Raw genomic sequence first — 72,089 nt, 5'->3', positions numbered from 1 at the left:
CTAAAATAAAAAAAAGCTAAATATTGTTCCATGACCATTGCAGTCTATCACTGTGCAGCGGACATGCTCTACAGAGTGATTGAATCCTGCAGTCATGTGCCAATATGGCTTTCTTTACTGTTCGCATGTAAACAAAAACAGCTGGAGACCATAAGAACTTAGTTGCTGGAATGGTGAGAGGTCTAACAGCATTGCTTTATTTGTTATTTACAGTAATTATTCTGTAGACAGTTTTTTTTTTTTATTTACACTTGTGTAATTGGTTAAAATGCCATCGTTAAGATGATTTCTTACCTCATTATTGCTGTCTAAGGGTGGTTTTCAACAGGGAAAATGTAGAGGAGCAAAATATATCTGTAAAGAATAAATCAAGGCAACTGGACTTACTGTAGATTTCTTGAAAACGTTTCACTCGTTCTTCCAACGAGCTTTCTCAATTCTGAGTGACTGTACAAGAATTCTCTGGGAATAAATATGTAACTGAATCAACATCTGGTAATTATACCCAGCATGGGGTCAGAGGTCATTATACCCAGCATGGGGTCAAAGGTGTTGATTCCATTATCCTAATTGAAGTCAGTAGGTGATAATGACCTCCCAGAAAATGGTGTCAAGACAGCATTGTATGTGGCAGACAATAGATGTCTAATCCCCCCCCCCCCCCCCGACTCTATTTAAGTTTGGCTTCTCCATTTTTACGTAGTGTCACGGATGGTGTACAGGAAACAAGACAATGCAATACAATTAATGACTCACTGGATCCACAACTACGGAACAAAAGGGAGACCCCTACAATCACAAATAAAGGAACAGCACTTATCTTGCAGAGGACTGAGGAATAGAAACAGCATGCACACACACTCCAGGAAGTTGTATAAGCCGCAACCTAATGCATCATGGGGAGGAACTTAAAGGGAAGCAATCAGTCCAACTGCATGACAGCTGAGATAGACTAACGAGATGAGGAACTTAACCAAAACAAAGAAACTCAAGGAGGAGGATCTGGAAAGCTCCTGTCAGAGCTTCTCAACTGTCTGGTTGTGACAGTACAACTCCCTCTACGAGTGGACTCCGGACACTCAGGGCCCACCTTCTCAGGATGGGACCTATGGAAAGCCCTGATGAGACGAGTGGCCTTAATGTCCGTCACTGGGACCCACATCCTCTCCTCAGGACTAGAGTTGAGCGAACACCTGGATGTTCGGGTTCGAGAAGTTCGGCCGAACCCGATCCGAACTTCGTCCCGAACCCGAACCCCATTGAAGTCAATGGGGACCCGAACTTTTGGGCACTAAAAAGGCTGTAAAACAGCCCAGGAAAGAGCTAGAGGGCTGCAAAAGGCAGCAACGTGTAGGTAAATCCCCTGCAAACAAATGTGGATAGGGAAATGAATTAAAATTAAAATTAAAAAAATAAAAATGAACCAATATCAATTGGACAGAGGTCCCATAGCAGAGAATCTGGCTTCACGTCAGCAGAGAATCAGTCTATTCATGCCATAGCAAAGAATCTGGCTTCATGTCAGCAGAGAATCAGTCTCTTCATGCCATAGCAGAGAATAAGTCTTCATGTCATAGCAGAGAATCAGGCTTCACGTCACCCACCACTGGAACAGGCCACTGTCACACATTTAGGCCCAGGCACCCAGGCAGAGGAGAGGTCCCGTAACAGAGAATCTGGCCTTATGTCAGCGCAGAATCTGTCTTCATGTCATAGCAGAGAATCAGGCATCACGTCACCCACCACTGGAACAGGCCACTGTCACACATTTAGGCCCCGGCACCCAGACAGAGGAGAGCGGTCCCGTAACAGAAAATCTGGCCTTATGTCAGCGCAGAATCTGTCTTCATGTCATAGCAGAGAATCAGGCTTCACGTCACACACCACTGGAACAGGCCACTGTCACACATTTAGGCCCAGGCACCCAGGCAGAGGAAAGAAGTCCCGTAACAGAGAATCTGGCCTTATGTCAGCGCAGAATCTGTCTTCATGTCATAGCAGAGAATCAGGCTTCACGTCACCCACCACTGGAACAGGCCACTGTCACACATTTAGGCCCCGGCACCCAGACAGAGGAGAGCGGTCCCGTAACAGAGAATCTGGCCTTATGTCAGCGCAGAATCCGTCTTCATGTCATAGCAGAGAATCAGGCTTCACGTCACCCACCACTGGAACAGGCCACTGTCACACATTTAGGCCCAGGCACCCAGGCAGAGGAAAGAGGTCCCGTAACAGAGAATCTGGCCTTATGTCAGCGCAGAATCTGTCTTCATGTCATAGCAGAGAATCAGGCTTCACGTCACCCACCACTGGAACAGGCCACTGTCACACATTTAGGCCCCGGCACCCAGACAGAGGAGAGCGGTCCCGTAACAGAGAATCTGGCCTTATGTCAGCGCAGAATCCGTCTTCATGTCATAGCAGAGAATCAGGCTTCACGTCACCCACCACTGGAACAGGCCACTGTCACACATTTAGGCCCAGGCACCCAGGCAGAGGAGAGAGGTCCCGTAACAGAGAATCTTGCCTTATGTCAGCGCAGAATCTGTATTCATGTCATAGCAGAGAATCAGGCTTCACGTCACCCACCACTGGAACAGGCCACTGTCACACATTTAGGTCCCGGCACCCAGACAGAGGAGAGCGGTCCCGTAACAGAGAATCTGGCCTTATGTCAGCACAGAATCTGTATTCATGTCATAGCAGAGAATCAGGCTTCACGTCACCCACCACTGGAACAGGCCACTGTCACACATTTAGGCCCAGGCACCCAGGCAGAGGAGAGAGGTCCCGTAGCAGAGAATCTGGCCTTATGTCAGCGCAGAATCTGTATTCATGTCATAGCAGAGAATCAGGCTTCACGTCACCCACCACTGGAACAGGCCACTGTCACACATTTAGGCCCCGGCACCCAGACAGAAGAGAGCGGTCCCGTAACAGAGAATCTGGCCTTATGTCAGCGCAGAATCTGTCTTCATGTCATAGCAGAGAATCAGGCTTCACGTCACCCACCACTGGAACAGGCCACTGTCACACATTTAGGCCCAGGCACCCAGGCAGAGGAGAGAGGTCCCGTAACAGAGAATCTGGCCTTATGTCAGCGCAGAATCTGTATTCATGTCATAGCAGAGAATCAGGCTTCACGTCACCCACTACTGGAACAGGCCACTGTCACACATTTAGGCCCCGGCACCCAGACAGAGGAGAGCGGTCCCGTAACAGAGAATCTGGCCTTATGTCAGCGCAGAATCTGTCTTCATGTCATAGCAGAGAATCAGGCTTCACGTCACCCACCACTGGAACAGGCCACTGTCACACATTTAGGCCCAGGCACCCAGGCAGAGGAGAGAGGTCCCGTAACAGAGAATCTGGCCTTATGTCAGCGCAGAATCTGTATTCATGTCATAGCAGAGAATCAGGCTTCACGTCACCCACCACTGGAACAGGCCACTGTCACACATTTAGGCCCCGGCACCCAGACAGAGGAGAGCGGTCCCGTAACAGAGAATCTGGCCTTATGTCAGCGCAGAATCTGTATTCATGTCATAGCAGAGAATCAGGCTTCACGTCACCCACCACTGGAACAGGCCACTGTCACACATTTAGGCCCCGGCACCTAGACAGAGGAGAGGTTCATTCAACTTTGGGTTGCCCCGCAATATAATGGTAAAATGAAATTAAAAATAGTATTGAATGAGGAAGTGCCCTGGAGTAGAATAATATATTGTTAAGGGGAGGTAGTTAATATCTAATCTGCACAAGGGATGGACAAGTCCTGTGGGATCCATTCCTGGTTCATTTTTATGAACGTCAGCTTGTCCACATTGGCTGTAGACAGGCGGCTGCGTTTGTCTGTAATGACGCCCCCTGCCGTGCTGAATACACGTTCAGACAAAACGCTGGCCGCCGGGCAGGCCAGCACCTCCAAGGCATAAAAGGCTAGCTCTGGCCACGTGGACAATTTGGAGACCCAGAAGTTGAATGTGGCCGAACCATCAGTCAGTACGTGGAGGGGTGTGCACAGGTACTGTTCCACCATGTTAGTGAAATGTTGCCTCCTGCTAACACGTTCCGTATCAGGTGGTGGTGCAGTTAGCTGTGGCGTGTTGACAAAACTTTTCCACATCTCTGCCATGCTAACCCTGCCCTCAGAGGAGCTGGGCGTGACACAGCTGTGTTGGCGACCTCTTGCTCCTCCTCTGCCTTCGCCTTGGGCTTCCACTGGTTCACCTGTGACATTTGGGAATGCTCTCAGTAGCGCGTCTACCAACGTGCGCTTGTACTCGCGCATCTTCCTATCACGCTCCAGTGTAGGAAGTAAGGTGGGCACATTGTCTTTGTACCGGGGATCCAGCAGGGTGGCAACCCAGTAGTCCGCACACGTTAAAATGTGGGCAACTCTGCTGTCGTTGCGCAGGCACTGCAGCATGTAGTCGCTCATGTGTGCCAGGCTGCCCAGAGGTAAGGACAAGCTGTCCTCTGTGGGAGGCGTATCGTCATCGTCCTGTGTTTCCCCCCAGCCACGCACCAGTGATGGGCCCGAGCTGCTTTGGGTGCCACCCCGCTGTGAACATGCTTCATCCTCATCCTCCTCCACCTCCTCCTCATCCTCGTCCTCCTCGTCCTCCAGTAGTGGGCCTTTCTGGCCACATTTGTACCTGGCCTCTGGTGTTGCAAAAAACCTCCCTCTGAGTCACTTCGAAGAGACTGGGCCTGAAAGTGCTAAAAATGACCCCTCTTCCTCCTCTTCCTCCTGGGCCACCTCCTCTTCCATCATTGCCCTAAGTGTTTTCTCAAGGAGACATAGAAGTGGTATTGTAACGCTGATAACGGCGTCATCGCCACTGGCCACGTAGGTGGAGTACTCGAAACAGCGCAACAGGGCACACAGGTCTCGCATGGAGGCCCAGTCATTGGTGGTGAAGTGGGTCTGATCCACAGTGCGACTGACCCGTGCGTGCTGCAGCTGAAACTCCACTATGGCCTGCTGCTGCTCGCACAGTCTGTCCAGCATATGCAAGGTGGAGTTCCACCTGGTGGGCACGTCGCATATGAGGCGGTGAGCGGGAAGGTCGAAGTTACGCTGTAGCGCAGACAGGCAAACAGCGGCAGGGTTTGAACGCCGGAAGCGCGAACAGACGGCCCGCACTTTATGCAGCAGCTCTGACATGTCGGGGTAGTTGCGAATGAACTTCTGCACCACCAAATTCAGCACATGCGCCAGGCAAGGGATGTGCGTCAAACCGGCTAGTCCCAGAGCTGCAACGAGATTTCGCCCATTATCGCACACCACCAGGCCGGGCTTGAGGCTCACCGGCAGCAACCACTCGTCGGTCTGTTGTTCTATACCCCGCCACAACTCCTGTGCGGTGTGGGGCCTGTCCCCCAAACATATGAGTTTCAGAATGGCCTGCTGACGTTTACCCCGTGCTGTGCTGAAGTTGGTGGTGAAGGTGTGTGGCTGACTGGATGAGCAGGTGGAAGAAGAGGAGGAGGAAGCTGAGTAGGAGGAGGAGGAGACAGAAGGCAAAGAACGTTGCCCTGCGATCCTTGGCGGCGGAAGGACGTGCGCCAAACAGCTCTCCGCCTGGGGCCCAGCCACCACTACATTTACCCAGTGTGCAGTTAGGGAGATATAGCGTCCCTGGCCGTGCTTACTGGTCCACGTATCTGTGGTTAGGTGGACCTTGCCACAGATGGCGTTGCGCAGTGCACACTTGATTAAATCGGACACTTGTTTGTGCAGGGAAGGCACGGCTCTCTTGGAGAAGTAGTGGCGGCTGGGAACAACATACTGTGGGACAGCAAGTGACATGAGCTGTTTGAAGCTGTGTGTGTCCACCAGCCTAAATGACAGCATTTCATAGGCCAGTAGTTTAGAAATGCTGGCATTCAGGGCCAGGGATCGAGGGTGGCTAGGTGGGAATTTACGCTTTCTCTCAAATATTTGTGAGATGGAGAGCTGAACGCTGCCGTGTGACATGGTTGAGATGCTTGGTGACGCAGGTGGTGGTGTTGGTGGTACATCCCATGTTTGCTGGGCGGCAGGTGCCAACGTTCCTCCAGAGGCGGAGGAAGAGGCCGAGGCGGCGGCAGCAGCAGCAGAAGAGGCCGAGGCGGCGGCAGCAGCAGAAGAGGCCGAGGCGGCAGCAGCAGAAGAGGTAGCAGGGGGAGCCTGAGTGACTTCCTTGTTTTTAAGGTGTTTACTCCACTGCAGTTCATGCTTTGCATGCAGGTGCCTGGTCATGCAGGTTGTGCTAAGGTTCAGAACGTTAATGCCTCGCTTCAGGCTCTGATGGCACAGCGTGCAAACCACTCGGGTCTTGTCGTCAGCACATTGTTTGAAGAAGTGCCATGCCAGGGAACTCCTTGAAGCTGCCTTTGGGGTGCTCAGTCCCAGATGGCTGCGGTCAGTAGCAGGCGGAGTCTCTTGGCGGCGGGTGTTCTGATTTTGCCCACTGCTCCCTCTTTTGCTACGCTGTTGGCTCGGTCTCACCACTGCCTCTTCCTCCGAACTCTGAAAGTCAGTGGCACGACCTTCATTCCATGTGGGGTCTAGGACCTCATCGTCCCCTGCATCGTCTTCCACCCAGTCTTGATCCCTGACCTCCTGTTCAGTCTGCACACTGCAGAAAGACGCAGCAGTTGGCACCTGTGTTTCGTCATCATCAGAGACGTGCTGAGGTGGTATTCCCATGTCCTCATCATCAGGAAAAATAAGTGGTTGTGCGTTAGTGCATTCTATCTCTTCCACCCCTGGGGAAGGGCTAGGTGGATGCCCTTGGGAAACCCTGGCAGCAGAGTCTTCAAACAGCATAAGAGACTGCTGCATAACTTGAGGCTCAGACAGTTTCCCTGATATGCATGGGGGTGATGTGACAGACTGATGGGCTTAATTTTCCTGCGCCATCTGTGCGCTTTCTGCAGAAGACTGGGTGGGAGATAATGTGAACGTGCTGGATCCACTGTCGGCCACCCAATTGACTAATGCCTGTACCTGCTCAGGCCTTACCATCCTTAGAACGGCATTGGGACCCACCAAATATCGCTGTAAATTCTGCTGGCTACTGGGACCTGAGGTAGTTGGTTCACTAAAACGTGTGGCTGTGGCAGAACGGCCACGTCCTCTCCCAGCACCAGAGGGTCCACTAACACCACCACGACCATGTCCACGTCCGCGTCCCTTATTAGATGTTTTCCTCATTGTTCCAGTTCACCACAATTTTGAGAATGGCAAATTTGGGAATGCTTTTTCAACCCAGAAAAAAAAGTGTGCTTTTACGGTCACTACAAATAACTTGACCAGCTAAAACAGTGCAAATTTGGTTGAATAGAGATGTGAGATTTTTGCGCTGTGTGACAGGTATAGGTTTAATCACAGAATCACACTTCTATCAGCACGCTAGCGTGTGTCTTAGGTTTTTCTGAATGACACTATCAATACCTTCAATGTAAGATTTTCTTTTTGGGATAGATTTCAAGTAGGCCTCAAATACCAGAAACTAGTTATTTTGAGAATGGCAAATTTGGGAATGCTTTTTCAACCCAGAACAAAAAGTCTGCTTTTACGGTCACTACAAATAACTTGACCAGCTAAAACAGTGCAGATTTGGTTGAATAGAGATGTGAGACCTGTTTTTTTTTGCGCTGTGTGACAGGTATAGGTTTAATCACAGAATCACACTTCTATCAGCACGCTAGCGTGTGTCTTAGGTTTTTCTGAATAACACTATCAATACCTTCAATGTAAGATTTTCTTTTTGGGATAGATTTCAAGTAGGCCTCAAATACCAGAAACTAGTTATTTTGAGAATGGCAAATTTGGGAATGCTTTTTCAACCCAGAACAAAAAGTTTGCTTTTACGGTCACTACAAATAACTTGACCAGCTAAAACAGTGCAGATTTGGTTGAATAGAGATGTGAGACCTGTTTTTTTTTTGCGCTGTGTGACAGGTATAGGTTTAATCACAGAATGACACTTCTATCAGCACGCTAGTGTGTGTCTTAGGTTTTTCTGAATGACACTATCAATACCTTCAATGTAAGATTTTCTTTTTGGGATAGATTTCAAGTAGGCCTCAAATACCAGAAACTAGTTATTTTGAGAATGGCAAATTTGGGAATGCTTTTTCAACCCAGAAAAAAAAGTGTGCTTTTACGGTCAATACAAATAACTTGACCAGCTAAAACAGTACAGATTTGGTTGAATAGAAATGTCAGGTCTATTTTTTAGGCGCTGGGTGACAGGCTCAACTTGCCCCTGATGTAATATATGGCCAAAAAATAACCACACTGTTGATGGTTAAATGCACTTGGGTGACACAGGCTCAGCCTGCACCAGATGTAGTATATGGCCAAAAAATAATCAGACTGTTGATGGTTAAATGCACTTGGGTGACACAGGCTCAGCCTGCACCAGATGTAGTATATGGCCAAAAAATAATCAGACTGTTGATGGTTAAATGCTCTTGGGTTACACAGGCTCAGCCTGCAGCTGATGTAGGATATAGCACAAAATAACCACACTATCGATGGTTAAATACACTTGGGTGACACAGGCTCAGCCTGCTGCTGATGTAGTATATGGCCAAAAAATAATCAGACTGTTGATGGTTAAATGCACTTGGGTGACACAGGCTCAACCTGCAGCTGATGTAGTATATGGCCAAAAAATAACCATACTGTTGATGGTTAAATGCACTTCGGTGACACAGGCTCAGCCTGCAGCTGATGTAGGATATAGCACAAAATAACCACACTATCGATGGTTAAATACACTTGGTGATAGCTCGTGCTGGCGCACCACAAGTCACAAAATGGCCGCCGATCACCCCAGAAAAAAAGTGATCTAAAAACGCTCTGGGCAGCCTCAAAAAAGTGAGCAAGTCAATAATAGCACTTCAATGATCCACAGCTGCAGATCGATGACAGAATGAAGTCTTTTGGAGGAGTTAATCTGCCTAATCTCGCCCTAATGTCGCAGCTGCAACCTCTCCCTATACTGATCATAGCAGAGTGACGTGCGGCGCTACGTGACTCCAGCTTAAATAGAGGCTGGGTCACATGGTGCACTGGCCAATCACAGCCATGCCAATAGTAGGCATGGCTGTGATGGCCTCTTGGGCCAAGTAGTATGACGCTTGTTGATTGGCTGCTTTGCAGCCTTTCAAAAAGCGCCAAGAAAGCGCCGAACACCGAACCCGAACCCGGACTTTTACGAAAATGTACAGTTCGGGTTCGCTCATCCCTACTCAGGACCATAACCCTCCCAATGAACGAGGTACCGGAGGGAACCGCGGACAAGACGAGAATGCACAATCCTAGAGACCTGAAATTCAAGATTTCCATCAACCATAATCGGAGGAGGAGGCAAAGGCGAGGGTACAATAGGTTGAACATAAGGTTTCAATAAGGACTTATGAAAAACATCATGGATCTTCCAAGTCTGAGGAAGATCAAGACGGTAGGCAACAGGATTGATGACAGACAGGATCTTGTAAGGCCCAATAAACCTAGGACCCAACTTCCAGGAGGGAACCTTCAATTTGATATTCTTGGTAGACAACCACACCAGATCACCAACATTCAGGTCTGGACCAGGCACACTTCTCTTATCTGCCACACGCTTATATCTCTCACTCATGCTCTTTAGATTATCCTGAATCTTTTGCCAAATAGATGACAAAGACGAGGAGAATCTGTCCTCATCAGGTAAACCAGAAGACCCCTCTCCCGAGAAAGTCCCAAACTGCGGATGAAACCCATATGCACCAAAAAATGGTGACTTATCAGAGGACTCCTGACGACGGTTATTTAAAGCAAACTCAGCAAGGGACAAAAAGAACACCAATCCTCCTGATTCTCCGCCACAAAACAGCGCAGATATGTCTCCAGATTCTGATTGACGCGCTCTGTCTGGCCATTCGACTGCGGGTGGAAAGCAGAAGAGAATGACAACCGAACCCCCAAGCGAGAACAGAAAGCCTTCCAGAATCTGGCAACAAACTGCGTGCCCCTATCAGAGACTATGTCTGAAGGAATACCATGCAATTTTACAATGTGGTCAATAAATGCCTGCGGCAGCATCTTAGCATTGGGCAAACCAGGAAAAGGGATGAAATGCACCATTTTGCTAAAACGGTCCACCACCACCAGAATCACAGTCTTCCCCGAGGAACGAGGCAAGTCCGTTATGAAGTCCATGGACAGATGTGTCCAAGGACGGGAAGGAATGGGTAAGGGAAGGAGAGGACCTGATGGCCGTGAATGAGGGACTTTGGCACGAGCGCAAGTCTCGCAAGCTGCCACAAAACTCTCAACCGACTTACGAAGCGCAGGCCACCAGAATCTCCGAGCGATGAGATCCAGTGTGGCTCTTGCCCCCGGGTGCCCAGCAAGGACCGTATCGTGGTGTTCCTTAAAAATCTTGTGTCTCAAAGCGAGAGGCACAAACAACCTCCCAGGAGGACAAAGATCAGGAGCCTCCGACTGGGCTGCCTGCACCTCTGCCTCCAATTCAGGAAAAAGAGCAGAGACCACCACACCTTCAGCCAAAATGGGACCCGGGTCTTCAAAATTCCCACCTCCCGGAAAACAACGTGACAGGGCATCTGCCTTCACATTCTTAACCCCAGGGCGGAACGTGACAACAAAATTAAACCTTGAAAAGAACAAAGATCATCTGGCCTGTCTCGGGTTCAGACGCTTGGCTGACTCCAAGTAGGCCAGATTTTTATGGTCAGTAAACACGGTAATAGGGTGTCTGGCTTTCTCTAGCCAATGGCGCCATTCCTCAAAAGCCAACTTGATGGCCAACAATTCCCTATCTCCCACATCATAATTTCTCTCTGCGGAGGAGAGTTTCTTCGAGAAAAAGGCACATGGTTGCCATTTGGCAGGAGAGGAACCCTGAGACAAGACTGCACCCACCCCTACCTCAGAAGCATCAACCTCAACTATGAAGGGTAACGAAATATCAGGTTGTACCAGGATGGGAGCGGAAGCAAAACTCTCCTTGATATTAGAAAAGGCCTTACGCGCCTCTACCGACCAGGAAGAAAAATCTACCCCCTTTCTGGTCATATCAGTGAGTGGTTTAACAACAGAGGAATAATTAAAAATACATTTCCTGTAATAACTGGCAAAGCCCAAAAAACACATCAGCGCCTTCTGATTCTCAGGAAGCTCCCACTCAAGCACAGCGCGGACCTTCTCGGGGTCCATGCGAAAACCAGAAGCGGAGAGAAGAAACCCCAGAAATTGAATTTCTGGAACCGCAAACACACATTTTTCCAGTTTCGCGTATAATTTATTCTCCCGCAGGATGAGCAAGACCTGACGTAAATGTTCCTTATGAGTCTTGAAATCAGGAGAAAAAATCAAAATGTCATCCAAATACACTAATACAAATTTTCCCATTAAATGATAAAAAATGCTGTTCACGAAATGCTGAAAAACGGCTGGGGCATTCATCAAACCAAAAGGCATAACCAAATTCTCAAAATGGCCCTCAGGGGTATTGAAAGCCGTCTTCCATTCGTCTCCTTCTCTGACCCTGACCAGGTTGTATGCCCCTCTTAGGTCTAATTTGGAAAAGACTTTAGCCCCAACAACCTGGTTAAACAGGTCCGGGATCAGAGGAAGCGGATAAGGGTCACGAATAGTGATACTGTTCAGCTCCCTGAAATCCAGACAAGGTCTTAAAGAAGCATCTTTTTTCTTAACAAAGAAAAAACCAGCGGCAACAGGTGACTTCGAGGGTCGTATGTGTCCTTTTCTCAGACTCTCAGAGATATAAGCACGCATAGCGACCCTCTCAGGTTGGGAAAGATTGTATAAACGAGATTTAGGCAGCTTGGCGCCTGGGATGAGATTAATAGGGCAATCGTACTCCCTGTGCGGGGGCAAATCCTGAACTCCACTCTCAGAGAAGACATCCGAAAATTCAGAGAGGAAAGGTGGTACAGTCTTAGTAGAAACCTCAGAAACAGATGTCATGAGGCAATTCTCTCTGCAAAAGTCACTCCAACCATTTATTTGCCTCGCTTGCCAATCAATGGTGGGGTTATGTTTAGTGAGCCAGGGTAGCCCCAACACTAGAGGAGTAAGCAAACCGCTAAGGACGAAACATGACACATCTTCAACATGAGCATCACTCACAATTAAACGGATATTGTGAACTATGCCCTTTAATGATTTCTGAGAAAGTGGAGCGGAATCAATAGCAAAAACAGGAATATCCTTTCCCAAAGTGCATACCTGGAAACCATGAGTTATTGCAAATTGATTATCAATGAGATTGACAGCTGCTCCACTATCCACAAAAATCTCACAAAAAATGCTTTTGCTCTCTAGCGCCACCCTAGCAGGCAGGACAAAACGGGAACTACAAGCAAACGGAAAACCTTCAATTTCCGCCTCAACCCTGCCAATAGTAACAGACGGAACATTTTTAAAAGATTTTTTCCTTTTTGTTTCTTTATTACTCCCATAAAACTGCCTGAATCTCCTAGAGGGACAAACATTTGCCAAATGATTTATACCTCCACAACAAAAACAAACCCTCCCATGCGGGCTGAATCTTCTATTGTCAGAGGAAATCAACCCCAGCTGCATGGGCTCCTGCTCAGAAGGGGCTGACAGTGACTGAGACCCCTGCGCACAGAAAGAGACCGCTGCACTGTCCCGGGACTGAGTATGACAGGAAGGAGAGATCTCTCCTCTCTCTCTAAGACGCCTGTCAATACGAACGGCCTGAGACATAGCAGAATCCAAGGAGGTAGGTCTCTCATGAAAGGCAAATGCATCTTTCAATCCCTCAGAAAGACCATGGCAAAATTGACTTCGGAGTGTAGCATCATTCCAACCAGTATCAGCTGCCCATCTCCGAAATTCTGAGCAGTATATCTCTGCGGATTGTTTACCCTGGCATAACAGACGTAGTCTAGACTCAGCCAGAGCAATACGATCCGGATCATCATATATCTGACCCAGGGCTAAAAAGAATTCATCCACTGAACGGAGGGGCCGTGCCCCCTCCGGCAGCGAAAAGGCCCAGGATTGAGCGTTACCCCTGAGCAGCGATATAATGATCCCCACCCTCCGTTCTTCATCACCAGAGGAATGGGGAAGAAGGTGAAAATGGAGTTTGCAAGCCTCTCTAAAACGCACAAAATACTCACTACCCCCGGAGAACGTATCCGGGAGCGAGATCTTAGGCTCAGAACAAACTCCATGAACGCAAGCTGAACCGGTCACTTGAAACTGAGAAAAAGTCTTACGGAGATCAGCTACCTCCAATGAAAGACCCTGGAAGCGCTCAGCCAAAAGTGAAACCGGATCCATGCTTGAGACGGTTTTGGCGGCTTATAATGTCACGGATGGTGTACAGGAAACAAGACAATGCAATACAATTAATGACTCACTGGATCCACAACTAAGGAACAAAAGGGAGACCCCTACATGAGTCCTGCCACTCTCCCTAATTGCTCAGCCTATGCGAACACCCCAAAGGTGGATGGGCGCATATCCACGTACCTCGGCTATCTAATACCTGAAGACCCTACAATAGTGAGGGGACACGACCACCGGCTCCCTACACAAGACACGGAGGGAGTCAGGGTCACCTGAAAATCCAGCAGACAGAAAATCACAAATAAAGGAACAGCACTTATCTTGCAGAGGACTGAGGAATAGAAACAGCATGCACATACACTCCAGGAAGTTGTATAAGCCGCAACCTAATGCATCATGGGGAGGAACTTAAAGGGAAGCAATCAGTCCAACTGCATGACAGCTGAGATAGACTAACGAGATGAGGAACTTAACCAAAACAAAGAAACTCAAGGAGGAGGATCTGGAAAGCTCCTGTCAGAGCTTCTCAACTGTCTGGTTGTGACACGTAGATGGCCTCCTTCACACCTCGTTTGTACCAATCGGCCTCCTTATCCAAAACACGTACTTGACTGTCTTCAAAGGTGTGACCTGTTTCTTTTAGATGTAAGTACACGGCTGAATCTTGACCAGAGGTTTTGGCTCTTCTATGCTGAGCCATACGCTGATGTAGTTGTTGTTTTGTTTCGCCGATATACAGTTCTGAGCATTCCTCATTACACTGGACTGCGTACACAATGTTGTCCATCTTGTGTTTAGGCGTTGGGTCTTTTGGGTGAACCAGTTGTTGCCTCAGTGTGTTGCTGGGTTTAAAGCAGACAAGGATGTGATGTTTATTAAAAATCCTTTTGAGTTTCTCAGACACCCTAGCTACATATGGGAAAACCATATTCTTCCGTCTGTCATGCTTCTCGCCCTCACTGGTAGTGCTCTTTCTTCTCCTTCCTTCTGTTTTGACAAAGGCCCTATTTGGATACCCACAAGTTTTAAGTGCCCTATGAGGTGTTTGAATTCCTTTGCCTTGGCCTCTGTGCTGGTGGGGATTTTCTCTGCCCGGTGGTGTAGAGTCTGGATGACTCCCAGTTTGTGGTCTAGAGGATGGTGGGAATCAAATAGCAGGTACTGGTCTGTGTATGTTGGTTTTCGATAGACCTCTATTCCCAGCTTCCTTCCCTCTTCCACTGTTATAAGACAGTCCAGAAACCCCAGTTTGTTGTTCTGCATCTCTTCCCGCGTGAAATTGATGTTATGATCCACTGAGTTGATGTGGTCGGTGAAAGCCTGTAACTCTTGTTTATGAATTTTAACCCAAGTGTCATCCACATATCTGAACCAATGACTCGGTGTAATTCCCTTGAAAGTGGTCAGGGCTTTCCTTTCTACTTCCTCCATATACATGTTCGCTATAATAGGTGAGACTGGCGATCCCATAGCACTGCCATGTTTTTGCTTGTAGAACTTGTCCTTTTACTTGAAGTACAGGGTGGGCCATTTATATGGATACACCTTAATAAAATGGGAATGGTTGGTGATATTAACTTCCTGTTTGTGGCACATTAGTATATGTGTTGATGTCTGGTGAACGCAGTAACCGGGTCATTGCAGCAGATTCCAATTCAAGACACCCTACGAGACCACCCATCTCCCATTCTACAGTTAGCAAACTGCTTGCTCAGTTTCGTGAAACTGGCTCAGTGTTGGATTTGCCAAAATGTGGACGCATGAAATCTGTCTCTAATGAAGAAACATCAGTGGCTGTCCTAGCTTCATTCAGCAAGAGCCCACAGCGTAGCACTCGCCGCATGTCACTGGAGAGTGGCATTAGTCAAACATCCCTTCGGCGGATATTAGCTACTCACAAATGGCACCCTTACAAACTCCAGCTACTGCAGCATCTCAACGAGGATGACCCAGATCGGCGCACTGAATTTGCAGAATGGGCAAAACAAAAATTGGAACAGGACCCTCAGTTTAAGCAGAAGATTTTGTTCAGTGATGAGGCAAACTTTTATGTGAATGGTGAAGTTAACAAACAAAACCACCGCTATTGGTCTGACACTAACCCACATTGGATAGATCCCTCCAAGACTGTTGGAACAAAAACATTTATGGTATGGTGTGGTATATGGGATACAAAGATAGTGGGGCCATTCTTCATCAATGGAAACCTCAAGGCTACTGGATATGCAAAATTGCTACATGATGATGTGTTTCCCTCTTTATGCACTGAAGCTGGCATGTTCCCTGAGTTTTTCCAGCAAGATGGTGCACCACCACATTATGGGTGTCAGGTCCGAGCATTCCTAGATGAACAGTTTCCTGGAAAGTGGATTGGTTGTCGTGGGCCAGTTGAATGGCCCCCAAGGTCTCCCGATCTGACCCCCTTAGACTTTTATCTTTGGGGTCATCTGAAGGCAATTGTCTATGCTGTGAAGATACAAGATGTGCAGCACCTGAAACTATGGATACTGGAAGCCTGTGCTAGAATTTCTCCTGCGGTGTTGCTATCAGTGTGTGAAGAGTGGGAGAAGAGGGCTGCATTGACAATCCAACACAATGGGCAGCACATTGAACACATTTTATAAGTGGTCAGAAACTTGTAAATTACTCATGAAAGAATAAAGTTACGTTAAAACCAAGCACACCATTGTTTTTCGTGTGAAATTCGCAATAAGTTTGATGTGTCACATGACCCTCTTCCTATTGAAAAAACAAAAGTTGGATTCAAAATGGCCGACTTCAAAATGGCCACCATGGTCACCACCCATCTTGAAAAGTTTCCCCCCTCACATATACTAATGTGCCACATACAAGAAGTTAATATCACCAACCATTCCCATTTTATTAAGGTGTATCCATATAAATGGCCCACCCTGTAGGTGGTACTCAGACAAAGGTCCAGTAAGGCACACACTTGGTCTGGGCTAAGTTCTGTTCTGCAGCCTAAGGTGTTGTCTAGTAGCAACTGTTTCCTGACTGTTTCAATTGCCTCTGTAGTGGGTATGCGGGTGAAGAGGGATGTAACATCATAGGAGACTATTGTTTCTTCTGTGCCGAATACCAAGTTCTGGATTTTGGTGGTGAAATCCTGAGAGTTCTGTATGTGATGTTGTGTGTTTCCAACCAAGGGCGCTAGGATTCTGGCTAAGTATTTTGCCACATTGCAGGTCACAGAGTTGATGCTGCTGACAATTGGCCTGAGAGGGGTCCCATCCTTATGTATCTTAGGAAGTCCATAAATACATGGAGGGGCTTCCCCAGGGTAGAGGCGATGATACATGGCCCGATCAATGATTTTGTCCTTTTCTAGTTGTTGTAGTAGTTCTATAACCTTCTTCTTGTAGCCACTGGTTTGGTCTCGTCTTAGGGCCTCATATGTGTTGTTATCATCCAGGAGTGTGGTCACCTTGGCATCGTAGTCAGATGTATTAAGTACAACCATGCATCTTCCTTTATCCGCAGGCAGGATGGAGATGTTTGTGTCTTTCTTCAGGGATGTAACCGCCTTCCTTTCTTCTCTAGTCAAGTTTGAAGGAGGTGGTTTGGCACTGGCCAGATCTGCAGACACTTTAAGGCGGAGTTGTTCTGCCTCACCCTGTGGTACTTTGTTGCTGTGGATTGAGGCTTCAGTGGCTGAAATAATATCAACTATTGGTATGGTTCTTGGTATGATTGCAAAATTCAACCCTTTAGCAAGGACATCCATCTCAGGCTGGCTGAGAACCCGGTCTGAAAGATTCTGCACCCATTTCTCTTTGTTTTGCACTGTCCTTGTTTCCTCCTTTCGCCTCCATGTCAGTTCTTCACTGGTATGGCTGTTTGCAGTTCGGGATAACAAAATGCAGAACTTGTTCTTCTGCCTCTCCTTGCTCACAGTGTGCTGAGCTAGCTGTGTATGTACTGTGGAATCTGCTACTTTCCTCCACGTTTCAGTGGGTAGCTGCAAAGTCAGATCCTCTACCAGCTGACTGATAGTTTGTTTCAAGGCTTCAACTGTGAAATGTAGAGGAGCAGATTGGCTAATACTGTATAAGCACTAGATACTGTAAAGTTGTGCCAGATTTATCACAGTGGCTAGTACTGGATGATGCATTTGATGAATATGGTCAAATTTTATGAGCCTATTAGCGTCATAATTATGTGCATTTAATAAAGAATAGTGTAACAAGCCAGTTTTCTAAATAACTTAATTTAAGTCATATGCCTGAAATCAACTGAAAAAAGCTGTAAAGGTATGGCCACTTGGGTCCTACCTCCACCTAATTTGCAGTCTACTGCAGCAACCGGGTCCGCAGGGGCAACATGGGAGACTACGATGGGCTGATGGGGGTAGTAGTTCATTTACTCACGGTTAGCAGAGCCTCCCTTGGCCAGCGTGCAGTGATGGGGAAGACAGCATTAAATCCTCTATGGCTCTCTCTATTGAAGGGAACACCAGCCAGATGGAAGTTGAGGTGCCCTTGATGGTAGAGGTGTTTAAGGTGCTTTGGTGGTGTAGTAGTAGAAATGATGAGGAGTCGGTAGTAATAAAACAGTTGAACATTTACTGAATCAATTCTCTTCAGGTAGTCAGTACAGATACAGTTCATTTGTATGGCATGAGTGATAACTCAGAAATAGGTTCAGTAGTATTCCTTTTCTCAGGTTTAGGCAATTGTCAGTTAGGGAGTTCTCTAGTACTTTAGCTTTATAGGCGAAGAATAATTAGATTTACTTTAAGTCCACTTTCTATGGCACTTTCTATAGCACTCAGGTACTAAATATACTGTTTTCCACTTATCTTGAGTAGGGATGAGCGAACCCGAACTGTATAGTTCGGGTTCGTACCGAATTTTGGGGTGTCCGTGACACGGACCCGAACCCGTACATTTTCGTAAAAGTCCGTATTCGGGTTCGGTGTTCGGCGCTTTCTTGGCGCTTTTTGAAAGGCTGCAAAGCAGCCAATCAACAAGCGTCATACTACTTGCCCCAAGAGGCCATCACAGCCTTGCCTACTATTGGCATGGCTGTGATTGGCCAGTGCAGCATGTGACCCAGCCTCTATATAAGCTTGGGTCACGTTGCGCTGCACGTCACTCTGCTGATTGAAGCATAGGGAGAGGTTGCAGCTGCGACGTTATGGCGAGATTAGGCAGATTAACTCCTCCAAAAGACTTCATTCTGTGATCGATCTGCAGCTGTGGATCATTGAAGTGCTAATATTGACTTGCTCACTTTTTTGAGGCTGCCCAGAGCGTTTTTAGATCACGTTTTTTCTGGGGTGATCGGCGGCCATTTTGTGACTTGTGGTGCGCCAGCACAAGCTATCACCAAGTGTATTTAACCATCAATAGTGTGGTTATTTTGTGCTATATCCTACATCAGCTGCAGGCTGAGCCTGTGTCACCGAAGTGCATTTACCATCAACAGTCTGATGATTTTTTGGCCATATACTACATCTGGTGCAGGCTGAGCCTGTGTCACCCAAGTGCATTTAACCATCAACAGTGTGGTTATTTTTTGGCCATATACTACATCAGGGGCAAGTTGAGCCTGTCACACAGCGCCTAAAAAATAGACCTGACATTTCTATTCAACCAAATCTGTACTGTTTTAGCTGGTCAAGTTATTTGTAGTGACCGTAAAAGCACACTTTTTGTTCTGGGTTGAAAAACTATTCCCAAATTTGCCATTCTCAAAATAACTAGTTTTTGGTATATGAGGCCTACTTGAAATCTATCCCAAAAAGGATATCTTACATTGAAGGTACTGATAGTGTCATTCAGAAAAACCTAAGACACACGCTACCGTGCAGATAGAAGTCTGATTCTGTGATTAAACCTTAACCTGTCACACAGTGCAAAAAAAAACAGGTCTCACATTTCTATTCAAGCAAATCTGTACTGTTTTAGCTGGTCAAGTTATTTGTAGCGACCGTAAAAGCCCTTTTTTTTTTCTGGGTTGAAAAACTTTTCCCAAATTTGCCATTCTCAAAATAACTAGTTTCTGGTATTTGAGGCCTACTTGAAATCTATCCCAAAAAGGATATCTTACATTGAAGGTATTGATAGTGTCATTCAGAAAAACCTAAGACACACGCTACCGTGCAGATAGAAGTCTGATTCTGAGATTAAACCTTAACCTGTCACACAGTGCAAAAAAAAACAGGTCTCACATTTCTATTAAAGCAAATCTGTACTGTTTTAGCTGGTCAAGTTATTTGTAGTGACCGTAAAAGCACATTTTTTTTTCTGGGTTGAAAAACTATTCCCAAATTTGCCATTCTCAAAATAACTAGTTTCTGTCACAGCCACTATCTCTGGCTGTGACCTTCCGTCATTGCTTGTTCAGCACTCCTCGCTGAAGTACCGTCCCTGTGTCATTTGTGGTTCTTTATGGGTTAACTCCCCTGTGTGCCTATTAGGAGTTAATCCTCTGTCTGCTCCATGGGTGTGGTCTCTCTGCTGCACCCATGGAACCTGTATATAAGGCTGAGGTTTCCTCAGTTCTGTGTCAGCTCTCCTGGTGTGTGTTGTCTTGTCCTGCTTTGCTCCTGGTTTGTACTCTTTCTCCCATGCTGCTGACCCATGGGAACCGTGTCTGTCTGTCTGTCTGTGCTCTGTGGGTTTCCCTACTTGTTCATTAACGTCGTCTGTCTGTTATCTGTTCTGCTGTTATGTTTTAGTTACTTTGTGTTTATTCTGATGTCTGTGTTCAGCAAGCCTTTGTAGCAGAGTGGCATGAAAAGGCCATGCAGTTTACTACTGGTGGAGCAAGTCCTTCTCTGCTCATTGCCACTCCTGCTCCCTTGCGTGAACTCCTGCTCGTATTATTAGTTCCCCTGTTTTGTATTCATATGTCTGTGTTCAGCAAGCCTTTGCAGCAGAGTGGCATGACAAGGCCATGCAGTTTACTACTGGTGGAGCAAGTCCTTCTCTGCTCATTGCCACTCCTGCTCCCTTGCATGAACTCCTGCTTGTGTTATTATTTGCCCTGTTTTGTATTTACCTGTCTGTTATGTTTGCCTATGTGCCGTCGGTACCTTCTGGTACCTGTTGTCCATTCGCTCCTGCTGTCACTGTCTAGGTCACGCTCCAGAGTGGACCTTGGCAACTTTCTGCGGCTAAGTCTAACCCTACCATCTAGGGCTCTAGTGAAAACCAGGAGTTGCTTAGTTACGCCCCTCTGGAGTATTACTAGACAGTGGCGCAGTGGGGGTTTTCTCCCACTGTGCTGACGGTACATAGAGCTCATGTTTTATCTGTGTTGCTTTCCCTGTTTTGTTTGTGCAATAAACTCTTGTGTCTGTACCTGTTTTCCGTTTGTTTATTGCATGACGACGCGGTGGTCTCTCCTGGGACCTCCAACTCGTGACAGTTTCTGGTATTTGAGGCCTACTTGAAATCTATCCCAAAAAGGATTTCTTACATTGAAGGTACTGATAGTGTCATTCAGAAAAACCTAAGACACACGCTACCGTGCAGATAGAAGTCTAATTCTGAGATTAAACCCTAACCTGTCACACAGTGCAAAAAAAAACAGGTCTCACATTTCTATTCAAGCAAATCTGTACTGTTTTAGCTGGTCAAGTTATTTGTAGCGACCGTAAAAGCACATTTTTTTTTCTGGTTTGAAAAACTATTCCCAAATTTGCCATTCTCAAAATAACTAGTTTCTGGTATTTGAGGCCTACTTGAAATCTATCCCAAAAAGGATTTCTTACATTGAAGGTACTGATAGTGTCATTCAGAAAAACCTAAGACACACGCTACCGTGCAGATAGAAGTCTAATTCTGAGATTAAACCCTAACCTGTCACACAGTGCAAAAAAAAACAGGTCTCACATTTCTATTCAAGCAAATCTGTACTGTTTTAGCTGGTCAAGTTATTTGTAGCGACCGTAAAAGCACATTTTTTTTTCTGGTTTGAAAAACTATTCCCAAATTTGCCATTCTCAAAATAACTAGTTTCTGGTATTTGAGGCCTACTTGAAATCTATCCCAAAAAGGATATCTTACATTGAAGGTACTGATAGTGTCATTCAGAAAAACCTAAGACACACGCTACCGTGCAGATAGAAGTCTGATTCTGTGATTGAACCTTAACCTGTCACACAGTGCAAAAAAAAACAGGTCTCACATTTCTATTCAAGAAAATCTGTACTGTTTTAGCTGGTCAAGTTATTTGTAGTGACCGTAAAAGCACATTTTTTTTTCTGGGTTGAAAAACTATTCCCAAATTTGCCATTCTCAAAATAACTAGTTTCTGGTATTTGAGGCCTACTTGGAATCTATCCCAAAAAGGATATCTTACATTGAAGGTACTGATAGTGTCATTCAGAAAAACCTAAGACACACGCTACCGTGCAGATAGAAGTCTGATTCTGTGATTAAACCTTAACCTGTCACACAGTGCAAAAAAAAACAGGTCTCACATTTCTATTCAAGCAAATCTGTACTGTTTTAGCTGGTAAAGTTATTTGTAGTGACCGTAAAAGCACATTTTTTTTTCTGGGTTGAAAAACTATTCCCAAATTTGCCATTCTCAAAATAACTAGTTTCTGGTATTTGAGGCCTACTTGGAATCTATCCCAAAAAGGATATCTTACATTGAAGGTACTGATAGTGTCATTCAGAAAAACCTAAGACACACGCTACCGTGCAGATAGAAGTCTGATTCTGTGATTAAACCTTAACCTGTCACACAGTGCAAAAAAAAAAAACAGGTCTCACATTTCTATTCAAGCAAATCTGTACTGTTTTAGCTGGTCAAGTTATTTGTAGTGACCGTAAAAGCACATTTTTTTTTCTGGGTTGAAAAACTATTCCCAAATTTGCCATTCTCAAAATAACTAGTTTCTGGTATTTGAGGCCTACTTGAAATCTATCCCAAAAAGGATATCTTACATTGAAGGTACTGATAGTGTCATTCAGAAAAACCTAAGACACACGCTACCGTGCAGATAGAAGTCTGATTCTGTGATTAAACCTTAACCTGTCACACAGTGCAAAAAAAAAACAGGTCTCACATTTCTATTCAAGCAAATCTGTACTGTTTTAGCTGGTCAAGTTATTTGTAGCGACCGTAAAAGCACATATTTTTTTTCTGGGTTGAAAAACTATTCCCAAATTTGCCATTCTCAAAATAACTAGTTTCTGGTATTTGAGGCCTACTTGAAATCTATCCCAAAAAGGATATCTTACATTGAAGGTACTGATAGTGTCATTCAGAAAAACCTAAGACACACGCTACTGTGCAGATAGAAGTCTGATTCTGAGATTAAACCTTAACCTGTCACACAGTGCAAAAAAAACCAGGTCTCACATTTCTATTCAAGCAAATCTGTACTGTTTTAGCTGGTCAAGTTATTTGTAGCGACCGTAAAAGCACATTTTTTTTTCTGGTTTGAAAAACTATTCCCAAATTTGCCATTCTCAAAATAACTAGTTTCTGGTATTTGAGGCCTACTTGAAATCTATCCCAAAAAGGATATCTTACATTGAAGGTACTGATAGTGTCATTCAGAAAAACCTAAGACACACGCTACCGTGCAGATAGAAGTCTGATTCTGTGATTAAACCTTAACCTGTCACACAGTGCAAAAAAAAAACAGGTCTTACATTTCTATTCAAGCAAATCTGTACTGTTTTAGCTGGTCAAGTTATTTGTAGTGACCGTAAAAGCACATTTTTTTTTCTGGGTTGAAAAACTATTCCCAAATTTGCCATTCTCAAAATAACTAGTTTCTGGTATTTGAGGCCTACTTGAAATCTATCCCAAAAAGAATATCTTACATTGAAGGTACTGATAGTGTCATTCAGAAAAACCTAAGACACACGCTACCGTGCAGATAGAAGTCTGATTCTGAGATTAAACCTTAACCTGTCACACAGTGCAAAAAAAAACAGGTCTCACATTTCTATTCAAGCAAATCTGTACTGTTTTAGCTGGTCAAGTTATTTGTAGTGACCGTAAAAGCACATTTTTTTTTCTGGGTTGAAAAACTATTCCCAAATTTGCCATTCTCAAAATAACTAGTTTCTGGTATTTGAGGCCTACTTGAAATCTATCCCAAAAAGAATATCTTACATTGAAGGTACTGATAGTGTCATTCAGAAAAACCTAAGACACACGCTACCGTGCAGATAGAAGTCTGATTCTGAGATTAAACCTTAACCTGTCACACAGTGCAAAAAAAAACAGGTCTCACATTTCTATTCAAGCAAATCTGTACTGTTTTGGCTGGTCAAGTTATTTGTAGCGACCGTAAAAGCCCTTTTTTTTTTCTGGGTTGAAAAACTATTCTCAAATTTGCCATTCTCAAAATTGTGGTGAACGGGAACAATGAGGAAAACATCTAATAAGGGACGCGGACGCGGACGTGGACATGGTCGTGGTGTTGTTAGTGGACCCTCTGGTGCTGGGAGAGGACGTGGCCGTTCTGCCACAGCCACACGTCCTAGTGTACCAACTAACCCAGGTCCCAGTAGCCGTCAGAATTTACAGGGATATTTGGTGGGGCCCAATGCCGTTCTAAGGATGGTAAGGCCTGAGCAGGTACAGGCATTAGTCAATTGGGTGGCCGACAGTGCATCCAGCACGTTCACATTATCTCCCACCCAGTCTTCTGCAGAAAGCGCACAGATGGCGCATGAAAACCAAGCCCATCAGTCTGTCACATCACCCCCATGCATATCAGGGAAACTGTCTGAGCCTCAAGTTATGCAGCAGTCTCTTATGCTGTTTGAAGACTCTGCTGCCAGGGTTTCCCAAGGGCATCCACCTAGCTCTTCACCAGGGGTGGAAGAGATAGAATGCACTAACGCACAACCACTTATGTTTCCTGATGATGAGGACATGGGAATACCACCTCAGCACGTCTCTGATGATGACGAAACACAGGTGCCAACTGCTGCGTCTTTCTGCAGTGTGCAGACTGAACAGGAGGTCAGGGATCAAGACTGGGTGGAAGACGATGCAGGGGACGATGAGGTCCTAGACCCCACATGGAATGAAGGTCGTGCCACTGACTTTCACAGTTCGGAGGAAGAGGCAGTGGTGAGACCGAGCCAACAGCGTAGCAAAAGAGGGAGCAGTGGGCAAAATCAGAACACCCGCCGCCAAGAGACTCCGCCTGCTACTGACCGCCACCATCTGGGACCGAGCACCCCAAAGGCAGCTTCAAGGAGTTCCCTGGCATGGCACTTCTTCAAACAATGTGCTGACGACAAGACCCGAGTGGTTTGCACGCTGTGCCATCAGAGCCTGAAGCGAGGCATTAACGTTCTGAACCTTAGCACAACCTGCATGACCAGGCACCTGCATGCAAAGCATGAACTGCAGTATAGTAAACCCCTTAAAAACAAGGAAGTCACTCAGGCTCCCCCTGCTGCCTCTTCTGCTGCTGCCGCCTCGGCCTCTTCTGCTGCTGCCGCCGCCTCGGCCTCTTCTGCTGCTGCTGCCGCCGCCTCGGCCTCTTCCTCTGCCTCTGGAGGAACGTTGGCACCTGCCGCCCAGCAAACATGGGATGTACCACCAACACCACCACCTGCGTCACCAAGCATCTCAACCATGTCACACGGCAGCGTTCAGCTCTCCATCTCACAAACATTTGAGAGAAAGCGTAAATTCCCACCTAGCCACCCTCGATCCCTGGCCCTGAATGCCAGCATTTCTAAACTACTGGCTTATGAAATGCTGTCATTTAGGCTGGTGGACACACACAGCTTCAAACAGCTCATGTCGCTTGCTGTCCCACAGTATGTTGTTCCCAGCCGCCACTACTTCTCCAAGAGAGCCGTGCCTTCCCTGCACAAACAAGTGTCCGATAAAATCAAGTGTGCACTGCGCAACACCATCTGTGGCAAGGTCCACCTAACCACAGATACGTGGACCAGTAAGCACGGCCAGGGACGCTATATCTCCCTAACTGCACACTGGGTAAATGTAGTGGCGGCTGGGCCCCAGGCGGAGAGCTGTTTGGCGCACGTCCTTCCGCCGCCAAAGATCGCAGGGCAACATTCTTTGCCTCCTGTCTCCTCCTCCACCTACTCAGCTTCCTCCTCCTCTTCTTCCACCTGCTCATCCAGTCAGCCACACACCTTCACCACCAAATTCAGCACAGCCCGGGGTAAACGTCAGCAGGCAATTCTGAAACTCATATGTTTGGGGGACAGGCCCCACACCGCACAGGAGTTGTGGCGGGGTATAGAACAACAGACCGACGAGTGGTTGCTGCCGGTGAGCCTCAAGTCCGGCCTGGTGGTGTGCGATAATGGGCAAAATCTCGTTGCAGCTCTGGGACTAGCCGGTTTGACGCACATCCCTTGCCTGGCGCATGTGCTGAATTTGGTGGTGCAGAAGTTCATTCGCAACTACCCCGACATGTCAGAGCTGCTGCATAAAGTGCGGGCCGTCTGTTCGCGCTTCCGGCGTTCACACCCTGCCGCTGCTCGCCTGTCTGCGCTACAGCGTAACTTCGGCCTTCCCGCTCACCGCCTCATATGCGACGTACCCACCAGGTGTAACTCCACCTTGCATATGCTGGACAGACTGTGCGAGCAGCAGTAGGCCATAGTGGAATTTCAGCTGCAGCACGCACGGGTCAGTCGCACTGTGGATCAGACACACTTCACCACCAATGACTGGGCCTCCATGCGAGACCTGTGTGCCCTGTTGCGCTGTTTCGAGTACTCCACCAACATGGCCAGTGGCGATGACGCCGTTATCAGCGTTACAATACCACTTCTATGTCTCCTTGAGAAAACACTTAGGGCGATGATGGAAGAGGAGGTGGCCCAGGAGGAAGAGGAGGAAGAGGGGTCATTTTTTGCACTTTCAGGCCAGTCTCTTCGAAGTGACTCAGAGGGAGGTTTTTTGCAACACCAGAGGCCAGGTACAAATGTGGCCAGACAGGGCCCACTACTGGAGGACGAGGAGGACGAGGATGAGGAGGAGGTGGAGGAGGATGAGGATGAAGCATGTTCAAAGCGGGGTGGCACCCAAAGCAGCTCTGGCCCATCACTGGTGCGTGGCTGGGGGGAAACACAGGACGATGACGATACGCCTCCCACAGAGGACAGCTTGTCCTTACCTCTGGGCAGCCTGGCACACATGAGCGACTACATGCTGCAGTGCCTGCGCAACGACAGCAGAGTTTCCCACATTTTAACGTGTGCGGACTACTGGGTTGCCACCCTGCTGGATCCCCGGTACAAAGACAATGTGCCCACCTTACTTCCTACACTGGAGCGTGATAGGAAGATGCGCGAGTACAAGCGCACGTTGGTAGACGCGCTACTGAGAGCATTCCCAAATGTCACAGGGGAACCAGTGGAAGCCCAAGGCGAAGGCAGAGGAGGAGCAAGAGGTCGCCAACGCAGCTGTGTCACGCCCAGCTCCTCTGAGGGCAGGGTTAGCATGGCAGAGATGTGGAAAAGTTTTGTCACCACGCCACAGCTAACTGCACCACCACCTGATACGGAACGTGTTAGCAGGAGGCAACATTTCACTAACATGGTGGAACAGTACCTGTGCACACCCCTCCACGTACTGACTGATGGTTCGGCCCCATTCAACTTCTGGGTCTCCAAATTGTCCACGTGGCCAGAGCTAGCCTTTTATGCCTTGGAGGTGCTGGCCTGCCCGGCGGCCAGCGTTTTGTCTGAACGTGTATTCAGCACGGCAGGGGGCGTCATTACAGACAAACGCAGCCGCCTGTCTACAGCCAATGTGGACAAGCTGACGTTCATAAAAATGAACCAGGCATGGATCCCACAGGACCTGTCCATCCCTTGTGCAGATTAGATATTAACTACCTCCCCTTAACAATATATTATTCTACTCCAGGGCACTTCCTCATTCAATACTATTTTTAATTTCATTTTACCATTATATTGCAGGGAAACCCAAAGTTGAATGAACCTCTCCTCTGTCTGGGTGCCGGGGCCTAAATGTGTGACAGTGGCCTGTTCCAGTGGTGGGTGACGTGAAGCCTGATTCTCTGCTATGACATGAAGACTTATTCTGTGCTGACATGAAGTCAGATTCTCTGTTACGCGACCTCTCTCCTCTGCCTGGGTGCCTGGGCCTAAATATGTGACAGTGGCCTGTTCCAGTGGTGGGTGACGTGAAGCCTGATTCTCTGCTATGACATGAATACAGATTCTGCGCTGACATAAGGCCAGATTCTCTGTTACGGGACCGCTCTCCTCTGTCTGGGTGCCGGGGCCTAAATGTGTGACAGTGGCCTGTTCCAGTGGTGGGTGACGTGAAGCCTGATTCTCTGCTATGACATGAAGACAGATTCTGTGCTGACATAAGGCCAGATTCTCTGTTACGCGACCTCTCTCCTCTGCCTGGGTGCCTGGGCCTAAATATGTGACAGTGGCCTGTTCCAGTGGTGGGTGACGTGAAGCCTGATTCTCTGCTATGACATGAAGACAGATTCTGCGCTGACATAAGGCCAGATTCTCTGTTACGGGACCGCTCTCCTCTGTCTGGGTGCCGGGGCCTAAATGTGTGACAGTGGCCTGTTCCAGTGGTGGGTGACGTGAAGCCTGATTCTCTGCTATGACATGAAGACAGATTCTGTGCTGACATAAGGCCAGATTCTCTGTTACGGGACCGCTCTCCTCTGTCTGGGTGCCGGGGCCTAAATGTGTGACAGTGGCCTGTTCCAGTGGTGGGTGACGTGAAGCCTGATTCTCTGCTATGACATGAAGACAGATTCTGTGCTGACATAAGGCCAGATTCTCTGTTATGGGACCGCTCTTCTCTGTCTGGGTGCCGGGGCCTAAATGTGTGATGTGGCCTGTTCCAGTGGTGGGTGACGTGAAGCCTGATTCTCTGCTATGACATGAAGACAGATTCTGTGCTGACATAAGGCCAGATTCTCTGTTACAGGACCGCTCTCCTCTGTCTGGGTGCCGGGGCCTAAATGTGTGACAGTGGCCTGTTCCAGTGGTGGGTGACGTGAAGCCTGATTCTCTGCTATGACATGAAGACAGATTCTGTGCTGACATAAGGCCAGATTCTCTGTTACGCGACCTCTCTCCTCTGCCTGGGTGCCTGGGCCTAAATGTGTGACAGTGGCCTGTTCCAGTGGTGGGTGACGTGAAGCCTGATTCTCTGCTATGACATGAAGACAGATTCTGCGCTGACATAAGGCCAGATTCTCTGTTACGGGACCGCTCTCCTCTGTCTGGGTGCCGGGGCCTAAATATGTGACAGTGGCCTGTTCCAGTGGTGGGTGACGTGAAGCCTGATTCTCTGCTATGACATGAAGACAGATTCTGTGCTGACATAAGGCCAGATTCTCTGTTACGCGACCTCTCTCCTCTGCCTGGGTGCCTGGGCCTAAATATGTGACAGTGGCCTGTTCCAGTGGTGGGTGACGTGAAGCCTGATTCTCTGCTATGACATGAAGACAGATTCTGCGCTGACATAAGGCCAGATTCTCTGTTACGGGACCGCTCTCCTCTGTCTGGGTGCCGGGGCCTAAATGTGTGACAGTGGCCTGTTCCAGTGGTGGGTGACGTGAAGCCTGATTCTCTGCTATGACATGAAGACAGATTCTGTGCTGACATAAGGCCAGATTCTCTGTTACGGGACCGCTCTCCTCTGTCTGGGTGCCGGGGCCTAAATGTGTGACAGTGGCCTGTTCCAGTGGTGGGTGACGTGAAGCCTGATTCTCTGCTATGACATGAAGACAGATTCTGTGCTGACATAAGGCCAGATTCTCTGTTACGGGACCGCTCTCCTCTGTCTGGGTGCCGGGGCCTAAATGTGTGACAGTGGCCTGTTCCAGTGGTGGGTGACGTAAAGCCTGATTCTCTGCTATGACATGAAGACAGATTCTGTGCTGACATGAAGCCAGATTCTCTGTTACGCGACCTCTCTCCTCTGCCTGGGTGCCTGGGTCTAAATATGTGACAGTGGCCTGTTCCAGTGGTGGGTGACGTGAAGCCTGATTCTCTGCTATGACATGAAGACAGATTCTGTGCTGACATAAGGCCAGATTCTCTGTTACGCGACCTCTCTCCTCTGCCTGGGTGCCTGGGCCTAAATATGTGACAGTGGCCTGTTCCAGTGGTGGGTGACGTGAAGCCTGATTCTCTGCTATGACATGAAGACAGATTCTGCGCTGACATAAGGCCAGATTCTCTGTTACGGGACCGCTCTCCTCTGTCTGGGTGCCGGGGCCTAAATGTGTGACAGTGGCCTGTTCCAGTGGTGGGTGACATGAAGCCTGATTCTCTGCTATGACATGAAGACTGATTCTGTGCTGACATGAAGCCAGATTCTTTGCTATGGCATGAAGAGACTGATTCTCTGCTGACGTGAAGCCAGATTCTCTGCTATGGCATGAAGAGACTGATTCTGTGCTGACATGAAGCCAGATTCTTTGCTATGGCATAAAGAGACTGATTCTCTGCTGACGTGAAGCCAGATTCTCTGCTATGGGACCTCTGTCCAAGTGATATTGGTTCATTTTTATTTTTTTAATTTTTATTTTAATTCATTTCCCTATCCACATTTGTTTGCAGGGGATTTACCTACATGTTGCTGCCTTTTGCAGCCCTCTAGCTCTTTCCTGGGCTGTTTTACAGCCTTTTTAGTGCCCAAAAGTTCGGGTCCCCATTGACTTCAATGGGGTTTGGGTTCGGGACGAAGTTCGGATCGGGTTCGGATCCCGAACCCGAACATTTCCGGGAAGTTCGGCCGAACTTCTCGAACCCAAACATCCAGGTGTTCGCTCAACTCTAATCTTGAGCTATCCAATAAGGACGTTTCTCCCTCGTGGCAGGCAAACTCTCTGACATTATTTGCAGGATGCTCTCCTGAAGTATTTAGGTTTTTGGAAGGCTTCTAGTTAATAAGGACAACTTGGCGCCTTGGCCATCCGGCTGTGTCCAGGAACTTGGAAAGTTACTCTTGGTCACTTGTGCTTGTGAAGTCCATAGGCCAGACTCATCCCTAACCTTCACTAGGCTTGCTTTATATTTAGACATAGACTTACTGTTCAGTGCTAAGCTGCTGTAACTACTCTTAGTTTGTCCTCTCCAGGATTGATCAGGTCCCAGAGGAAAGAAATTGCAGCTACATTGTGGATAAGAATATAATAATAGCAAAGACAGGTGCACTCTGCAGACTTGCTAAGCCCTAAAACTGATGATAAAATTGAGAGATTAGCCAACATGTCCTACTAGGAGGACATGTCGGAGCCCGAGCACCGCGCCAAGGTTTCTCAAGTAGCTCGGGTCCTAACACTCACCTACCTGAGCCATATGGGCAATACCAGGAGCCAGTGGGCAAATTACAGGAGTATAAAGGTCCGACTCACAGACAACTCACCAGTTACCTCCAGCATGAAACCATGCTAGCAATGGGAGGAGGGAGAGTCTGCGAGTCCCACTCAAGACTGGCTGATATGGCCCAGGCCTTGCCTGTGCACCTAAATGTAGCCTGTGGATGGAAAACAGGCTCATTGACATTGGAGTTTATACACCTCCAGGTATATCTATATGCAAACAAATGAAAAAAATGGTGTGGTATTAAACGGGCAGGAAGGGCTTAAACCCATATGCAGTTGTGCATATATAAACAGGGGATCAAATCTTGCACTTGTGGCCTCTTTCTAATGGCGATCCCCAGCAAAAATGCATACAGTGGAGGATGCCTGCAGTGGACCACAAGTACCATAATAGACATCCTACACAAGATAGCAATTATGTGGATGTGATAATCAATATAATAATAGCAAAGACAGGTGCACTCTGCAGACTTACTAAGCCCTCAAACTGATGAAAAAATTTAGAGATTAGCCAACATATCCTACTAGAAGGACATGTGTGAGCCCGAGCACCGCGCCAAGGTTTCTCAAGTAGCTCGGGTACTTGTGGTTTGAGTACTTCCTGCTGTTTAATACCACACCATTCTTTTCATTTGTTTGCATACATCGTGGATAAGGCCTGTTTCTTTCCTCCATACCCTTGTTTTCCTCCTCTCTACAATACACTACACTCTGAAATGACTGAATTTATTAACAAACCCCTGACTATATAAATTATGTGTTGCCAGCACCACCTAGGGGCAAATGGTGTAATGACATTGCCAGCCTGATAAATAGGAAATACCATACATTGCAAATACATTAGATAAATAGGCAGATGTTTAAAGTGTCCCATTTACACAGATATGTGGGATGCTGCATACACCACTGCTAAAAAATAACAAAAAGTCTTTCTGGGTACATTTCCTTGGACGATGCATAAAACTTTTTCGTTTTTAAAGTCCCAGACAACCTGAGAAGGGGTGTAAAAAGGGAAATAAAAAGGCTCAAACTTTGGCGCAACTTAGATTTGTCTGAAAGGTGGAGTCTATAATAGAGTCTTTAGAAGGGCAAAGGGCTCCATAGTGGCTTGGAGGAACTGCCACCAAAACAACCAACATCAGAGTCCCTTTTGCAACAGTGGCTCTGGCTCCATTTTAATATTGGCCAACCGGCCTATTTATGGATATGGATCTGAACTGGAGGGGACTTCAGTGTCCAGGGGAGATCCCGATTCTCACTCATCTGGGGAAGAACCTTCAGGTACTCCTTCTGGCAGGCGCTTAGCAGGCGCAAAATGCAGACCCAGTTTCTTTCTGGCCTCATCAAAAATGGAGGGTTCCTTTGTTCTCTTGATGACAATGGGCTCCAGTCAACCCACAGGTTTTTCGGCAATAAAGGGCTCTGTTTCAACAAGAGCTGGTACAACTGTAGCTGTCGGTCTTTGGTTGGTAACAGGAACGACTTCTGTAGGTGGATGTATAAATAGCCTCAGTACAGGAGGTTGGACAGGAATCTCCTGGCAGTGTGGCCGTGTAAGCTGCTGCAGGAGTTGTGCACAGTATTAACTTATAAATGTGGCTTCCAGCTTGGCCCTTGGATGCTTCTGCTTAGCTTTGGGGGGGACAACTGGATCCCTGGTGGCAATGGCAGGTTGCCACAAAATATTAGTGACTGCAAAGCCAGTGGCATACTCGTTCTGGCTTGGTAAAAAACGGGATGAGTATCTCACATCAGGCTTCACAGAGGTGGCAGGGTTCTCTGGTTCTAGCTCCTCTTCCTCTTCAACCTCTGGATCCTCAGCAGGTTCCCAGGCTTCGGGATCTTTCATATTCCCCAAATTACAGGGCTGTCCCAGGCAAATCACTGCTGTGGCATAGGGGCCAAGTGTACCCTCTGCGGGGATGAATTCTACAGTCTCATTGGCATACCGGCTGTGGAGCCAACTGGGGAGCTCCTTATATTTAACAGACCTGCGATTGACATAATAGTCTCTGTTGGTTTCCAAATCGCATATGAAGCCAAATCCGCATTCCTTGCTGAATGAGAGAACCCGGCCCAGCCTTCTCACGGGGACTGAGAAATTGTTCACAGGCTCCTCCAACAGTTTGCGAGTAATATCCTCATTGTATCGCTTACATTTATGCGTTCTGGATAGACGTACCATTTTAATTTCGGCCGAGAGTTTAGACCAGAGCTCTGTATGGGAAACAGCTGGCCACATAAGATTATGCACAACCTGGTCTGGACTGGACCTTTCGGCTACATCGGTTGCAAAATACTGTTCAGTTTAAAGTTTCCACTGTATTAAAGCACATGTATAGTCTTTCAAGTAAGCAAGTGGGGCTTATTCTCATAAGGCGCAGAGGAGTTTGTATCCTGTTTGTGACACCAAAATTAATGCAGCGACCGGGTCCGCAGAGGCAACACGTGAGACTACGGTGGGCCAATGGGGGTAGTAGTTCATTTACTCACTGTTATCAGAGCCTCCGTGGGTCGGCGTGCAGTCATGGGGAAGACAGAACTAAATCCTCTGGGGCTCTCTCTATTGCAGGGAACACAAGCCAGATGGAAGTTAAGGTGCCCTTGATGGTATAGGTGTTTAAGGTGCTTTGGTGGCTGGGCCCCGGTGTTCGTGATGCCAGCACCGTAAGTTGCAAATGTTGAGTGTAGTAGTAGAAATGATGAGGAGTAGGTTGTAATAAAACAGTTGAACATTTACTGAATCAATTGTTTTCAGGTAGTCAGTACAGATACAGTTCATTTGTATGGCATGATTGATGACAAATAGGTTCAGTAGTATTCCTTTTATGAGGTTTAGGCAATTGTTAGTTAGGAAGTTCTCTAGTACTTTATCTTTACAGGCAAATAATAATTAGATTTACTTTAAGTCCACTTTCTATAGCACTCAGGTGCTAAATATACTGTTTTCTACTTATCTTGATGTCACGAGGGTATCAAGAGCCACGTCTGACTCCGTTATACCCGGGGTCAGGAAGTCGCAGCGGGTGGCTGCGCGCTCTATATCTAAAGATCACGTTGTTTCTTAGTGATTGTTTTCTGTGTTTGCCTTGCTATCCTTTTTGTCTCACTCAGGGATCCGTAGCTTCTCCTCCTCAGCTGTTTCTTGTCTGCCACTCCCAACCTCCTTATATTCTCCCCTCACACTTCTCTAGTTGCCAGTTATAGAGCTTCCTGCCTGGACATCTATACTGACCCACTGGAGTTGTGAATCCTGGTTGTCGTTCCAGAGTGCTACCCTCCGGATCCCTGTTGGGCTTATTGTTGTCTCCTGTTGTCGCCCACCTGGGATTATATGTTGAGTCCGTGTTGTCTGTCCTCCCCTTGGTGTTTTCCCTTAGAGCTAGTGGTGCGGACTAGTGTTCCCACCGCCCTGTTCACTATCTAGGGCTCAGCTCAGGGAAAGCCCGGGCTTTAAGCACGTGATCGGCGTACGGGTGAGGAACCCGTCTAGGGACGTCAGGGCAGCCAGGTGCCAGCCGCAAGGTGAGTCAGGGGTCACCACCTTCCCTCTCACTTGGGCAGGGCCTTCCTCGTTCCCTCCCTCTGTGTCACGTATGTGATAGTCACGCCGACCGTGATATTATAACTGGCCCTTACTTTTTGAGAAAAAATAAATAAAAATAATATAATTTTTTATTTGTTGTTTTTTTTTCTCTACTTAGAATCCAATATGGATCCTATTGATGCCTTGGCAGAACAGCTTCAAGGCCTGTCTTTGGAGGTGGCAGGATTGAAGGCATCTGTTCTCCAACAACAGCAGCTAATGCAGCAGACCGCACCCTCAGCGGTTGCTATGGGTAACCAGGTTGTTACAGAACCCAAGGTTGCTCTTCCTGACAGATTTTCTGGGGGAAGGGACAAATTTGCGACGTTCCGTGAGGCCTGCAAATTATATTTTAAGTTGCGCCCTTACTCCTCAGGTAATGAAGAACAGCGGGTAGGGATTGCCATTTCCCTGCTTCAGGGGGATCCGCAATCCTGGGCGTTCTCGTTACCCCCTGGGTCTCAGGCTCTTCGGTCAGTGGAGGGATTTTTTGGGGCTTTGGGTCTCATATATGATGACCCTGACCGAGTCGCCCTGGCTGAGTCGAAGTTACGGAGACTCCTACAGGGAGATCGGTCAGCAGAGGAATATTGCTCAGAGTTCCGTAGGTGGGCTACGGATACTCAGTGGAACGACCCGGCTCTCAGGAGTCAGTTCTGCTCTGGGTTATCTGAAAGGGTTTAGGATGCAATGGCGCTGTATGAGACCCCCCTTTCCCTTGATGCTGTTATGTCCCTCTCTATCAGAATAGATAGACGTCTTAGGGAGAGATCGAAAATTCCTGAGCAATTGGTTACCTCTCCCAAGCAACAGTCAGCCTGTACTGACTTAGATGAGCCTATGCAGCTAGGCGGAACTTCTCGTCAGGTCCGTCCTCCCGAGGTTCGCCGTAGGGGGGGGGCTTGTTTTTTCTGTGGGGGGAAGGGTCATTTCATTAATGTCTGTCCCTCCTTTCTCAAAAACAAAAGACCGTCGGAAAACTACTAACCCCGGGCTGTGCGGAGGATGTCAGCCGGGGGGTATACGTTTCCTCCATACGAACATCTCAATTTGTGTTACCAGCGGTCATTGTTTTTGGTGTTAAGACGGAGTCTATTTCTTTTTTTCTAGACAGTGGAGCAGGGGTAAACTTGATTGATGCCCATTTTGCCCGCACTATGGGTTTGTCTCTCTGTACGCTGCAGAGACCTATTCCCGTATTCGCTATAGATTCTGCTCCTCTGTCTCAGAGAAACCTCACCCACATTGTTCATAATTTACACCTTCGGATAGGGGACCACCATAATGAGTGTCTTTCATGTTACGTTCTGGAGGGCCTTCCCTCTCCGGTGGTATTGGGTCTTCCCTGGTTGGTAGCGCACAATCCAGTGGTGGATTGGCAGGCCAGGGAGATATTGGAGTGGAGTGAGCATTGCAGAGAGAATTGCTTAAATAACAATTGCTTAATCGCCTCCATAGCTCCCCTACCTACATTTATTTCGGACTTTGAGGATGTTTTTTCTGAAAAGGGTTGTCAGAAGCTACCACCTCATCGTCCTTATGATTGCCCGGTTAACCTGGTTCCCGGGGCAAAATTACCCAAGTCCAGGTTGTATAATCTTTCGGGTCCCGAGAGACAAGCCATGAAAGATTATATCTCCGAGAGTCTGGCTAAGGGACACATCAGACCCTCTTCTTCACCCGTGGCTGCAGGGTTTTTCTTTGTTAAAAAGAAAGATGGGGGCCTGCGTCCTTGCCTAGATTTCCGGGAGTTAAACCAGATAACCATCCGTGACCCATACCCTCTTCCTCTCATTCCTGACCTTTTTAATCAGATTGCGGGTGCTAAGTGGTTCTCCAAACTTGATCTTAGGGGGGCCTACAATCTGATTCGTATCAAGGAAGGGGATGAGTGGAAGACAGCTTTTAACACCCCTGAGGGGCATTATGAAAATCTAGTTATGCCTTTCGGTCTGACCAATGCCCCTGCTGTCTTCCAACATTTCGTTAATGATATTTTTAGTCATCTCATCGGCAGGTTTGTAGTCATATACCTAGATGATATCTTAATTTATTCGGCTGATCTGAAAACACATGAGGTGCATGTCAGGCAAGTACTGCAGGTCCTACGGACGAATAAATTATATGCGAAAATTGAAAAATGTGTCTTCGCCGTTCAGGAATTACAGTTCCTGGGATATCTATTATCTGCTTCAGGTTTCCGCATGGATCCTGGGAAGGTCCAGGCAATTTTAGATTGGGATCTTCCTGAGAACCTTAAAGCCCTACAACGGTTTTTGGGTTTCGCTAATTTCTTTAGAAAGTTCATTAAAAATTATTCAGTGATCGTTAAACCCCTTACCGACATGACTAGGAAGGGGACTGATTTTTCCAAATGGTCTGACGCCGCTAAAGATGCATTTTCCTCTCTAAAGGAGAGGTTTACCTCAGCACCTGTTCTAAATCAACCTGATGTCTCCCGGCCTTTTATTGTCGAGGTAGAGGCGTCAGAGGTGGGAGTGGGGGCTGTATTGTCTCAGGGTCCGTCTCCTGGCAAATGGCGTCCTTGCGCCTTCTTTTCCAAAAAATTATCTTCTGCAGAGAAGAATTATGATATTGGAAATAGGGAACTGTTGGCGATTAAACTGGCGCTTGAAGAGTGGCGTCACTTCTTAGAGGGAGCAATCCACCCCATCACGGTGATTACGGATCACAAAAACCTTCTGTACCTAGAATCGGCTAAGCGTCTCACCCCTAGACAAGCTAGGTGGTCGCTATTCTTTACCAGATTTAACTTTGTAATCACCTATCGTCCTGGGGCAAAAAATACCAAGGCAGACGCATTATCTCGTAGTTTCCCTGGAGGGGGTAATATTAGTGATCCGGTACCTATTTTACAAAGAGGAGTGGTTGTCTCTGCTGTACACTCTGTTCTAGAGGGAAAGGTGTTAGAGGCCCAGGGGGACGCCCCGGCCTCTTGCCCCTCAGAGAAATTGTTTGTACCGTTAAACCTGCGTCTTGAATTATTAAAAGAACATCATAATTCGGCACTTGCTGGTCACCCGGGTAGTAAAGCAACCTTGGAGCTATTATCTCGTCGTTTTTGGTGGCCAAGGTTGCGTCAGGATGTAATGGATTTCGTGTCTACTTGTTCTACTTGTGCACGCGCGAAAGTCTCTCGTACACGTCCAGCAGGGTCTTTATTGCCACTTTTCATCCCCAATAGGCCATGGACTCATCTGTCAATGGATTTCATCACTGACTTACCGTTGTCGGCGGGTAAAACAGTTATCTTGGTAGTAGTAGACAGGTTTAGCAAAATGGTACACTTTATTGCGCTACCCGCACTTCCTAATGCTAAAACTCTTGCTCAGGTGTTTATCAGTGAAATCGTGAAGCTTCACGGGGTCCCTTCCGATGTGGTTTCGGATCGGGGAACCCAGTTTATTTCTAAGTTTTGGAAAGCTTTTTGTTCCCGTTTGGGGGTTCACTTGTCCTTTTCCTCAGCTTTCCATCCTCAGTCGAATGGACAGACTGAGCGTACCAACCAAAACCTAGAAACATATTTAAGGTGTTTTGTGTCTGAAAACCTAGAGTTGTGGTCATCATATTTACCGTTAGCTGAGTTTGCCATAAATAATCATTATCAGGAGTCCACTGGCAAGTCACCATTCCTTGGTGCATACGGTTTTCATCCCCAATTTTGTACTTTCAAAGAGGGGGGTCTTCTGGGGTTCCCGAAGAGGAAAGGTTTTCTTCATCTCTTTCATCGGTATGGCAGAAGGTGCAAGTTAACTTGAAAAAGATGAGTGGTAAATATAAATGCATGGCCGATAAGAAACGGTCGCCAGGTCCGGACCTAGGAGTGAATGACTATGTGTGGTTGTCTACTAGGAATATTAAGTTGAAGGTTCCTTCTTGGAAACTGGGCCCTAGGTTCATTGGTCCCTATAAAATAGTAGCCGTCATTAACCCTGTGGCTTTTCGCCTGGAGCTACCTCAGACTTTTAAGATCCATAACGTCTTCCATAAATCGTTACTCAAGAAGTATGTTCCACCTCTAGAACCATCGCCGCTGCCACCTCCTCCTGTTATTGTGGCTGGTAATCTGGAGTTTCAAATAGCCAGAATTGTTGATTCTCGTCGGGTCCGCCGCTCATTTCAGTATCTGGTGCATTGGAGGGGTTACGGTCCCGAGGAAAGAATGTGGGTTCCAGCGTCAGAGGTAAACGCCAACAGGTTAATTCAGGCTTTCCATGCCTCTCATCCGGAGAGACCTGGTCCTGAGTGTCCGGAGGCCCCTCGTGAAAGGGGGGGTACTGTCACGAGGGTATCAAGAGCCACGTCTGACTCCGTTATACCCGGGGTCAGGAAGTCGCAGCGGGTGGCTGCGCGCTCTATATCTAAAGATCACGTTGTTTCTTAGTGATTGTTTTCTGTGTTTGCCTTGCTATCCTTTTTGTCTCACTCAGGGATCCGTAGCTTCTCCTCCTCAGCTGTTTCTTGTCTGCCACTCCCAACCTCCTTATATTCTCCCCTCACACTTCTCTAGTTGCCAGTTATAGAGCTTCCTGCCTGGACATCTATACTGACCCACTGGAGTTGTGAATCCTGGTTGTCGTTCCAGAGTGCTACCCTCCGGATCCCTGTTGGGCTTATTGTTGTCTCCTGTTGTCGCCCACCTGGGATTATATGTTGAGTCCGTGTTGTCTGTCCTCCCCTTGGTGTTTTCCCTTAGAGCTAGTGGTGCGGACTAGTGTTCCCACCGCCCTGTTCACTATCTAGGGCTCAGCTCAGGGAAAGCCAGGGCTTTAGGCACGTGATCGGCATACGGGTGAGGAACCCGTCTAGGGACGTCAGGGCAGCCAGGTGCCAGCCGCAAGGTGAGTCAGGGGTCACCACCTTCCCTCTCACTTGGGCAGGGCCTTCCTCGTTCCCTCCCTCTGTGTCACGTATGTGATAGTCACGCCGACCGTGATACTTGAGCTATCCAATAAGGGTGTTTCTTCCTCGTGACAGGCAAACTCTCTGCAACATTATTTGCAGGATGCTCTCCTGAAGTATTCAGGTTCACTATATCCCGAAAGGCTTCTAGTGAATAAGGACAACTTGGCGCCTTGGTCAACCAGCTGTGTCTAGGAACTTGGAAAGTTACTCTTGGTCACTTGTGCTTGCGAAGTCCATAGGCCAGACTCAGCTCTAACCTTCATTAGGCTTGCTTTATATTTAGACGTAGTGTTGAGCGCGAATATTCGAATAACAAATTTTTATCTCGAATATCGCAACTTCGAGATTTCGCGAATATTTCGAATATAGTTCCATATATTCGCGAAATCGAATATTCTTTTTTTTTTTTTTCCATCTGAAAATATATGATTCCTCCCTGCTTCTTGCTTGTGGGTCAGTGAGCCATTGGCCCACAAGCAACTGAATTGAAGCTGGAAGGAATCACGTTTTCAGATGGACCAAATATGACGAATATTCTAAATAAATAATATATTGCTGTATATTCGATTTTAGAATATTCGTCCTATTCTAATCTAAACCAATAATCTTGGTTATAATATTCGAGTTCACGAATATTACAACAGAAAAATCATAATGGTTAATACATGTGCCCGAGCGCATGACAAAATCGTTATTTAATCAACTTCAGCATACACCTCCCCGACAAGCGTCCCCGTCACCATGGGAACGCCTGTGGGTTAGAAAATATTATCGGATCTGAGTTTTCCCTGAGATCGTAAAACCTCAGATCCGATGGTATATTCTAACCCACACGACGGGGACGCTTGTCGGGGAGCAGTATGCCAAAGTGGAATATTATTGCTCTAACTTCGTCATTTAGAATATTCGTAATATTGCTCTAACTTCGTCTTTTAGAATATTACGAATATTCTAAAAGACGAAGTTAGAACAATATTAAGAATATTCGTAAAATACACATAGATTGTAATTTAGCTAATATAGTGCAATAATCCTTTTTTTTGTCAAATTTTTTTTGCCTCTTCTGAACTTCAGTTTTGGAAAATATGTACACTATTCAAAAAATTACTATAGCAGTATATTAGCTAAATTACAATCTATATGTGTATTTTACGAATATTCTTAATATTACTCTAACTTCGTCTTTTAGAATATTCGTAATATTCTAAAAGACGAAGTTAGAGCAATATTACGAATATTCTAAAAAACGAAGTTAGAGCAATATTAAGAATATTCGTAAAATACACATATAGATTGTAATTTAGCTAATATACTGCTATAGTAATTTTTTTTAATAGTGTACATATTTTCCAAAACTGAAGTTCAGAACAGGCAAAAAAAAATTGAGAAAAAAAAAAAAGGATTATAGCACTATATTAGCTAAATTACAATCTATGTGTATTTTACGAATATTCTTAATATTCTAAAAGACGAAGTTAGAGCAATATTACGAATATTCTAAAAGACGAAGTTAGAGCAATATTAAGAATATTCGTAAAATACACATATTAGCCTAGCCATAGTCAATTAGTCATAGGAACGTTGCCTTATACTGTCAAAAGAAAAATCGCAATACGCGATTAATTAAATCGCATATTATTCACGATAAATGGAATAATTATGAATATTCGATTTCGACGAACATAACACGAATATTCAATCGAATATTCGCGAAATATCGCAAAATCGAATATGGCACCTCCCGCTCATCACTATTTAGACGTAGACTTACTGTCCAGTTCTAAGCTGCTGTAACTACTCTTAGTTTGTACTACACTCTGAACTGACTGAATTTATTAAAGGGAATCTGTCACCAGAATCATCACCATTAAACTAAAACTATTGTCTTGCAGTACTTACTACCTCCCTTCCAGATGTGCTTTTATTTCCTTGCTGCTTGGTTTCTATAAAAAAAAAAATCCACTTCATTCCTTATGCAAATGATCTAGTAAGGTGCCCAGAGGGGCATTATTTTTGTTCAAAGGCGCCCAGGAACACCCCCATTGAGTGCGCAAGCCCGCCCTCCAGCATAGCCCAAGCATGCCTCTCCTCGGCTCATACTCTATGCCCCCAGCAGCGCCATTTTGTGTAAGTGCAGTCCACCAGCACTGCATATGTGCCAGGGACAATAATTTAATCCTGGTCTTTTAGTTCAGTGGGCAACATATACCCATTTTTTAAGTGCACCTGCACTGCATATGTGCCAGGGGAAGGGAAAATAATATCGGTAATCCGTCTGTGAATTCAGGGATGCAGGGGGTGACATATTAAAATATTTTTTTATGTAAAGTACCCCTGTGCTGCATATGTGAGTGTAATCAGTTCAGTAAATCCATCTATTAGATTCTGGGGGGACAAATTTTATTTATTTTTGCTAAAAAGTACATTTGCGCCCTGCACTGCATTTGTAATAGTGAAATATAATCAGTAAATCCATCTTTTTCACTGTGGGTGAAAAAATCATCTTTATTTTTCCATAAATTACCTTTGCGACCTGCACTGCAAATCAGATAGTGAAATAAAATCAGTAAATCCATCTGTTTCACTGTGGGTGAAAAAAATCAGGCCAGGGCTGCAAATCTGCAAATCTAGTGAAATATAATCAGTGAATATAACTGGGACATTTGCGGCCTGCTCTGCATTTCTGACAGTCCAATAAAACCGTTAAATTCTGCTGTTACATTGTCATTTGAAAAAAACTCACTTTTTGTGCTAGATAGTACATTTGCAACCTGCGCTGCATTTCTGACAGTCCAATAAAACTGATAAATACTGCTGTTATATTGTTGGTAGAAAAAAGCACACTTTTTGTGCTAGACATTACACCCTTTTTGTGCAAGATAGTACATTTGTGGCCTGCGCTGCATTTTTGACAGTATAATAAAACCGTTAAAAACTGCTGGTACATTGTTGGTAGAAAAAAGCACACTTTTTGTGCTAGACATTACATTTGCGGTGTGCGCTGCATTTCTGACAGTCCAATAAAACCATTAAATACTGCTGTTATATTGTTGTTTGAAAAAAACACAATTTTTGTGCTAGATAGTACATTTGCGGCCTGCGCTGCATTTCTGACAGTCCAATAAAACCTTTAAATATTGCTGTTATATTGTTGTTTGAAAAAAACACCCTTTTTGTGCTAGATAGTACATTTGCGGCCTGCGCTGCATTTCTGACAGTCCAATAAAACCGTCAAATACTGCTGTTACATTGTTGGTAGAAAAAAAGCACACTTTGTGTTAAATAGTACATTTGTGGCCTGCGCTGCATTTCTGACAGTTTAATAAAACTGTTAAATAATGCTGTTACATTGTTGGCTGAAAAATTCAAATTTTTTGTGACCGTGAAGTAATTGTATTAAATTTTCCTGTCACACTGATCAAACCTTGTTGCGGATGCAAGAAGGGGGGACATGGTGTCATGAACCCTAATCTTGCATGTGCAATATAGGTACAAATTAATGTACTTACCTGAGTAACAGATGCTTGTTGGTGCAGTCTGTAGGGTCCTCATGCAGGTGAAGAAGATTTTGATTGGAGATCACTCTAACAGTCCTGCTCGAGGTACCTATAAAAAAAGAGTAGCAGTTAATGCTTGCGCAGTTGCGGCTGAAGACATCAAGAATCTCCCTATCCCCCCCACCCCTTTTCTTTAAAAAATAAATAAATAAAAGTGTGTCATGGTGTTTGTATGGGGATTAATAGTCACTTGTGTAAGCGGACTATTTGTTTTTCGTTAATTATATGATTGTGATGGTTTAATATAATTGGTTGGTAAATTACGATGATAGAGTTTGATTAATTTAAACGGATTACATAAAACACTGTGGCCTTATATTTCCAATATATATTAGTACTTAATAAAAGTATTATTATTTATTATTTCTGAGTTGTCTGATTTATTATTGGGATCTATTTTGATTTAATTGGGTTTTTATGACACCATGTTGTGTGACCTCAAGAAATTTTTTCTCTTTATGACACCAGCACAGCCTTACTGTCAGTGAACTTAATTGTTGACTATTGGCGGTTAAATTGTCACCTGACATAAACCATCTGTTAGTTTGGTGGGTGAACGCAAAGAATGAGGAGAGCGTCAAATAAGGGACGTGGCCCTGGTCGTGGAGAGGACATGGTCGATCTGTCGTAGCTACATGCACAAGTGAAACACCTCCCTCAGATGCGAGTAATCAACAGAACCTGCAGCGTTATTTGGTAGACCCAAATGCCGCACTACAAATGGTGAGGCCAGAACAAGTACAGGCGATAGTAGAATGAGTGGCTGACAGTGCCTCCAGTTCCTTCACATTGTCTCCCACCCAGTCCCCTGCTGAAAGATCAGAGTTGGCACCTGCAGCCCATGGCCATCAGTCTTTCACCTCACCCCCTTGCAAATCAGCCAAGTAGTCTGAGCCCCAAGTCATGCAGCAGTCTCTTCTGCTTTTTGATGACTCTGCTAGCAGGGTTTCCCAGGGCCATCCACATAGCCCTGCCCCAGAAGCCGATGCCCAACCACTTATGTTTCAGGATGAGTACATGGGAGGACCACCGCAGCACGTCTCGGATGATGACAAAACACAGATGCCAACTGCTGTGGCTTTCTGAAGACTGACAAGGAGGGCAGGGGTGAAGACTGGGTGGATGAAGATGTGGAGGATGATGAGGTACTAGACTCCACTTGGAATCAAGGTCATGCGAGTGACGTGTGCAGTTTGGAGGAAGAGGCGGTGGTCGCACAAAGGCACCAGTGCAAAAGCGGAGCGGCCGTCCCCTAGACAGTACAACTGCTACTGCCCACCGCACCAAGGGACCGAGCACACCAAAGCCAGCTCCAATGAGTTCCCTGGCGTGGCAGTTCTTCAGATGTGCTGACGACAAGACATGACTCCTCAGTGGTTTGCACGCTGTGCAATCAGAGCCTGAAGCGAGGCATAAACGTTCTAAACCTGAGCACAACCTGCATTACCAGGCATCTAAGTGCAAAGCACGAGCTGCAGTGGAGTGCAGTGGAGTAGACACCTCAAAAACCAAGAAAGGTTTCTGGCTCCTACTGCTTACTCTTCTGCTGCAGTCTCGGCCTCTGTGGTATAAATAATATGTTATTTTGTTATTTTTCAAACTATGTGACTTGATGAGGGCTTGTGTTTTGCAGGATAAGTTGTACTTTCCATTGGTACTGTTTAGGATACATATAATTTTTTAGTTACTTTCAAAAAAAAATTTGAAAGATAGGGGGAACAAAAACAATAATTCTTGCACTATTTTTTTTATAGCATCCCCCTCCAGGATAAACATGTAAAGTTTGGGGTTTGGCCAGATTTGGTGTAATGAAATACTGTATAATTTTCCCATAATAAATGAATTTTATGGAGGAAAAAGTTTTTTTTTTCAGTTATTTTTCCTTTTTATTTGATGGTCTTTTTAAATGCTATTTTTTAGCCGCAATATGGAACTTGATCATGTGATCATTTAATATTCCTTTAGCATATCTGCAATACTATATGCATATTTGTCATACAGTATAATTAGAGGGAAAATTATTAGGCCCACATCTATGGCAGACCTAGGAGCTATTGTTATGTCATTGACTGTCATGGCTACTTATAAGTGCCCTGCAGGAATGCTGATGGGATGAGAGATGAAGCCCCATCCCTGTGTCTAGCCAATTAGATGCCATAGCATCCAAAGGGTTAAATATCAGTGACGGGTCTTCAATCCTGGCCATTAGAGTGAGGATAGAATGAGATGTTGGCCTACTGTGCCAAAGCCATCACTGCCGTACCCTTCCTGCTTCGACACAATTGTCATAAGGGGATTTAAAAAAGCAATATATCATTGGGTAACCTTTTAGAAGTTGGATTTACACTGCTACAGAAAAGATAAGTGATAATTACATATTCCTTATCTGTGATGCCAAAGCAAGACTGAAAATAAATAATGCTGCTTGGATTGTAGAAATACAAGGTTAAAATGTAAAGGGGTTGCCCAAAATAAATACAAGCTACTTTCTGTGATGACCTGTTGTTTGTTTTCCTGAGTGCAAGCGGTGATGTTCCATGCACGCAGGTCACCACTGCCTTACTGGTCTCATCTGTGAAATCCCATGTACTGCTGAGAAAGATGATGTCAGCGGTGGGGATGATAGGAGTGCAGCGCTGGAATAACAGGGGAGAAAAGGGCTAGGTATGCATTCTTTTATTATTTTAGACCACTTAAGGACTGCCCGTATTTTTATTCAACTTAGACACACACTTTGAGAAATAAGAATTTTGTCAGTTGATCTCATTGATTATCTCATATGCACTACAACAATTTAAAAGTCTCTAAAACTATTTCTTCCCAAAAGTAAGTGGTTGTAGAAGTGTCTGTCAGCCAATAATTACACTCCCATAGAAATTAAAATCCAAACCTATTGGCAAGTGATTCCCGTTGCTGGGACCCCCCAGCAATCAGTTGTGATCTGACAGGTAATCCAGCAGCACGTCTTTGATTACCCTGCAGTATCACTATAGAAAATGAGGCAATGGGCTTTCAGTTCAATGCTTAGATGGGCAAGGTCCTCTAAAGATAGAAATGTTGTTTTTAGTTGCTCTAGCTCATGCATCCTCAAACTGCGGCCCTCCAGCTGTTGCAAAACGACAACTCCCAGCATGCCCGAACAGCCTACAGGTATCAGCCTACAGCAGGGCATTGTGGGAGTTGTAGTTTTACAACAGCTGGAGGGCCGTAGTTTGAGGATGCCTTCTCTAGCTAATAGAAGATGGACCAGATAGTTCTGAGTCTCTGAAGTTGTCTTTTAGTGCAGTATTCTAGCTTTCCCAAATAGCGTAATCCGATAACTTTATCAGAAATCACATAGTGATGTTAACTGTGTTAAGCCATAATCAGATTCAGGTGTAGCTCCCAATTGAGTGAGATCACTTGATGGACACAGTTAGTGCCGGGTGCATACACTGTAGCGGAGGTCAGGGTTGATGTCAGGAACAGCTCTCCCTGTTCCTAAACTGCCCCTAAATTTCCCCTGCCTACAGGCAGAGCATCCACCCTGAAAGGGGTGATCCCACCACTCTGTGGCTAAACTTTCACTCACCTCTGCATTATTCCTCCAAAACTTTCTTCTGGATGTTCCAACGTGTTTCCCTGACTTCTGTAGAAAACCAGTTCTTCAGGGGACCAGAGTAACCAAATGACACCAATACAAGATTAAGACTTTATAAGGAGCAAGGCTAAATAGTAGCTAGATAAATATAAAATCCTAAAACCGAAGCTATATGGTTTTCAAGATAACACCAATGGTATCTGATTTAGGTTATCCAGGAATGATTTTAAATGGCCAACATCTATGTATCTTGTTGCAGCAATGTAACAATTTTTGGGAACTTAGGGGGTCATTTATCAAACTGGTGTAAAGTAGAACTGGCTTAGCTGCCCATAGCAACCAATCAGATTCCTCATACTTTTGTGTTAAAAAAGACAAAAGTGTTATAGATTTGATGCCTTTATTGGCTAACAACAACAAAAATACAGTTTGCAAGCTCTCAGAGCACAACAGCTCCTTCATCAGGACATATACAAATGAATGACTGTGAGAAAGGCACAACACTTAAAAGATCTTACAGACATTTTTTGGCTTTTGGCTATACATCAGAAATCACATTCAAAGTTTAGATGTTGTTTCAGTTCATTTTTAATATTGTTCAGGGACAGTGATGTTAATTTTTTTTATAACATACAGGACTTTATTAGGAAAAGATGTTTCTTTGTACTAGAAAACAGGGACAGTGTATAAAGAGTCTTCCTAGCAAAGCTCTAAGTAAGCTTTGGTAATAAGAGTCTGTCTTCAGTTCTACTGAGTGCTGAAGACGTCTGTGTGTAACAAGTCAGATAGGCAGGGTACTGGACCGTGATAGGGCACAAGTACATAGTCAAGAACTGGGGTAGTGACAATAGGCAGACTTTAAGCCTCTGTACACAGGCATATTCAGTGCTCAGTAGATCACTAAAGACTGAAGACTTAGGCTACTTTCACATCTGTGCTTTCCCTTTCCGCTTTTGAGATCCATCATAGGATCTCAATATCGGGGCAAAAAGCTTCCATTTTGTCCCCATTCATTGTCAATGGGGACAAAACTGAATTGAACGAAGTTCAATCCACCAGAATGCATTCCGTTCCGTTTGGCTGTGTGACCATCGCGAACAAAATTACGCTGCAAGCAAGACGGATCCGTCATGGCACACTATGTAAGTCAATGGTGGTGGATCCTTTTTCTCAGACACAAAAGAAAAAGGACTTATAGAGATAATACAACCGGATCCGCTCAGAACAAATGCGGACGGTTGTATTATTATGATGGAAGCGTTTTTGGTGATCCATGACAAATCCAGCAAAAACGCTGGTGTGGAAGTAGCTTAACTCTCCTTAGCAATGCTCTGTTACAGCTCTGTTAAGAAGATTCTTATCTTTACACCCTGTTTTCTAGTACAAAGAAACAGGTTTCCCTAATGAAGTATATTACAAAAATGTTTAACACACCTGTCCTTCCTTACACCACATTACAAATAAACTGAAATGACAGTAACATTTTAAAACTCCAGATAACATTTTGCAATTTCAAGATGAGACAAACTCGGCTCTGCAACATTTAGTTTTCTGTATTATACACTAGCATCTCAAGCTGTAGCATCTGATTCATGAATAAACTCCAATTCCTTTCAATCACAGCAATACCGAGCACTAGAAAGTTTTGCCTTAACTAAAGAAGAGCTCATTGAAGGATGAACTGAACTCATTTGGAAATAAAATTAAAAGTGCAGCCCCAGAGCACAGTAAAATAACTCAAGCATCAAATGAGCACTTACATGTTTACAGCAATGAAGACGAAAAATATGTCATTTGTCACTTGTTGTATATCTGCTCCTCTGAGTTTAGCATCACTTGCAGGAAAATATGAAGGATACATAGAAGATTTAACAAATCTTCGGGAGGGGACAAGAATGGGATAAAAAAGAAAGGTAAATGAAAGATTAGATAAATATATAACTGCAAGAGAAATTCTTAATTTAAACTTGTATGAAAATTGGCTAATGATATTGCATTATTCAATTTTATTCAAGTGAAAGAGGTAAAAGGTTGGAAAGTTGATTAATTTATCTTGAGCCAAATTAAGAAGTTCTAAAGCAAGGAGTCATTTGAAGTATATACAGAATTAGGCTACATGCACATGAACGTTGTTTGTTTCCGTGTCCATTCCGGGTTTTTTTGCGGATAGGATGCAGACCCATTCATTTCAATGGGTCCGCAAAAAACACGGACAGCACACCGTGTGCTGTCTGCATCAGTATGTCCGTTCCGTTGCCCTGCAAAAAAAATAGTGCCTATCCTTGTCCTGTTTGCGGACAAGGATAGGCATTATTACAATGGATCCGCAAGAAAAAAAAAACGGATGCCATACGGAACGTCATCCAGTTTTTTTTTGTGGATCTGCAATTTGCGGACCACAAAACACATACGGCCGTGTGCATGTAGCCTTAAGCTGCATAGTGCTCTTGAACGCTGGGTTGTGTAACTTTCAAGTCTTTCATTTATGAATTATAATATGCATTTTCAGCAGCGTTCTGTCTCCATTAACTTTTATTTTGCTCCCAGTTGCCTCAACAAATACCAGGCTTATAGCACCGCTAGCTATGCTGATCAACCAAAATCACAGCTCACTGAACTATATTATTTACCAAAAGAGATGCCGACATTCCCATCATTAGCATAATTCACAAAATTAGGTCATGTGCACAGAGACAATATTATGATACATACAGGAGGTATACTGGGCTCAGATTATTTAAAGTGGTTATCCAATGATTAATGTAAAACATGAAAATTAGACATATAGAAAAAGACAATCTTTTGCTAACATGGGTAAAACCAGCCCTCTACCTCACATGAATCCAGAGATCCCCCATTTATTGATCTAGTTGCTTTGCTGAATCCATTTTAGGCAAGTAGCTCAGGAGGCATGTCCTTTCTCAGGAAGTGCTTCTGTCTGCTGCAGCTCTCTCCCTGTGACTGTCCCAGCTTCTGAAAGAAGATCTAGCTGATGGCACTTGAAGGATGGAACTGAACATGTGGGTCCACCTCAGTGATGTCTCTGTGGTAGATAAAGAAATAAGGAAAAGAACAAACAACAGGTGGAGCCATACAGATACATTTTTAATGAATAACTCAGTGGCTATACTACATTTTGTATTATATGTAATTACAAAAATATTGAGATTCAGGTGCTGGCTTGAAAAAAGTATGTAAAATATTTTTCATACGACAACCCATTGAAGTAAAACCTTTCCTGTGTAGCAGAGTTTACAACATTGCTTGTACAATGCTTTCGGAAAGTCTTCAGACCCATTTTGTTAAGTTGCAGCCTTTTGCTAAAAAAAATATATATATATATATATATATATATATATATATTCAAGTTCCCCCCATCAATCTGCACTCAATACACCATCATGATAATGTGAAAACAGAATTATAGAATTTGTTTGCAAATTTATTGAAAAGTAAAAACTTAAATTTTGCATGGACATAAGTATTAAGACCTATCAGGCTTCAAATTTAGCTCTGGGGTCCTCCCATTTCTCTTGACAATCTTTGAGATGTCGCTACACCTTGATTGGAGTCCACCTGTGGTAAATTCAGTTGATTGGACATGATTTGGAAAGATACAGCCCTGTCTATATAAGGTCTCACAGCTGACAATGCACATCAGAGCAAAAAACAAGCCACAAGGAGGAAAGGACTGCCCGTAAAACTGAGAGACAGGATTGTGAGGAGGCACAGATCTGTGAGGAGGGTACAAAAAATATCTACTACATTGAAAATTCCAAAGAGCACAATGGCCTCCATAATTCTTACATGGGAGAAGTTTGTAATAAGCAGGATTCGAGTTGGTCACCCCACCAAACTAAGGAGACTGGTCAGGGTTGAGGGAAAATGGATGAAGCAAAATACAAAGATATTTCCGGATCTCAGACTGGGCCAAAGATTCACCTTCTACCCAGACAATGAGTGGCTTAGTGATAATTCTATGAATGCCCTAGAGTGGCCCAGCCAGGGTCCTGACTAGATCCCAATCAAACATTGCTGGAGAGACATGAAAATAGCTTTCCACTGATGGTCCCCATCCAACTTAACAAAGCTTGAGAGGATCTGCAGAGACAAATGGCAGGAAATCCCCAAATCCAGGTGTGTAAACCTTGTGGCATCATACCCAAGAAGACTGGAGGCTATAATCACTGTCAAAGGTTCTTCAACTGATTACTGAATAAAGGGTCTGAAATTATGTAAATGCAATATTTAAGTTTTTCCTTTTCAATAAATATGCAAAGATTTCGATTTGTTTTCACTTTCTCATTATGGGATATTGAGTGCAGGATGATGGTGAAAAAACTGAATTGTTTCTTTTTTGTTTTAGCACAAGGCCACAACACAAATATGAAAAAGTGAACATTGTACTTTCTGAATACTTTACATTGTACACCAATTACCGTATATTATGTTGTTTTTGGTATTCTTGCTGAAAAAAAAATATTTTGGCGGCCAACAAATGGGTAAAATGTCAGCTTTTATTGCAGAAAGAAAATGCAGGCGGCCTCATGTTCCAGATGAATGGGCGACACTGTATTGTAATGTCATAAAGTGCATGACTTAAAGGTGTTGTCCAAGATATTAGGCTCCAAATGGCCTGAAATAAAAATAAATAAAACATGATACTCACCTCTTTCTCCAGCGCTGTTCTCTGCACTAACAATCCAGTCCTTCTGCTGCTTGTTTACAAACTGCAGCAGTGGAGGGTCCATACAAAGCATGTGACTGCTGCAGCCATGTGACCATCAGTCACTGTTCAATCTTTTTAGTACATATTCTGTTTTACAGAATTACAGCAATAACCAGCATATAGCTACTTTAAAAACTGCCCAAAATGCTAAGATTTGGTTGTGTGAATTCTGATAAAACTCTGCACCACCAGAGATCGTGGATGTGAATACAAAGAAGGAAATGATCGCTTGTGGTTATGGAATATTGGTAATGTAATGTGCATGGTGTGACCTTTCACTGATGAATGGCACGATGACTACACCTGTCTGAACACAGTCAACAATCATTGTTTAAGCGAATATACGCTTGAATATGAATGAACTTGTACATGATACTCCTTGCATGTAACTGCTTGTCGTTATCATTGGTGTTGTGTTGGTAGGAGACTCATGTTGTCACCTCTCACCTGAACGATTATCTGCTTGTCTAAATTAGCTTTTGCAAATCGATTTTAACTTATTGTAAGTAAAGTAAAGATTCAAATTTAGAATGTTTTGATCCAAACCCATTTGATGGATAACTTACTGTGTAGCTTGCCAGAACACACTTAAAATGGGATTACGGATGACAATCATTTTGTTTAATTACAGTCTTCAATCATCAAAACCTTAGACTTGTAAAGTAGTAGGTAGAAATCAAAACCGAGTTGTCAGATATAAATAATTTAACTCTCATAGAAATTCATTGTGAGCTAGGCACAGTGCTAATAAGCATTAACTTTCCTCGTTCTAATTAATCCTAAAGAAAAGGAAAAAATGTGTCACTTCTAGCAAAAAGTTTTTTTCTTGATTAAGAAAAATGCTCTACTCTAACTGATGTAATCCTAGACTTTAGGTCATAATCTAACAAAAATCCTTGTCCTGTCCTCTTCCAGACAGTAAAAAACCCAGATATACACGTTTTCCATATTGTTTTCCTATTGCAGATTCTCTTTGGAGAAAATGAATGCTATGCCTGCTATTCCCCGCATACAGGTGGATGACCATGCATGTTCACAGTAGGAAGAGGGGAAGAAGTCGCTCCAGACCCCTCAGGCAGTGGCTTAGCTCCCTGAGAACAAAAGGATTGGGCAGTTGAAATCCAACATGCCCAATCTTTATCTCCTCTGACGTCTGCCCTTGAGGAAAATGTATTAAATTAGATGGTCAGCAAATCCCGTCAATATTGGTGGTTTAGCCAACAAACACTTAATGTGTATGGTCCGTTTAAGGCTGTTAAGCTAAATCCTACTATGATATTAATAAATCTCAGCATAGTCTGGTAAACATACTGCTATGGAAACACTACCACGAATACAGCCTGTATGAGCGCACCTTTTATATGTTGCAATGTACTAATATTTTATTTGGAAGTAGATTTCAAGAGTGTTTTAATTCACATGTAATAACCAATGATCATACTATCATCTTTATTGAAGAATATCATTAATATTTGTCTCATAAAAAGGTAAGTATTGATAAACGTGCTGTTGATGGATGCTTCTTAAGGGTGCAGTACCCCAGAGGACTATTGCAAAAGGGTTAACCTATATCAATATTAATTAATGCAATGTGGAAGCGATGATGGAGGCGGTAGCAAACACTATTTTTATATATTATTTTATATTTTTTTTATTTTTAATAAATTTGGGAAGACCCCAAAACATTGGGAAATATAAAAAAGAAAACAAAGAGAAAGTGCGCTGGAGTATAACAATGGCTGGGTGCGGCCGGAATACTTGTCTATTCTGCACAAGGTACGGACAAGTCCTGTGGGATCCATGCCTGGTTCATTTTAATGGACATGAGTTTGTCCACATTGGCTGTGGACAGGTGGCTGCGCTTGTCTGTGATAACGCCCCCTGCTGTGCTGAACACACGTTTGGACAATACACTGGCTGCAGGGCAGGCCAGCACCTTCAAGGCGTAAAAGGCAAGCTCAGGCCATGTGCCCAATCAGGGCCGGACTGGCCTACCGGGATACCGGGAAATTTCCCGGTAGGCCGCCGGCCCTGGGGCCGCTTTAAGATATGCCTGCACTTTTTTGGCGGCCGGCGAGCCGAATCCGAAAGCTCTGATGTAGTGGTGGCCGGTGGGTGGAGCTGAGCAGGCCGGCCAGCCTCCGTGGGAGCGGCACTGCTCCCTCCGACCACCTGCTGTCGCTGTGAGCGGCAGCCCGTGATCCTCCTGGCCCGGCCTGGCTGGCTGTCCTGTGTGTGGGCAGCCGCCCCTCTCTTCCTGCAAGTGGCCTCAGGCTCCCGCCGCTTCACCTCCAGATTCAATATGCCGGGCCCAGGCCGCAGACCGGAAGCAGAGCCCGACCCGATGTAAACAGCCCTGAGAGGACTTGAGGAGCCGCAAATACTGGGGGTAAGAAGGAGAAGCCAGGCTGTGCCCACATGTGACTGTGCAGGCTGTCAGGGTTATGTAGTGTATATTATTTACATACAGTCCTATAAATTATAAGACTGTATGTACACTAATATACACTACATAACCCTGACAGCCTGCACAGTCACATGTGGGCACAGCCTGTCATCCAATACATATCACAGAGAGCTATACTGTGCAGTATAAGCTATAATGCACAGTATAGCTCTCTGTGATATGTATTGGATGCCAGGGCTGTGCCCACATGTGACTGTGCAGGCTGTCAGGGTTATGTAATGTATACTATTAGTTTACATACAGTCTCCAGTTTACAGGAATCTCCAGGAGTGACATCGGCTGGGCAGATCAGCTTCTAGGATCTGGGCTCCATGGGCCCTCTGTGGCCCTCACATGCTTCTTTATGCATCACAGCAAGGAGATTGGGGCAGTTGACAGGAGGGCTCTGGCTGGAGGTAGCACTTTGTGAAAGGTTGTCACACAGGTTGTCAGGGGCTGGGAGTGGAGAACATCTTGGTGTGTAACCTGGTGTCACTGTGCTGTACCAAGGATCTGCTGGGCATGGTGCCTCCACAGAGGGCAGGGAATCAGATTGACTGAGGAGGGCTTGTACTTTGGAGAAGAATATGTGGCTTCATGTGACAGAGCAGAGGAATCACACAGAAGAGTGTGTGGATGAGGATACGTCGTGTCTCCAGGAGCTCTGCCCCTGACATCTCCAAGTGACAGACACTGCTGGACCCCCCTGGCACCCTGCACACATTATAAATGCACAGTATAGCTTTCCCTGATATGTATTGGATGCCAGGGCCATGCCCACATGTGGCGAGTGGTGGTGCATTATACACAGCAGCACGGTGTCCGGTACTCACACAAAGACGTGGTAGACAAATGCCCCAGGGTCTCTCCAGCACGTTGCACAGGTAGTTATGCAGCCTCCGGTACTTCACGTTCCTCCGGCAGCTCTGGCTGCTGTTGTACGACAGCGGCTTCCCCAATAAGCTCATGCAAGCTCCCTGCTTCCCCCGGCGGCTCTCCTGCAAGCCCCCTACCGGTCCCACACCGCTGCCCCTGCAAATGTCACTGGTGCCCAGGAGAAGCAGCCCGTCCCCTCTACTGGAGTTCAACAGCACCCTGTTGCCCCGACCCGACTCCACATCTTTCATGCCATAGTAACGGTCCCTGCCCCTGCCTTTACCTCCAGAGCTGCTTTTTATCCAGAGCCTCCCACATCACCTCCACTATGGTTGCGGGACATGGCATCACCAGCGTGGGCACAGAGGGCTCCGGGTGCATGCACAGAGCAGACCTGGGGACAGGGTGGCAGCGCTTCGTGGCTTCAGACTGTCAGATCTGATCACAAGTTTGCACCAGCCATACATACAGGAAGGCTCTGTGTGCAGGGTGTCAGGGGGGTCTCCAAAGTACAAGCCCTCCTCAGTCAATCTGATTCCCTGCCCTCTGTTGAGGCACCATGCCCAGCAGATCCTTTGTACAGCACAGTGACACCAGGTTACACACCAAGATGTTCTCCACTCCCAGCCCCTGACAACCTGTGTGACAACCTTTCACAAAGTGCTACCTCCAGCCAGAGCCCTCCTGTCAACTGCCCCAATCTCCTTGCTGTGATGCATAAAGAAGCATGTGAGGGCTACAGAGTGCCCATGGAGCCCAGATCCTAGAAGCTGATCTGCCCAGCTGATGCCACTCCTGGAGAGTCCCTTGCTGCTCTCTGTACAGGAGGGGACAGTGATCACACAGCTCTCTGCATCCAGCAGGCTGCTCAGCCTCCACACAGGCAGCTCCCAGCAGTCTACTGTGCCTTCATACATAGAAGCCTGGAGGTCACTTCCAGGCAGCTGAAACTCCATGCATGATGGTCAGAGTGGCTGTGAGAAGCTTGGAGACCACCACCTCCAGGCAGCTGCACTTCAACAACTTTTCCAGGAGAATCCAGCAACTCTGTGACAGCAGGAAGGGGTTGCTAGTCACTCACTTGTCCCTGTGCAGCCTGCAGCTCCAGGACTGCTGGTACTAAAATGGGGATGGGGCAAGGAGAGGGAAAGGGGGGGGGGGAGACCCCACCGACCCCACCGACCCCCTCAAACTTAAACCAAATAAAAACTCAGACAACTTAGTTTTATCAACCAGTCCTTTACTGGGTGATGATCGGCCACAGCAAATTTTTCCTTTAACAAAACGGTATCAAAACACCACCTCCTCCACGAACCATTCCTCCGATGCGGTATACCACCCTGGGTGTCTTCACCACGAACTTTCATTTTCAAATGCCGCCAGCTGTGACTTCCACTTTCCTCATTCCACCGAACCTCAAAAGAGAGACATAATGAACCGAACTGGTCTTTAAACCACATATCACCATCATTATTTTTTCTTATTTTTTATTTTTATATAAAATGTATAAAAATAAACCTGATATAAAAACAAATCTAAAACCTAAGGGCGGGAGGGCGTACAACTCGGCTTACCCTGTCAAGAGGAAGTCCTTCACACTGACCTCCCCTATATATGCCTACCCCTACTCCTCCTCCCACCGTCTCTCCCCTTCCTTCCATACTCCACCTACCACTTCTTTAACCCCCTACTATCCTCTCTCCTAAACACTAACCCAGGGCCTATTCTTTACCCCTACCCAGGGAAACATAAGGGGAGGGGAAAGGGGACCAACAGTCCCTCATCACCCTCCTTACCCTGTCGAGTGCTCTCCATCCTTCTCCTGGTGCTGCTGCTGACATACATTCAAGGGGGACAGAAGGGGAAGGGGTGTGAGGAAGAGGGGGTGAGGAAGAGGGGGGGGAAGGGGGGTGAGGAAGAGGGGGAAGGCCAGGTACTTACAGGAGGACTATATCTGAGTATAAATTAAAGGGGTTGTCCGGGTTCAGAGCTGAACCCGGACATACCTCCAATTTCACCCAGGCAGCCCCCCTGACTTGAGCATCGGAGCAGTTCATGCTCCGATGCTCTCCTTTGCCCTGCGCTAAATCGCGCAGGGCAAAGGCATTTTTTGAAGATCTGGTGACGTACCGGGGCTCTCCATGGGGCTGCCAGGAAGCCCAGTGACATCACCGTCACTGATGGCCGGGATTTAGCGCTGCCCTAGCCAGTAAAACGGTAATATGAACAATGGGGTTCTACAAAAGAGCTATTGTGGGGCAAAGTTCATATTCGTGTTTACACACGTGTTTTAAAATGAATGCTTTCCCCTTTTATAAACAAGTAAATAATGACGCAACACTGTGGGGCTGGTATGCAACTTTTTCCAGGGCTGGTTTTTATCCCCAGTCAGGCCCTGTGCCCAATTTGGAGACCCAGAAGTTGAATGGGACAGACCCATCAGTCAGTACGTGTAAGCTTATGCACACGTTCTGCTCCACCATGTTGCTGAAATGCTGCCTCCTGCTAAGACGTTCCATATCAGCTGGTGGTGCTGGTTGTTGTGACATGCTGACAAAATTTTTCCACATTTTGGCCACGCTAACCCTCCCTTCTTAGATGCTGGAGGTGCTCCAGCTGCGTTGGCAACTTCTTCCTCCTCCTCCTCAGCCTTTACCTTGTGCTTCCACTGAGCCCCCGATGTCAGGTGGGAATGCCATCAGCAGCTGGTGTACCAGCGTGCGCTTGTACTCGTGCATCTTTCGATCACGCTCCAGTGACGGAATTAAGGACAGCACGTTGTCCTTGTAGCTCCCCACTCCAGCAGGGTGGCCACCCAGTAATCAGCACTGGTTAGATTGTGGGCAACTCAGCGGTCGTTGCGCAGGCACTGCAGCATGTAGTCGCTCATGTGTGCCAGGCTGCCCAGAGGCAACGACAAGCTGTCCTCTGTGGGAGGTGTATCGTTTGTGTCCTCTGTATCCCCCCAGCCATTCTCCAGTGATACCCATAAGCTGCTTTGGGTGCCATCCTGCTGTGAACACGGTTCCTCCTCATCATCATCCTCCTCCTCCTCATCCTCCAGAACTGTGCCGTGGCTGGACAATTGTGTACCTGGCCTATGTTGTTGCAGGAACCCACCATTCGAGCCACATGTGAATGACTGGCCTGATAACTGTGGAAATGATCCCTCTTCTTCCTCCTATGCCACATCCTCTTCCATTATCGCCCGAAGCGTTTTTTCAAGAAGACATAGAAGTGGGATAGTAATGCTAAGGATTGCGTCATCAGCACTAGACATGTTGGTGGAGTATTCGAAACAGTGCAACACGGCACACACGTCCCGCATGAAGGCCCACTCGTTGGTGGTGAAGTGGTGCTGTTCCACAGAGCGACTCACCTGTGCATGCTGCAGCTGAAACTCCACTATCCCCTGCTACTGCTCGCACAGTCTCTCTAGCATGTGCAAGGTGGAGTTCCACCTTGTGGGCATGTCACATATAAGGCAGTGAGCAGGAAGTCCGAATTTACGATGCAGCGCAGACAGGCAAGCAGCAGCAGGTTGAGAATGCCAAAAGTGCGCACAGACGGACCGCACTTTCTGCAGCAGCTCTGACATATCGGGGTAATTTTTCAGGAACCTCTGCACCACCAAATTCAGCACATGCGCCAGGCAAGGGATGTACGTCAAACCGGCTAGGCCCAAAGCTGCTACGAGATTTTGCCCATTATCACACACCACCAGGCCAGGCTTGAGGCTCACTGGCACTAACCACTCATCGGTCTGTTGTTCCATGCCCGTCCAAAGCTCCTGCGTGGTGTGGGGTTTTCCCCCCAAACAGATGAGTTTCAAAACAGCCTGCTGTCATTTCCCCTGACTGTGCTGAAGTTGGTGGTGAAGGTGTTACGCTGACCAGATGAGGAGGCGGTAGAGAAGGAAGCAGAGTATAAGGATGAGGCAACAGGAGGCAAAGAGAAACGTCCTGCAATCCTCGGTGGCGGAAGGACATGCGCCAAACTGCTATCCGCCTCAGGCCCAGCCGCCACTGCATTTACCCAGTGTGAAGTTAGGGAGATATAACGTCTCTGCCCTGCTTACTGGTAATTTTTTTCGCCACTTGATTGTGCAGGGCGGGGATGGCTCGCCTGGAAAAGTAGTAGCGGCTAGGAACCACATACTGTAGGACAGCCACCGCCATAAGTTTTTTAAAAGTCTCCGTCTCCTCCAGACGGATTGACAGCATTTCAAAGGCCAGCAATTTTGGAATGCTGGCATTCAGGGCTAGGGATCGCTGGTGGGTAGGGGGGTACTTCCTTTTTCTCTCCAATGTTTGGGAGATGGACAGCTGAACGCTTCCATGGGACATTGTGGAGATGCTTGGTGACGGTGACGGACGTGGTGGCGTTGCTGCCACATCCTCTGTTTGCGGGGTGGCAGGTGCCACTGTCACTCCAGAGGGGGAGGAAGAGGCCGAGACTGCAGCAGAAAAGGGACCAGGAGGAGCCTGAGATCTTTTGTGTTTTTTGAGGTGTTTACTCCACTGCAGCTCATGCTTTGTATTTAGATGCCTGGTCATGCAGGTGGTGCTCAGGTTTAGAACATTTATGCCTCGCTTCAGGCTCTGATTGCACTGCGTGCAAACCACTCGTGTTTTGTCATCAGTACATTGTCTGAAGAACTGCCACGCTAGGGAACTCCTTGGAGCTGGCTTTGGTGTGCTCAGTCCCTGGATGCGGTGGGCAGTAGCAAGTGTACTGGCTAGGGGATGGCCACTCTGCTTTTGCTCACTGCTCCCTCTTTTGCTGTGCGGCTGTGTGACCACCTCTTCCTCCGAACTTCACATGTCACTCGCATGACCTTGATTCCATGTGGGGTCTAGGACCTCATCAACCTCCACACCAGGGGCGTTGCTAGGGTCTGAAGACATCTGGGGTACGAGCCCACGTGAAGCCATGCCCTCATCACCACAGGGGGGCCTTCAGAGTAGTTATTAACCCCTTTCAGCAGTCCCACCTTCAGTGAATGGGGGACTGCTGAATGGGGTTAATAACTACAGAGAACGGCCTAGCCATCTGGGCAACCCCACAGATCATCCATACCAGTGCCATCCACAGATCCCCCTCCCCACCGCTCAAAGGAGTATACATTTATAAACTGTAATCCGTATCCTGCAGTAATCAGCACTCATCTCTTTACTACCATACACCAAAAAACGGACAGTAACAGGCAGTGCGGGCGGCAGCGCTCACTCACTGACGTCACGCGCCTGCACCGCCTAGTGGGAGGAGCAGGCGCGTGACATCAGTGAGTGAGCGCCGCCCGCACTGCCTGTTACCGGAGATGAGTGTAAGATAGTAAAGAGATGAATGCTGATTTAAAAGTACTGCAGGATACGAATTACAGTTTATAAATGTATACTCCTGTGAGCGGCGGGGCCAGTGTAGAGTAGCGCAGGAGAGTCTGAGTTGAGAGCGCTGTGACTTCTATTGCGGCCAGAGCAGCGCTCCCGCCGGCCCTGGATTCGGGGCACTGGACAAAACATCCGGGGCTCCAGCCCTGAATGTTTTGACCTAACGACGCCCCTGCTCCACACTATCTTCCACCCACTCTTCACCCCTGCCCTCCTTGCCGGTCTGCACACTGCAGAAAGCCGCAGCAGTAGGCACCTGTGTCTCATCATCATCAGAGACGTGCTGCGGTGGTCCTCCCATGTCCACATCCTGAAGCATAAGTGGTTGGGCATCAGTGCACTCAATCTCTTCCACTTCTAGAGCAGGATTATGTGGACGGTCCTCGGAAACCCTGCCAGCAGAGTCATCAAAAAGCATGAGACTGCTGCATGACTTAGGGCTCAGACTGCTTGGCTGATTTGCAATGGAGTGAGGTGAAGGACAGATGCCCATGGGCTGCAGGTGACAATTTTGCACTTTCAGCAGTGGACTGGGTGGGAGACAATGTGAAGGAACTGGAGGCACTCTCAGCCACCCAATCTACTACCGCCTCTACTTGTTCTGGCCTCACCATTCGTAGATCAATATTCGGGCCTACAAAATAACGTTGAACGTTCTGTCGCCTACATGCACCTGAGGAAGGTGTTTCATTTGGGTGTGTAGCTGGCACAGATCGACCACGTCCTCTCCCTGCAACAGGAGCTCCACCAACCCCAGCAGCACTACGAACAGGGCCACAACCCTTATTTGATGCTCTCCTAATTCTTTGAGGTCACCCACTGAACTAACAGACAGATTAACTATATTATTTTCCCTGTCACGTATACAGTGCAGTTGTACTTCACGCAATAAGTGGGTATATGGCGTGCACCTAACAAACAGACGGATTAACTATATTATTTTCCCTGTTACTTATGCAGTGCAGGTGTACTTCACGCAATAAATGGGTATATGACGTGCACCTAACTAACAGACAGATTAACTTTATTATTTTCCCTGTTACTTATGCAGTGCAGGTGTACTTCACGCAATAAATGGGTATATGACGTGTATACAATCAACAGACAAATTAACTATATCAATTTCCCTGTCATATATGCAGTGCAGTTGTACTTCACGCAATAAATGGATATATGATGTGCACCTAACTAACAGCTGGATTAACTATATTATTTTCCCTGTCACATATGCAGTGCAGTTGTACTTCACGCAATAAATGGATATATGATGTGCACCTAACTAACAGACGGATTAACTATATCAATTTCCCTGTCACATATGCAGTGCAGGTGTACTTCATGCAATAAATGGGTAAATGACGCGCACCTAACTAACAGACGGATTAACTATTATATTTGTGTGTCAGGGGTACAAAGTACAATGTTGCATTGAACCCACAAAAAAATAGCTGTAGGTCACCAGTAGTAAGAGGGTATATGTTTCGTCAAAGTGACAGGTACCACGCCCCTTTTACACGCCCCCTTTTTATATTGCTTGATATTAAGTTTATATCGCATGATATTAGTTTTATATAGCTTGATATTAGGTTTATATTGGCACTTCTCAGATGCCTGCTAAATTGCAGATCACCAATATCAAGTTTTCCCAGACCTGTCACAGACTGTGGGCATGTAATCAAGCCGTTGCTAATGCAAGGGTCATGGCCTCTTGCTCGAACATTGCTTAAATCACAATTTTCCCAGACCCATGTACCCGGAGCTGCCCCTACAAGGTCGTGACACCTGTCAAGGACGTCAAAGCACTGCTTTTAGGTCCGGTCACAGTATTCATTCTTGTAATCGAGACTTTTCTAAGGCCCGGGTCATGCAGCTTTTAGGGTCGGTCACAGTATTTATTCTTGTAATCGTGACTTTTCTACAGACATGCTCATTAAAGCATCTGGACATTGCCATGGCTTTGATATGATTTTATATCAATTTTATACAATTCACAACTTCCATTTAAATAAAATCTTATTGATAAGCCCATTCATGGCCGTTGATACGCTTTTGATATAAAATTAAGATTCATGCATAAAAAGACCTATAATGAAAATATCAATTCTTATAAATTATGATTTAACTAGTCATTATAAATAAATTTTGTAATTTTATAACATTTCATAACCAATTTACAACATTTAAGTTTTGTTATAAAAGATACACAGTTGATATGAATTTGCTATGATTTTATAACAATTTATAACCCTTGATAAGCTCTTGATATAAAATTAAGATTCATGCATAAAAAGACCTATAATAAACATATAAATTCTTATAAAGCATAATTTAACTAGTCATTATAAATAAATTTTGTAATTTTATAACATTTCATAACACATTTACAACATTTAACTTGTCATATAAAAGCTACCCATTTGATATGGCTTTGATATGAGTTTATATCAATTTTATACAATTCATAACTTTCATTTAAGTAAAAGCTTATTGATAAGCCCATTCAGGGACTGTTGATACGCTTTTGATATAAAATATACACACTATCAACATATAAAAGCTTATAAAACATAATCTAACTAAGGGGGCTACAGCAAATAATGAATATGCTAATCGCAACCACAGGGTATCGTTTTACAACATCAACCGCCTATATAAACAGGGCCCAGTCTCTGCATTGCTATCACAGAGAGACTTGGGCACATAGAAGCATTGACCAACAAGGCCTAAGACACTTAAAAGGTAAGCACCATTTGTCTGTTATGCTTTTAAATCTTTCACTATTCTTGAATATAACTTATGTTAGCTGTATCTGATTATTTATAATTCGTAATGCATCACTAAATGTCTTTTTCTTTTACCACATACAAATGTTGCAATATTTTAACTAGCAATATCTTTCACTATTTATTGAATATGACATGTTATCTGAATCTGAATCTATGTAACGTCTATCTATCTATCTATCTATCTATCTATATGTCTATCTATTTTATCTATCATCTATCTATCTATCTATTAACATATCTATCTATTAATCTATCTATCTATCTAACATATCTATCTATTAATCTATCTATCTATCTAACATATATATCTATTAATCTATCTATCTGTCTATTTATCTATCTATCAATCATCTATCTATTTATCTATCTATCATCTATCTATTAATCTCTTCTATCTATCTATCTATCTATCTCTTCTATCTATCTTATCTACCTATCTTTCTATGTATCTATCTGTCTATCTATCTATCTATCTATCTATCTATCTATCTATCTATCTATCCATTTAGCTATCTATGTATCCATACATCCAAATACCCCAACTATCTAAATTCTATCAATTTATCTACCTATCTATTAATCTACCTATCTATCTATCTATCTATCTATCTATCTATCTATCTATCTATCTTTCTATCTATCTATTAACATATCTATATATTAATCTATCTGTCTATCTATCTATCTATCTCTTCTATCTATCTTATCTATCTATCTTTCTATCTAGCTATCTGTCTATCTATCTATCTATCTATCTCATATCTTTCTATCTATCTATCTATCTATCTATCTATCTATCTATCTATCTATCTATCTATCTATCTATCTATCTATCTATCTATCTAGCTATCCAGATATCTATCTTTCCTGTTTATAGGGGTTAAAGCGGCCCTACAAATGTTGTTCTATTTTAACTAGCAATATACATTTCGTTTAGATGGATTCTTACCAAAATTTATGGGGCGATGACAATATACCCGATGCGCAGATGCTTATCGCGGCCGATGATTTCTATGAGTCGTACATTAGCGGTGGTGGGGCGCAATTGTTTTCAGACGCGTCGCCCAGTATGGCGCTATCTCATACTGATATTTCAAGCGAACCCGATTACAATCCGACGTCTCCTTGCCTGGTCGGTAAGTATAACCATCTTAGGCTTTTATTACGTATATAGTTTTAGATCTAGTTATATTTCATGCACGTTTATTACAGACGAGCAAATCCGAGACATTTTAAGAATTGCGAACAGAGCCGTCGATACTGAAAATACAGAACATTCAAGCATTGAAGTTACTAACAACAGCAATTATGATGCGCTAAAGGAGAACGATCCATCGCGAGTTATCGACCTCACAACCCCAGGGCGAAATGAAATAAAACAGCCGACCAGGCTAGCCAGAACACGTAAGGATCGCTCGACTTCTTTGATGTTGTCTGTTTTAAACATTATCTATATTTCTAATACACTTTTTAAAACACAGCGCTTGAAAGAAAAGTGTATACAATTGATGACATCGCGACACTCTCCGATGATGCCCTACAAAAGCGTCGCAAGCGGGGGAAAGCGCGTAAGGACCAAAACGCATTGCTGCTGTAATATATTTTAAACAATGTCTATAAGTCTAATACTTAATTTTTTAATGCAGCGCTGAAAAGAAAAATAGCCCCGACCGGTGTCTCCAAAAAGGTATCAAAGAAATCTAACACAACGGGTAAGGCTCACCATACAGCAGCTCAAAAAACAATGTCTATAACTTTTAAGCGGGTATAAACAATAGTGTTTAATCAAACCTTGTAATTTAAAGTTTTTCAGCTGCCGGGTAGTAGCGCAAGGGGCAACAGAAATGTTTCATTCCCCGAACCACCAGAGTCGGTCACCAACGCCCGCGACAGTTGGCTGTCTGAAAATCCCGCAATGCCGATTATCCGCTGTCCTGATGCCCGTAAGTTAATATTACACGGCGCGCTGTTTTAATTAGAACCGCTTGATGTTCTTAATACTTACAGCGGGATGCTTGTCTTTAAATTTTTAATAAAAGACATAATGACATATCTATCTATCAATTTAGATACCTAGATATCCAGCTATCTATCAATTTATCTATCTATCTATCTATCTATCTATCTATCTATCCACTTATCTATCTATGTATCCATAGCCATATCTTAATGTTTGTCTTTAAATTGCAGCCAAAAGAAAAGAAAGCAACAAAGCCAGAACCGTTAAAGAGAGACGACGCTCGACCACAAAACAGCAGCAGGAACAGTTCACACAGATAGTTGGAGTTCTAACAACGCCGCGACCGGTTCTGCAGAGTGGTGAGCCAACTAGCGTAATAAATGAGATTACAGCTTTATGCGACATAACACCGGTACCCAATACACAGGATGTAATACCTTGTAAAAAGCGCATCACATTTGATACGCCAGACACATGCAGCAACGTACAACAGATAAGTGAACCCCAACAGCGATACGCACCTCTTGTCCACTCCTGTTATTGTCGGGGTGGAGAGACGTACGACGCGTTGAGGGATATCGCGAAATGTAATGACAAAATGGCCCGCGTGGCGTTGCATTTAAAATGTTACGTTAAAGACTCAACGTCTCTAGCGTTTAACAGTCCCAACAAAGATACTGAGGGACAAATACACGCTACGCGTAACAAATGCATACGCCTGATTACGCATCTTGACGCTCTTGAAAAAGAGCTGCTATGCAGAGACTGACTAGTGATGACTGGTGGAGGTGGACAACCTTTTAAAAGCGCAAAAACAACTGTAAGTGCTAGGGTTAGAAAGTTAAAAAAGGCTATAAAAATCTGTTTTTCAGTTAAACGTTCTAAAATAGCTAGAGAAAAAAGGCGTCGCCGGCGTAACAATGGGCCGCCAGCACGTCCGAACAAAATAGTTAGCAAAAAAAGACAGGATTGTCGTAACAAGCCTGGGGCGTCGGCTCGGCTGAACGCTGGACAAACACATCAGCAACCGCAGCCCGCGCAAGCGGGGCACAGTCGTCCAAACAGCTCGCGCACTAGTAGACCTTCAGATACGCAATCAAAGCGGACTCATTCAGGCGACCCACAAAATGGCGACCGGCCCTACAACACGGCTATTACAGACGAACCCCCTGAACCACAAAATGTTATATCCGTTTATCTAGAACGTGTATATCATCAACAGCGTGACTTAGCGAATTTTAACATTACCATGTACACGGAACACTTCAGATTCGCTAACCTCGAAGCCATTCGCTCATTTGTTGACGCTCTTGATGCAATACACGCTTCTATACAGACATTGTTAGATAGGGTTTTACGGGACGCCGATCCGGGTGATTTCATACAATTGCGTTTAGACGGCGGCGAAACGTTTGATTCGATTTTTTCTAATAGGTATTCTAGAGATGGATTTAGAGCCGAAACATTTTTGGACAATATAGCTAACGCTTTACAGAGTAACGCGGAGTGCATAGCCGGTAATACACTTAAACTAGTTGTCATCATTGTTAGGGGCCGCCGTGGAGGGGCCAGAAGACGTTTGGGTGGTGTCGCATATAGTCGGATTATTGATCGTAAAAAACAACATTTATACGATTTTAATAATTACGATAATAACGTCTGTCTGGCCGCTAGTGTTTACGCTATTTTGGAGGGTTCTGCTTTAAGTGACGTTGCCTTGTTAGAGAAAGCTCAACAACTGCATAGAGACTTACAAATACCCGAGGGGTATTTGGTGTCTTTTACTGACATTGCTGAATTTGAAAAAAAATTAAACATCACAATTAAAATTTTGTACCACAATAGGGGACAGTGGCGTTATTATCACACAGCCCGCACAGCTAAAGAAAAGACCGTCTATATATTGCACCATGAAAAGCATTATTATGGCATAAAAAATCTAAAAGCCTTTATCGGTTTCGATTATTTTTGCGACGTTTGTTGCACTGTATACAAACATAAATACCGACACAGGTGTATGCAGTTTTGTAAAGCGTGCCAGACCCCGAATTGTGTTGAGCAGTCTAATAATACACGTTGCCCGATATGTAGGACTTATTGCCGTTCAGCGGCATGTTTTGAAACACATAGAAACCTGTCACTTAGTGATAAAGCTCTTTGTAAGAAAAAAACTTTTTGCGGATTTTGTTACAAATATATAGACTGCGGCGATAAGCACAAATGTAACGGTTTAAAATGCACCATCTGCGGCGGGCAGGTTGACAAATTTGACGACCATGTTTGCTACATGCAGACATACACCCCCAAAAAAATGACTGACAAGTATATCTTTTACGATTTTGAATGCATGCAAGAAACAGGCTTGCATATACCCAATTTCATTTACGCAACCACACTATACGGCCCCAACTCCTGGCATTTTAGCGGAAAATCCTGTACGCTTGACTTTGTGCGATTTTTTGCCGACAGTAAGTTTTCGGGTTACACGTTTATAGCTCACAATGCCGGACGCTACGACGCTTATTTTGTTTTACAGAAGTTGATTAATGAAAAATTTAAAATTGATATTATAAATCAAGGCGGTCGGTTAATGTGCGTTACCCTGAAGGACTTAAAAATTAGGTTCATAGACTCGCTGAATTTCATGCCTATGAAGCTCAGCAAGATGCCCGAGGCTATGGGTTTTTCAGGCGCCAAGGGTCACTTCCCGCATTTTTTCAACACGGCAGAAAATCAAAACTACATAGGCGCCCTACCGGCCGTTAGGTATTACGGCGTCGATTACATGATGCCCGGTGAGAAAAAAGAATTCACAGATTGGTACGAGAAACATAAAAATGACACCTTTAATTTTCAGAAAGAGTTAAAAGCTTACTGTAAGCAGGATGTTGAAGTTTTGAGAAGGGCTTGTGAGTGTTACAGGGACACGATTATGGCCATGACGGAACAAAAAGTGCTGCAATACATTAAACGTGAAAAGAAATACAGAACGGTCACTAAATGTATTGATCCACTCCAACTTATCACATTGGCATCCGTGTGCATGGCCATGTATCGGTTTAAATTTCTACCCAAAAACACCATAGCGATTGTCCCTGCAGATAATTACCACAAGACCCAGAAACGTTTTTCAACACCCGCTATACAGTGGCTCATGTACCTTGAACATGCTGAAGGCATTTCTATACAACATGCGTTAAAGGGCGGTGAAAAAAAGATTGGTAAATATTTTTTGGACGGTTATTCTTTTGTTAACGGTAAACACATCGCTTTTGAATTTCAGGGCTGTTTTTATCACGGGTGTCCTGTGTGCTATAACGAGCAGGACAGCAACGAGCTTACTAAATCGTCCTACGGGCAGCTATACCAATCTTTCCTAGTCAGGAAAAGCCGACTACAGAGACAAGGCTTTACGGTCCGCGTCCTGTGGGAACACGAGTGGCGGGAAATGATTGCAAACGATTCGGGGGTCAAAGACTTTCTGATTAAAATGAAATTCCCGACTCCTTTGGATCCTCGTGACGCGCTTTACGGTGGGCGCACTAACGCCATTAAACTTTATCACAAGGTGCAGGCCGATGAAACAGTGCATTATTACGATTTCACCAGTCTGTACCCTTTTGTTAATAAAACTAAGACTTACCCTGTAGGACACCCAAAAATCATTTATGATCATTTTGGCTACATCAAAAAATACTTTGGCATTGCCCGAGTTAAAGTGTACCCGCCCAGAGATTTATTTTTTCCGGTCCTGCCTGTAAAGCTAAATAAAAAACTAATGTTTCCGCTATGTTACACATGCGCCTTGAGCTGTCATAAAGACATTTGCAGCCACACAGACGATGAGCGGTCCCTAACCGGTACATGGTGCACCATAGAGATAGTTTTAGCTGTTGAAAAAGGTTACAGGATTGCCAAGATCTACGAGATCTGGCATTTTCCGAATACAACAGACGATTTGTTCGCCCCGTACATCAAATTACACCTCAGAGATAAACAGGAGGCTTCCGGTTATCCCAATTGGTGTAAAACGGATTCTGAAAAAACGGCTTACATAGCGGCATTTTAAAAAAAAGAAGATGTATGCTTGCGATCTGATAAGATATCTGTAAACCCAGCAAAAAGACAAATTTCAAAACTGTTCCTAAACTCTCTGTGGGGTAAGTTTGGCCAGCGTTCTAACTTGTCACGTACCAGCATAGTCACGGACCCTGACGAGCTTTTCAAATTAGCTTTTGTGCCGTATTACGACCTCTCTGAGGTTAATTTCATCGATGACGATACGGCAGTAGTCAATTGGCGCTATGTAAAAGAGCGCTACACCCACAACAAAAACACAAACATTTTTATAGCCTGTTTTACAACCGCCTATGCCAGACTCGAATTATACAAGCTCCTAGACAGATTACAGGAACGTTGCCTTTATCACGACACAGACTCCGTCATATTCGTGAGTAAGGGGTCTGAATGGATGCCACCCTTGGGTGATTTTCTCGGTGAACTAACTAGTGAAATACCCAACGACGCCCACATTACCGAGTTTGTATTCGCTGGTCCAAAGACTTACGGCTACAAACTTAACAACGGGAAAACCGTATTGAAGGTTAAGGGCATAACACTCAATGTCGCTAACACACGACTTGTTAATTTTGACAGTTTAAAAGACCTTGTGCTGGACTACTCCCACAACAACGACCCCGAGACGCAGAAAACAATAGGTATCGAGCAAGACGGCATTTACAGAAATAGGAAGCGCTTGACCATAGAGACAAGACCATTACGTAAAACGCAAAAGTGCGTCTATACAAAGAGACAGCTGACGGCTGACTTTACAACGGTGCCTTTTGGCTATTAAACATGACTGCGCATTTTCAACACCCTTTTTCATGTATCCTAGCAGGGCCCTCAAATTCTGGAAAGAGTTTTTTTGTTAAAAATGTATTAATGCACAAGGATGCTTTAATGTCGCACAAACCTGATAATGTCATTTGGTTTTACGCATGTTGGCAGAAATTGTATGATGAACTAACCCGTTTGTTTACAAATATCAGGTTTATCGAGGGGGTCCCGCAAAATTTTACAGACGCTGATCTATTTCCAACGGATAAGGTAAATTTGGCGGTTGTTGATGATCTTATGGAGGCGGCTTGTGAAAATCTTGAAATACAAAACGCATTCACCAAATACGTACACCACAGAAATTTGAGCATTATGTATCTCGTTCAAAACGTTTTTTGTCAGGGTAAGAAAAGCCGAACCATAAATTTAAACACTAAATACATGGTCCTTTTTAAGAACCCTCGTGATAAATTACAGGTTATTACGTTGGCTCGGCAGATGTACCCCGGTAAAACACGTTTCTTTTTAGAAGCTTTTGAAGATGCTACACACAAGCCTTACGGCTATTTACTTGTAGATTTAAGATCTGACACTCCTGAGGACCTACGACTAAGAACCGGTCTGTTCCCGCCAGATCTGCCGGTTGCTTATGTGTGCAAAAAGAAGCTCTAAAATGAGGTATCTCACATCTTTATGGTTATTTTTGATAGCGGCGCTGGTGCTGTAAGGATGTCGAACAGGATCCGGCGTAATTGGGATCTTTTAAAAGCATTAGTCAAAACAAATCTGAAGGCCCGAAAATCAATATTACGTAACGCCAGTAATGATTTGATATCGGCTATTGGCGAGATAGCGCTCAATATCATTAAAGGAAAGATCCCTCTTAAAGAGCGCCAAAAAAATATATTGAAAAAATGGCGTCGGGCTATAAAGAAATTAAGTGATAAAAAGTACTCCATTAAAGGCAAGAAGCGCATTGTGAACCAGAGCGGCGGTTTTATAGGAGCTTTGCTCGGTTTTGCTATACCTTTAATCACTAGCCTGATAGCTAATACAGCCGGTGGTTCATAATGCAGTATGCCGAGAAAATGTTCCTGGTTTCCAAAAATGAAATGGACAGGCTTAAAAATACCTCCGTAGATGCAACAGATATACGCCAAACAGCCCTACGGCGCTTAGATGATGAGATTAGCGAAATACTACACAGAAATGACCTTTCAGATGATGAAAAAATTAAGAGCTACACAGTCGTGTTACAGAGGTACTTAATGCTCAACAAACACACCGGTAAAGAAATGCCTGGTATAACCCTGATTACACAGCCACAAACCGATCAACAACAATTGTCAAATGCAACCTCAATCAGCCCAGATACTAACGAGATACTTGACAGTATTAATACACGTTATAGAAAAAATGCCGAACTATTGTTAAGTAAACTGTACCGCGCTGGTAATAAGCCGTCCTGGAACGCTATGGGTGAGTTCATTTACAAAGAACAAACTGTACCCGGATCCAACATTATTGACCTGATTCGAACAGCTACCCAGAGTCACGGCTTGCCTAATATTAAACCTCGCGGTTGGGACTATTTTATGGAGACTATCGGTTATCGGTAATACAAGAACAAGAGAACTTTTCGATAATTTGAAAAAGCTGTCGCTGAGTGAGCCCTATGATGTGGCTCGAAGCCCTTTTACACCCCCGGTGTTATTAAGATCGCCTACTGTGTCGCCGCGTGGCTCATTATTACCTAAAAAGAGGCTCCCGCCCTTGTTGCAAGCTGCTTGGTTAACGTTGTAAATTTTCCTACTTTGGCGATTGTATATAAACTTTGTTTGTATTAAACATCTTATAATGTTTATTTTTTGTTTTACATACATTTTTACTTTGCATGTATATAAATTGCTTTGTGTATAATGTCTTATAATGTTTTATTTACTATACATAAACTGTTTTAAATAAAAATGTATTCTGTTTTTTCTTTTTACAATAAATATAATAGCTTGATTATTTAAAATTGTATAAACAGTTAGGACGTGTTGTTGAATAGACGCTGTTTAAAACACAGCTAAAATAACTGCAAAAAGCAAAATATTGCGAAAACAGTACTACACGCCAAAAGCCGTCGGCTCTTACGGGGGCATTGAATCCTTATTCAGAGAAGTACGTAAATTTGGAATAAGAAAAGACTCTGTAAAAAACTGGTTGAGCAACGAGGATACTTACACATTGTACAAACCTGTTAAAAAATCCTTTACAAGAAACAAGGTTATGGTGTCTGATATCGATGCTCAATGGCAGGCAGATCTTGTGTCGATGATGGATTTTTCTAAAGAAAATAATGGTGTAAAATACCTGCTGACGGTCGTTGATATTCTATCTAAATAAGCCTGGGTGTCGTGCCTTTCAAATAAGTCCGGCGCTACCGTGGCTACCGCTTTTGAGCAGATATTTAAGTTAAGCGGCCGAACCCCCCGAAAGCTCCAGACTGATCGGGGCCGTGAGTTTATAAACAAACCTATGAGGCGTCTTTGTGAAACCTATAAAATACATCATTTTTTAACTACAAACGCTGTTAAGGCAGCGTTGGTCGAGCGTTTTAATAGAACGCTGAAAACTAAGATGTGGCGCTATCTTAGAGAACAAAACACGTACAGGTACATCGACAAGTTACAAGACTTGGTGTATAGTTATAACCACACATACCACAGAACTATAAGGCGGC

The 72,089-nt window shown here is 45.0% G+C and overlaps 1 protein-coding gene across 1 annotated transcript; it reads right to left on the bottom strand.

Annotated features, from left to right (window-relative positions):
- Nucleotides 1–13,907: 13,907 nt before the first annotated feature.
- Nucleotides 13,908–51,095, bottom strand: LOC120978084 (the record flags this gene model as incomplete). The annotated part of the gene is given in 7 exon segments (XM_040406319.1): nt 13,908–14,392; nt 14,395–14,857; nt 16,266–17,386; nt 32,274–32,903; nt 41,723–41,736; nt 42,708–42,804; nt 51,005–51,095. Coding segments are annotated over 7 exon segments (2,901 nt in total), but the record flags the coding sequence as incomplete, so codon positions are not given.
- Between the last annotated feature and the right edge of the window lie 20,994 nt (nt 51,096–72,089).

The sequence above is a fragment of the Bufo bufo genome, chromosome 8 (assembly GCF_905171765.1).
Source record: "Bufo bufo chromosome 8, aBufBuf1.1, whole genome shotgun sequence".
NCBI classification, from domain to species: domain Eukaryota; kingdom Metazoa; phylum Chordata; class Amphibia; order Anura; family Bufonidae; genus Bufo; species Bufo bufo.
Note: the sequence above shows the minus strand (reverse complement) of the source record. Positions and strands in the feature narration are given on the sequence as shown.